The 70,996-nt window shown below is 42.0% G+C and overlaps 1 protein-coding gene and 1 long non-coding RNA gene across 3 annotated transcripts; one reads left to right on the top strand and one right to left on the bottom strand.

Annotated features, from left to right (window-relative positions):
• Positions 1–22,079: 22,079 nt before the first annotated feature.
• TDRD15 (tudor domain containing 15) lies at positions 22,080–38,499 on the top strand. 2 transcript variants are annotated; one of them, XM_081905295.1, is made up of 4 exons: positions 22,080–23,348; positions 28,202–28,269; positions 29,395–35,624; positions 36,788–38,499. In XM_081905295.1, the coding sequence occupies exons 2-3, from the start codon at positions 28,263–28,265 to the stop codon at positions 35,598–35,600; spliced, it is 6,213 nt and encodes a 2,070-aa protein (XP_081761421.1). In that variant the 5' UTR covers positions 22,080–23,348; positions 28,202–28,262; the 3' UTR covers positions 35,601–35,624; positions 36,788–38,499. The 2 variants fall into 2 exon arrangements, with proteins under 2 accessions (XP_081761421.1, XP_081761420.1); XM_081905294.1 differs by lacking the exon at positions 22,080–23,348 and adding an exon at positions 23,835–23,897.
• LOC309367445 lies at positions 25,771–26,332 on the bottom strand. The gene is made up of 2 exons (XR_014167180.1): positions 26,248–26,332; positions 25,771–25,870 (listed from the first exon to the last, which is right to left on the bottom strand). It is a non-coding gene; the product is annotated as an uncharacterized lncRNA (long non-coding RNA).
• Positions 38,500–70,996: the final 32,497 nt, after the last annotated feature.

Genomic DNA, 70,996 nt, shown 5'->3' with positions numbered 1-70,996 from the left:
TGTAGGAAGTCCAAAAGTGGAAGAAAACAGCTCTCTCTCCAATTGTGAATTCCAATTACACCTCGCTTGGTTGCCTTGGTTGCCTAGGGGGCCTGGTAGGAATTTTTATCCATTTGGGTAATTGGTTCCAGCCTCTTGGTTTTTCGCCTACCTCGTAGCAAATCGTCACAACTTTTGGGTATTGGCGGTTAGGCATTGGAATATGTGTCGTGTGTTGGAAGGCAGGTTGTGGCCAGCACCTAGCCCTCCCCTTTTGGGTATTCCGTTAAAGGGATCCGGCAGTCGTGGATCCTGTCCGATGCCCTGCTGGTGGATAGGGCCATGGCACGACCCCGGTGGCATCAGGGGAAGCTTCCAGTTGTATTTGCATCAACAAGCTCCTCCCGCTGGTTGTTAACCCACTAATGACCCCCACAGAGCGGGGTCAAGTCATGTAGAGATCATTTCATCCAGTGCCTAAGCCAATACCATTCACATGCTGTAACCAATAAAGTTGTGACCTTATTTAGCCCATTAACCTAAAATAGATGTGTCTTATTTATCTCCAAGTGGGTGGCGGGTCCTTGACTCACAACTCTGATATTCAGAGGCATAGCCCAAGGACTGGAACCCTGTCATGAACAGAGATCCAAAATATTCTCTGTGTGTCCCCGCCACCCATTTTTATTTTATTTTAGATTTACTTCTCCTTGTAATGTACATGCCCTTTCTCTCTGATGGAATCCTAAGGCTATAATAAAGTCCAGTAACCTGCTTTTCTCCTATTACATAATAGAGATAGCATGCAGCGATATCAGCTCTTTATATATTGACCCATCTTTTATGCCTGACCCTTGAACTCCTACTGATACCAACCTTAATAAGTTTTCTCTGAAAATACGTAACGCCTTGGTAGGACCTAAGCTACCTTCTCCTGTGGGAAAACAAGATAAGGTTGCTACCCGGATATTGTTCTGTTAATGAGGACAAGCAATTAGAGTTGGCAAAACTTTGTGAAGCCAGAACGAGAGGACCAGCATGTCCTGTTAAGCTACAAGAGCTCTCGGTTCTTCCCAGTGATAGTACTCTTATATTCTTTGCTCTCCCTTGCTCTTTCAGTCATGCACACATGCTGGGAAATCCTTTCAAAACGAGGCAGAGAGCCAGCCCTGCCATGAAGCGTGGTGAATTGACCTGCTTTAGGTGGCACTAGATGAATGTATTAGCATCCAAATGGTATTATAACAAGAATACAAAGTGTTTGCCCCAGCAGGCCAGGTTAGGCTCTGCTTTAGGCAGCAAAATGTGTTGGGCTGGAACCGGCTGGGTGTGCCAATGTAAGTGAATGCATCCATTCTTCTTCTTCTTCTTCTTCTTCTTCTTCTTCTTCTTCTTCTTCTTCTTCTTCTTCTTCTTCTTGCATTTCACATAAGGGCAAAAGAAAGCACCTGCCTAGTCCAGCATTCTTTTTTCACAGTGGCTAACCAGCTGTTTCTGGGACACGGGTGGTGCAGTGGTCTAAACCACTGAGCCTCTTGGGCTTGCCGATCGGAAGGTCGGTGGTTCGAATCCCCACGACAGGGTGAGCTCCCGTTACTCTGTCCCAGCTCCTGCCAACCTAGCAGTTTGAAAGCACACCAGTGCAAGTAGATAAATAGGTACTGCTGCGGCGGGAAGGTAAACGGCATTTCTGTGCACTCTGGAGTCTGTCACAGTCCTCCATGCTCCAGTAGCGGCTTAGTCATGCTAGCCACATGACCCAGAAAGCTGTCTGTGGACAAACGCTGGCTCCCTCAGCCTGAAAGTGAGATGAGCTTCGCACCCCATAGTCGCCTTTGCCTGGACTTAACCGTCCAGGGGTCCTTTACCTTTTTACCTTTACCTTGGTTTGACCCAGCAAGGCTCTTCTTATGTCTTGCTAACATCTTGATATCAGAAGACAAGGCTCATGAATGCAATGACCTAGCATAGCAGCAGCACACGATTAGTGTTATGTCTGAAAACACACAACTGAGGGGAAAGTAGATAGGTACCACTGCAGCAGGAAGGTAAATGACATTTCCATGTGCTCTGGTTTACATCACAGTGTTGTGTTGCACCAGAAGTGGTTTAGTCATGCTGGCGACAACCCGGAAAGCTGTCTGTGGACAAACACCTGCTCCCTTGGCCTGAAAGCGAGATGAGCGAGATGAGCGCCGCAACCCCATAGTTGCCTTTGACTGTACTTAACTGTCCAAGGGTCCTTTACTTTTACCTTTTACCTTTGCTTCTGGGAAGTCCAACTCTACAATTCTGTGATTTCTATGAAGACAGAAGCACAAAATACCATAGGATAACACTGAACAGATTATTATTCATTCAATAACAACTAGTACATGAGGATTTCTCATATGCATAACATTTTGATACGAGTAGGGTCTTTAAGTAAAATCTCCATTAATTATGTCTATGTCATTTAACTTGTTCTGAATTCTTGGAAGGGCAAATTATTTTCTTCCATCTCAGTTCCATGGGTGAGGAAGCTAAGGGTGGTGATTAACATAGTGTGAAGTAAGTAGGCCTTAAGTGCAAGGATCCTGCTTGTTCCTGCTCTGTGCCCCCTCCCTAAATCTGTTCCAATGGTTTTCCCAACCTGTGTGTGTGTAGCACTTTGACTGGGCCCACAACAAACAAACAAACAAACAAACTTCCTGGTGAGTTCCCCCATCTTTTTCCCAGAAAAAAAGAGCACTGCCCAGACCAATTCATTATCCATTAATTCTTAGGCTAAAAATTAAAGTGCAGTACCTGAAGATATTGTTCTGGAGAAAGCAACTCTGGCTGTGCTCACACCGAGCTTTTGAAGCACATCCAAAGCACATTCTTTCCCTCAGTGAATTCTGGGCACTGTAGTTTGTTAAGGATTGCAGGGAATTGTAACTCTGTGAGGGGTAAACTATAGTGCCCAGAATTCTTTGAGGGAAAGGAAGGGGTTCTTTAAAGGTATGGTGTGTACACCTTCTTTAACAGGAAACCTCAAAGGGCCTGCGTGTGCTCTTATATGGCCTCCCTCCAGAAAAAACAAACAAAAACTCGCCCTACAATGCTGGGCATTTGCCAGCAGTTAAGAAGGCACACTTCACATAAAACGAAAGATCCCAGCGCTAAACCACTTATAGGTTTTATTACAATCAAGCAGTATATACATTATGCTAAATAAATAAATAATTATGCTATGGTCCTCCAGTCAACCTCAGTTAAGGTAAGCAGATACATAAGGAGCAGAGATAAAAAGTAAGGACAAAGTAAAGCAATTGAAATGATATCTACGGGCAGGCAGATAACAGAGACATAAAACTTACCTTGACATTAATTTTAATAAATCCATGAACTCAGATGTGATAGTCAAGTAAAATTATCCTGGCGAGTCACTAAAGGTGCTTCCCTCCCTCAGCTAAAAGGCAATCAAACTCCCAATTATTACTCAATTGATTTTTTTTTATGACTTGCTAAAATTTGTCAGCTGGAGCCATCGGTGATGGTCAGATATGACTGAGCAATAAACCTTTCCTTTGGTTATAAAACCAATACAAGCTATTCCCTGTACAGTTTAAGTAAGCAGTCTGGAAAAAACTGTGGATTAATGTTGGGAAGGATGTGAAACAAAAAGTAATTTTGTTGGAGGTGTGAGTTAAACAGCAGGATTTGAGGGCACATTCCTCTTGTACATAATGATGTGCAGAAATACCCTGTTCATAATAGTCGACAACAAATCAACGTATTAATTAAGAACCACACGGTTTCATCAATGGTCTCTGTATGAACACCGATGCTCTAGTGAGCACCTAGAAATGATATTTATTTATTTGTGGATTTATGATGCAGTTTTTTTAAAAAAAAATAGAGAAAGGTGGGATACAACATATAAAAATAAAATCAACAAAGATATCCATAAAAACTTTAATAAATACTGATTGCAGAAAGGCAACAGCCAATTTATGTGTGTCCAGTTGATGTGTATGGGACACAGGTGGTGCTGTGGGTTAAAACACAGAGCCTAGGACTTGTCGATCAGAAGGTCAGCAGTTCGAGTCCCCGCGACGGGGTGAGCTCCCGTTGCTCAGTCCCTGCTCTTGCCAACCTAGCAGTTCGAAAGCACGTCAAAGTGCAAGTAGATAAATAGGTACTGCTCTGGTGGGAAGGTAAACAGTGTTTCCATGTGCTGCTCTGGTTCGCCTAAGGGGGCTTTGTCATGCTGGCCACATGACCTGGAAGCTGTACGCCAGCTCCCTCGGCCAATAAAGCGAGATAAGCGCCGCAACCCGAGAGTTGGCCATGACTGGACCTAATGGTCAGGGGTCCCTTTACCTTTAGTTGATGTGTAGCCACACATGCATCACTGTAACCCAGAAGTGGCCAAAAAAGGGGGCAGGCAAGGTGGGGCAGGCTTATGCATGCTGCAACGCACAGGGGGGTCAGGAATTTAACGCCTGTGCAGAACAGTTGTTGCTTGTACAAAGAATATTCCTGTTGTAAAGACTTGTCTAAGCAAAAAATAAAATAAAAAATCCATGAGGCATCTGCAAGATGGCAGGGAGTGTTTCCGTTGGTAGGAAACTCCATAGGGCAGGGTGCACCACACTAAAAGGTTGATCCTTAGTGATGGCCAGCTGAACTTCAGAACCACAGAACCACCCCATCAGAGGAGCTCAGTGACTAGAGCATGAAACTCCTAATCTCAGGGTTGTGAGTTTGAGCCCCATGTTGGGCAAAAGATTCCTCCATTGCAAGGAGTTGGACTAGATGATCCTTGAGGTCCATTTCAACTCTACACTTCTTTGATTTTTCCATTTTCTGTAGCCTTAATCCCATGGCATGATAACCATGGTGAGTGAACATATGGTGGTGAGCAGAAGGAAGGTTGGGGGTACTTGCGCTCAGTTGAAGGTTTGCATGGAATCTATGCACAAAGAAGTGCACTGGCCTTTCCCAAGACCCTGCTTTTCCATGCATACATTCAAGTGAACAAACAACAACAATTTATTATTTATACCCCGCCCACCTGGCTGGGTTTCCCCAGCCACTCTCGGCGGCTTCCAACCAAAGATTATAAATACATTAAATAAAGGATGGAAACATAAGATGGTGACCTTAACTCCTTCACCATGCACCTGTGTGCATCATGGCTGTAGAGTGTATACAGACCTTATGCCAAGTACCAAAGTTGTGTCCTCATTCGGAAGTCAATGGAGGAACCAGTTCCTGGAGGAGCTCTGTTTGTGCGCTGGACCTTTGAGCCTAAGTAGCAGAATCTACTTTTGTCAGGGCAATCACACCTTGCTGTTCACAACGCCCTACGCTGAAATGTCTTCCCCACACATCGACAAATTTCCTACACTTTGTGCTTCCTGCAGAGACGGCTTAGCAAAGTACGGCAAACCTGATTAAAGGCCAAATTCATTATTTGCTTAAAACAGGGATGTGCTCCAACAGAATCTCCAACAGCACCGTTTCTCCATCTTTGGTCAGGCATTTAAGAAGGTATCTGCTTCTGTTTCAACTCCATGTTTGTTGCTTGCAGTACTGTTTCCACTCTGCTGCTGTCTTGCTTCCAACAAAAATTATGTTATTGGTCGCATTGTCTGGGATTTCAGAATGTTATGTAATTAATTATGTAACTATTGGGGCTATTGGGTTGTTGTTTTTATTTTTATTAGGTATTTTGTGGTTTTACATCTTGATTTTATTCTGTGAACCACCTTGAGACCCCCGGGTATAGGGCGGTATATAAATTCAGTAAACAACAATAATTGCATCAGCATTACAATTCCAAACCATTCATTGCAATGCAAAGGAAATGCAATGCAAATTACTGGGGGGGGGGGATAGGACATAAACATTTTTGTATCTTTCGTGGACAGAAAACGACGACAGCAAATGCAGATTGCATTCACAGGATTGATTTCCATTCTGGACATGAGGTGCATAAATGAATAGAAGTAATTTCTACTCCTGTTCTCTGACAACCCTGTCCCTTGTTTAAGGGATCTAACAGGTGGTTGATCACAACTCTTTTAATCCATCTTTCTGTGAAGGTATATCATTAGTAAACATTGCGACCTTACATCCCACAACCACAACAATACCACAAATCTTATCAAGGAGCTATGAGGTCTTGTGTATAATTATCATGAGTTTCAGTTTAGCATGTCTCCTTCTTTGGAGGTCTTTAAGCAGAGGCTTGACAACCATATGTCAGGAGTGCTCTGATGGTGTTCCCTGCTTGGCAGGGGGTTGGACTCGATGGCCCTTGTGGTCTCTTCCAACTCTATGATTCTATGTCGGGACCACAGAATACTGGGAAGACCTCTGTGCACATTTCACTGTCCTGGAAATTCTGTGAAGGGAACCCAGAACAAATTTATTTTAGTTGAACATTAATTTAGCGGACACTGTTTGCACACTGAGGGATCTGCTACATTCATCATTAACTACTTGTTTTCCTTAACATGTACATCTGCAGCTCAATCATTCTGTGGGCTTCTGTGCAAAAACTGTGCGTTTTGCCATTGTTTCTGGCATGACAAGGCTAAACAACACTTTTTGCATTAATAATCCTACGGCCAGCTGACAGTGGTGTTTTCTTCTGACTTGTGGCATCTCCTCAACCATGCCAGGAGTGATCTGCTGCTATAATTTGCTTTTCCCCTCTGAAAGCTAACAAAGTAGAGCCACCTTCCTCAACCTGCGGCCTCTACTTATTCTCAGAAAGAAATGGGCTGGCAGAAAGTCACGCTTTCATGAGATGTTTATTGAAGAGTCTAACAGCACCCCATCAGTCTGCCATATGGATGAAATCTGGGTTGGTAGCAACACCCATCAGATAAAGCCTATAAAATAAAGTACAAATAATGGTGGCAGAAAATGATACATGGACTTAGCTCCATAGGTACCAGCTTCATGGTAACTGCTGAAAGACTGCTCCCTTTCCCTACAGACCCTCTTGGGTTAAGATCAGCAGAAGGGGCCTTCCTGAGAAGCTTGGTGCTGTCCCAAGAAAGAATGATGTGTGGCAGATGCTAGATAGCAGAACTTCCTCCCCACAGAGGTGTGTCTGGCCCCATTGCTACAGGTTTTGGCAAATGCTGAAGACACACCTCTTTGCCTTGGCTTTCGACACCTAAGATGTATATTTTTAGAACCCACCTTACTTTTCTAATTGTGAATTGTTTTAAACTGCTTTTAATGCTGTGTTGGGATGCGGGTGACGCTGTGGGTTAAACCACAGAGCCTAGGACTCGCTGATCAGAAGGTTGGCAGTTCAAATCCCCGCGACGGGATGAGCTCCTATTGCTCAGTCCCTGCTCCTGCCAACTTAGCAGTTCGAAAGCACGTCAAAGTGCAAGTAGATAAATAGGTACCGCTCCAGCAGGAAGGTAAATGGTGTTTCCGTGCACTGCTCTGGTTCGCCAGAAGCAGTTTAGTCATGCTGGCCACATGACCTGGAAGCTGTATGCCGGCTCCCTCAGCCAATAAAGCGAGATGAGCGCTGCAACCCCAGAGTCGGTCACGACTGGACCTAATGGTCAGGGGTCCCTTTACATTTTTTAATGCTGTGTTTTATTTATTTATTTATTTATTTATTTGTTTGTTTGTTTGTTTGTTTGTTTGTTTGTTTGGTAACTTATCCTGGGACCTTATTAATAGTAAAAAAAATTATTATTACTACTAATAATTTGGAATCATTCAGACTCCTGACGTTTTTCTGAAGCTGCAGTTTACAGTGGCAGAGTGTTTATTGCTGGTGCCCAGGGCACGCAAGTGCACTCCAGGCTGTGCACAGTGCGCCACTGGAACTAAGCATGGTTGCGATGTGCCACCTGCCCAGCCAGGCAGCCAGGGGCCTGGCCACCTGACATGGCCGACACCGTCCTAGTTTGAGGGGCACACTCATGGTGCCCTATGAGCCCTGCACTACTTGCGACACTTGCAAAAGTGGCACAGGCTTGCAGGGTGCCGTGAGCTGCTACGTCCTTCTCACAGCACCCTCCAGCTGGAGGGCAGATGAGATGGATGCAACAGGGCAGTGCATCATGAGGAATATCCCCCCAAAAAAACTTTGCCCGGGGTGATGGTCCCCCCCCCAGTCCCTCCACTATGCCTCTGATGGTGTGCAAAACATCATATCTTCACAGCTGCTCATCAATTTCTAGTCCTATCATCTGATCATTTTACAGTTTAATTTTTAAAATATAATAACAGCCACTGTTGTTGTTTTTAAGATCAGGCAGTGCTGATCTGGAATTTATTGGTGCTGCAAGCGAAAACGTAGGAACTGTAATACATGGGCACAGACATGAAATCTGCAACAGACTTCTGCTTCATCGTGATAAACACAACCCTAATTTCCTGGGCCCAATTCTTTTTTTCCATCAGCCTCTTGCAAAGGATTTGAAGAACTGTCTACGTGGCCTGTCATTTCCAGGTGCCGCAACAACTTGACATTGGCAATTTTGGTTTGTAAGGGGATCAAGGAGACTTTGAAAGAGTGTAACCAGAAAGTCAAACCAAGCCACCCTGCCCTGGCTAACTTACAGTAAAACAAGCTTCTACTTGCATCATAGCAGCTGAATTTCCACGTGCATCATTGCTCGTGGGGGGAGGGGCAGGTCGAGAAGAAATCATTCTTCATAGAAAGCAGCATTCCAGAGGGTCACCCTATATAGAGTCTGAAGGCACGCTTGTATAGGGAAGCCTTTTAATGTATTTTTTTTTATGTTTCATATATGTTGGATGCCGCCCAGAGTGGCTGTGACAACCGAGTCAGGTGGGTGGGGTACAAATAATAAAAATATTATTATTATTATTATTAAGTCAATACACTCAATTTGCACATACTGGATTTTCATTGTGACTAATACATGAAGGGACATTGGATAAATTCAAAGGAAACAACCAAATCTGAAGCTAAAAGAGAGAACCTGCTGGAAAGATTTAGCACTTCTGGCATAGAGAATGAAAGATACGCCTCTGGAAAGGTGATGGCTTTTCTGGGTTTGCTTCAGTCGGATGAAAGTCCATGCAAACAGCAAACATTTGCCTCCACAAATCTCTTTGTGAGCCGGAAATCCCCAATGAAGATCCCAACTGGAGGAGTTTTGTGAAACTTTAAGGTTGCAGTCTTAAGCAAGCTTAACAGGAAGAATAGTCTAAAACCAGTGGGATTTCCTAGTAAGTGTGGTGAGGCTCAACTTGTATAGCTTGAATACTCACTGTATTTCTTGTGGATCGAAAGGAAGATAGTCAAGTTTTAGATAGACTGTTTCCCAACCACAGACAATTAAAGGTGGCATGAGAACATACAGTAGGAGCCAATTCCTAGGCTTCAGTCCCCGCAATAAAATACTTGAGGGGGCTGGGCCCCCACAAAGTTGATGGGCATTGCCATTCAAATGTTGTATGTGCACCGTGTCATGTGATCGATTATGCAGGGCAGGGCTTACCTGTGCCCCCAACAACATTTTATTCAAGTTGGCACCCCTGATTAAGAGTGGCATCAGTGCCCATGGTTTGCACACTCATCTAACACCTAGTAAACAACTTTGACGAGGTTTCGGATTGTTTCTAGAACCTACAGCGATGTAGCAGTAAGACAACACACACAGAGTACATCAAATGTAGTAATGCTTCAGTTATGCCACTTTTGATTTATTTAAAATATATCTGCCTTCAGGCTCACTCTTAACAACCCAGGATAGGGGCATGTTTTGGAGCATAAGAGGCAACCTAAAGAGGGTAAGGTTGGAGGCCTTGGTGGCTAGTAAGACACAATCATTCATTTTCTTTTTACTTCTCTCTTTCAGAATTTATATAATTCTTGGTATTTTGTCATTCTTGTATGTTTGCTTTACTTTGTTGGTTTTGAATGTGAAATGGTGTTGCAACACAAGAGGTTTGCATTGGCTCTTTCTCATAGGAACAGAATAGATTAACCATTAGTTCTATCCTAGTGCACGTTGCCAGAAAACTAGGATGCTCTGTTTCAACAGAAAAAGGCATCATTTCACTCTGTGTTATTGCCCAGCAGGGTTACCTTCCTTAAAAATAGACTCCTAAGGTAAAAATATGCACTTAGGTAAACTCAAACAGAACAGCAGACTGGGAGCCCTGCTTGCTCCTTGGTCTCCAGGCCCACATTGGGGTCTTTGATCTACTCACCTCCACAGGAAGTTCCCTCTTCAAGTACTTCCAATTGATCCAGGAACTATCAATATATATATACACCTCCCACTTTTCATTTTCCCTCCTGTATGTTCAACTCCCCCCACCCACCACCTGGCATATTTTTCAGATTTACAAGTCCATCCACTGTGGTGGCCTAACTTCCTGACCACTCATGGTTGGGATAATGATGATGATCAAGAGTCCAGCTCACCCCTTCTCTGTGGTTCTTCCTCCTTTAGTTTTCTTTGGTCCTTGAATTGTCTGACAGTGAACTTTGCTGTAGCTCAACTTCATGAAACTCTTGGGGATTGTTTCTATAGTATTTTGGCAAACAGAAACCTATTCCTTCTAAGCCTTTGAGGTGACTACCAAATACATGCTAGGGGTGGAAGCCTTTTCAGCTACTGTCCCCAAAATTATTTTATCACAAACCCAACTACTTTTTGTGGCTCCAGTTTATTATAGAGTTGGACACCATGTGGTGATCATAGTTCCTCTTTTGTCTCCGTCTTCTGTGATTTCCCCAGTTAGTCCGTTCCTCCATATTCAGCTGTTGGAGCGGGAATTCTTGGGGGGGCCTTGGCAACATTGTTCTGATGTGGCAGGCCATAATCTACTCCGTTGGACTGGAAAGGCCCTATATTCCATTAGTGCCTTATATGAATCTACCTTCTTCTTTAATTGCATCTGTACTACTTTAACTTCTTCCACAACCCATTGCTTTGAGGGAACATGGGACTAGAAGTGCTGAGACCCATATTCTTTTGCAAACCTCTGGAATTCCGATGTCATAAGAAGAAGGAACTGAGGTCCATTATCACTCCTAACAAGCTTTGGATGCTAGGAGCATATTGTGTTTTTAAGCTGTGAACCACATGAGAGCCACGGATGAAGGAAAGGAGAAGAAGAAGAAGAAGAAGAAGAAGAAGAAGAAGAAGAAGAAGAAGAAGAAGAAGAAGAAGAATGCTGCGGGGGGGGGGGCTGAGGAGGTATTTCCCACACAGCTCTTCCACTCCCAGCCTTTTCTGCAACAACAAAAATTGGGGGAAATGTGTAATGTGTAGTTTGGCCCAGAATAAAATGCAATTTTGGACTGACTATGCATTAATTCCAAAGATGTTTGTACTGCTATTTCAGTGATTAATATGATCTCCTTGCCTCCTTCCATATTTACTTAAATCATGTGCTGTTTTGACAGGTGAGTGAAGCCATTCACTTGTCAATCACCCGGCATCACCAAGACGTCAGTTGACCCAACTTCAAAGGAAAGAAACTGGGTGTGTGTGATTCTTTCCTTTCTTCCTTGGCAGACCAGCTTGAAGTGAAGCCAGGCTGCAAAGAAAGATCCTTAATATTAATTAGCATATGCAATCCTTTCATTCTTAAGTCATTGCATATGTCAATTAATATTAATAATTCACAAATTAGTTGGCTGGCAGGGAGCTGTAGGGAGATAGTTGCACTTCTAAAAGAAAGCTATTTTAAATGACAGGTTAAACTTTAACTAAACAATCCCTATTCAAAACTAGGTGAGCCCTAAATACCATTATTAATATACAATCCAATTTTTCCCCACCTGGCACCTCAGCCCATTGCCCAATGTTTGGGTAGTTGTGAAACTACTCATCTTTCCAGTTCAAGACAGTCTAACCTAGAATAAAATAAGATTATCAGGACACCCAGCTGTTTTAATAAAGAAATCCACATTTCAAAGTCGACTGGGACAATGTTTGTAGTTCTTTTTCAAACAAACCCATAAATTGTGATTTCTTAAATAATTAGCTATTCTTTATTTTTATTTATAGTGCTTAAAGGTATGTAGCATCAGTTCAATTTAGGCTGAACTCCTATGCCCATTTACTTGGATGTAAGCTCCACTGAACACAGTGGGGCTTCTTGATATTAGCCTATATTGGGATGTAATAAATGGGCAAGAACCTAGTTGTTACAGATGTAAATCAGAGTGGGTTGTGTCACTGATAGGCTGCCATGTTGAACTTCTCTGCAGCACATTTGTTAATGATCAGATTGTCCAGGTATTACCATGCTCAATAAAACATCAAAGCCTAGAATCACAGAGGTCCACACACCAGAACCTGAGTGTTAGTTAACCATGAAGCTTTCATAAATTTGGCATGTTCACTGTTCCTCCCAGCACCACCAGGGAAGGGCACATGTCCAAAGCCCCACAGCAATAGGTCTAGAAACTCATCTGCACTATACATTTAAAGCAGTACCATTGTACTTTAAACAGTCATGGTTCCCCCAAAGAAACATGGGAACTGTAGTTTTTAAGGGTGCTGAGAGTTGTCAGGAAAACCCTATTCTCTTCAACAGAGCTACAATTTCCAAAGTGGCTTTCACTGTCAGTTCCTGTTCCCAGTGAACTCTGGCATTATTACAGAACAACCCTTTGCATGTTTTGTTTCAGATGTAGGCCCAACACTGAGTTCAATGGGATTTCTTCCCAGGTAAGTGGGCATAGAGTTGCACCCTCAGAGTACTTAAAAGTGTCTCTGCATCGTATTTGTGAACTAGGGAGAGCTAGCTGGAACTCATTGCTAAATAGCACTACCAAGGCTATTAGGTACCTTTAGTAACTAATAGATAAGTTACCTTATCTACGGGACAACTTCAAGCTATTAGACATGTCAACCTAATACTATATGGAAGACTGTTTCCCTGACTTTTCATGCAAACTGAAATAGGCCTCCAATAATGAAAATGATTGTTTTCTTTCCTGCTGGAGAAGTTTCCTTTGCTTTCCCCCCCTCCTTTTTTGCATGACTAGCTACAAAATGGTCTTTGTTCTGTTACTGACTTGATGAGCTCACTGCCACGCAGCAAACATATTTATTACACCGTGCAAAGGTTGCAGCCAACAAATATGCTGGTGCAAAGTCTGGGATCCCGAATCTTTATAATAAACTAAGGCAAGGCATTTCTTGCTGCTTTGCTACAATCTTCAGACTTCAGATAAAGCAGCTTCTTTATAACTTTCTTGATAAGGACTGAGAAAAACAGGCAGAGCAGGCGGACGCTGGTTTCAATCTCAGTTTGGTTCAGTACTGACACCAGGTCTAACTCACATCCACAATGCTGATAAATAATGGCAGAGTCAGCACAGCTAAGGCCTCTAGATCTTGGGCTCTTCCACAGGGCATGCTTCTTCCAGATGGATTTGTATCAGAAATCTCCCTTGTAGCCTGTTATCTGTACACAATCTGGTTTCCTTAAAAAACGAAATCTATAAAATGCTCAAAAGGCTCCCCTTGGGACCATTTTTTCATTGCTCTATTTGACAGCACATCTTACTGAACTCAGTGGCAAACTCTCTTGTGAGTTTAGTAGGTCAGAATTCCAGCTTCAGATTCAATCCTGCACCCAAACTGCTTACGCCCTTCTCCGGGGAATTCAAGCACTGTGTTTATCGCTGGTGCACATGTTGAATTGATACACATGTTGCTAATTCCCCAAGTATCAAAATTATGTATTTGAATCTATTTGTGGATTTTTAAGCAGGGACTTTTAACATCTCTGTTAACAATTTCTCCATACCATATATTTACCTAACATTTATGGGAAGAGAGATACCTCAGTTGGTAGAGTTGCATACAATAAGTACCAGATTGATCAGGTTCATTCTCTGGCATCTGCAGGTAGAACTGCGAAAGAGTGCTTCTCTCATAAATCCTAGAAGACTACTGGTAGGTCTCTTGGTGAATCAGTAGGTCTTTAATAATAGTTGTCCTGTTGAAGACCTCAGTTTGCGTGTTCTGAGCAGTAGTAAAGAGTGGATGGGATGCCTTCTGCTTTTGGGTTTTTTTCTCCAATTTTGGGTAATGTGATGGGTAGGAATGGCAAGATGGATGCATTTGGAATATGCTAGCAATATGCATAAAAACATTGTTTTCAGCAGCAAATGGTGCTAATATATGGCTCTGAACGACTTCAACAAGTATTTAATGCAGCACAACAATTAATAAATGATTCCCCACGGGGACTTGCTGTTGGTTAACAAAAGAGTACATCCAGTTCCCATGTGATCTGGAAGATCACGACAGAATTTCCCTGACTCATGTTTCAATTTGCAAGTTAACTCACGCTGTCTCGATTTACTGATTTGCAGTAAAATCAGTACTGATGTTTTACAGCTATGTGTGATAATACTGCATACATTAAAATGATCATATATCTTGCATCATTCCTTAACAGAAGCATGTAAGTAGACTTGTTCAGAATGAACATTTTTAGATAGCTGTCCAGCAGGTGATCAGCAAAAAGATCAGCCTGACAAGGTCGTGTTCAAAACAAAACAACACAAGATGTACTATTTGACCCCGTTGGTAATCTCTTAAAGGACACAGATATGTCAGATGAGCTGCCAACAGTTAATGAAGTTTAAAAGACTTTGCCTCTGTGAGGGCTGGGAACGATTAATATTTTCATATAGGGAACCTGTAGCCCTTCTGATTAATTGTTGGATGCCAACTTACATCAGCCCCAGTAGAGTCAATGGTGAAAGAAAAAAAAGTGTGGTTAATACTTTCACTTAAACAAATAGGATTTAATTTTTGACTATGGATCTGTATGTATCTATGTTTGGCTCCTTCATTAGGATTATAAATCTACCTCTGTGCCAAGGTTTAATTGCATTGCAAGTCTTCAACTGAGCATCTCATTTGGTGATACAACCTGTGCCCTACAAATACTGAGATCCTACCAAAGGAGGTTTTCTGAAAGGACACCAGTCTCATCAACCAAGGAAGCTTCCTTCCAGTGACAGGGTAAAAGAATGATGGAAGTGGTTTGACCCTTGAATGCACATTTGTTGGGTCCTGAACAATTTGCTTCACTCTTATTTCTCTGTAGGAAATCCCATCTGGGTTTTATGTGTTCTAGTTTATCAGAGCCTAGTGCATTTCAGTCTAGGTTTTTACACAAAGCTCAGGAGCTCCAGAGACTAGACCCAGGGGCGGTTAAAAAGAAAGAAAGGTCAACTTTTTCCATGCCTAATGCACATTTGACTTTGATATGAATAACATGTTTTGGTCCCCATGTAAATACTATATCTTACAGTGGTGACAAGAAAATTACGAAGTCATGCTGAACAGTGTATGGATTTCTTTCTCCCCTTCCCTTTCCTAACTTTACAGTTTCTGAAAATACATATAACAAACAATCCTCATATGGACTTCTTGACGCAGGCTGAGGCCTGCCTCATACGCCGAAGTCTCTTCATGCTTGCTGATCAAGAATAAGGGTGTGTTCTTTTACTTTGTTTTCCTGCTTAGAATAATAGAGGTACTGTGGCTGTTATTTGCACAGCTGATACTCATGAGACCCCATACAACCACACACCAGGCAGGAAGCTAGACAAGAACAGAATGGCAACAGAAAACTCCTGACTCCACCCAGGTAGAAGGAAGTCTAGTGCCACTGATGATGGGTCTGCCACTTATCTTGCATCGGATGTTGCAGCCCTGAACAGTGGTTACAATGCACTGTTCTTCTAATGGTTGTTCAGGGGTGCAACATCCGATGCAAGGTAAGTGTGGCAGACCCACCACCACTGTGTCATGCTTGCAGCCACTGCTGCCATTGCCTGCTGCACATTTTCAGGAACATGGTTATTGAGCTCTGAGGTTTATTTTGGATGGTGATAGCATACTGCCAGAACATTGATGTTAATATATATTTAACCAAAAGAACAAACAATGTCTATTGCCGAGTACATGAATATACTAGACAGAATACAGACTGGGACAGCTCAGTTGGAAGAACATGGGACTCTTAATCTCCAGGTCATGGGTTCAAGCTCTATGTTGGGCAAAAAGATTCAGGCATTCCAGGGGGTTGGACTAGATGACCCTTGTAGTACAGTGGTACCTCAGGTTACATACGCCTCAGGTTACAGACGCTTCAGGTTACAGACTCCACTAACCCAGAAATAGTACCTCGGGTTAAGAACTTTGCTTCAGGATGAGAACAGAAATCGTGCTCCGGCGGCGTGGCAGCAACAGGAGGCCTCATTAGCTAAAGTGGTGCTTCAGGTTAAGAACAGTTTCAGGTTAAGAACGGACCTCTGGAACGAATGAAGTACTTAACCAGAGGTACCACTGTACTTTCCAACTCTACAATTCTTAGGGTTGCCATGTGGCCTCTTTTTCCAGGACATGTCCTCTTTTTCAGGGATAAAATTTCTGTCCTGGACGGTTTTTTGCATATGCCAAAAGGTCCTCATTTTTTTATTTGGTATTGGTGTTCCAGGAGTGTTAAAATTGGACAAGCTCTAATTCAGACATGAGTGCTTGGTTATTCCTTTACTTATTTTCAACACCTGTCTCCTTCTTTCCCATAAAAGAAAAATAAATCAAGGCATCAAACAATACGATAGAAAATTAAAACAATATCAAACAATAAAATGCATGCAATTGGGCTAAAACAACAATAAAACTCAATGTCAATATGCTGGAGGGGGAACCTGTCCATCAAAAGGAATATTGTGATGAGGCTGAACTTCCCTTCTTGTCATCAACATCAGAAAACACCCATCCTGTGACTCACCAGCTGTGCTTTAAGATAGCGGGTGACAGGGCCTTAGAGGATTATCTCAGTAATTAAACTGAGAGCCAGCATGACACAGTGGTTAGAGTTTCTGGGTTGAGCCAATAGGGCCATAAAAAGGATCCTGCAGGATCAAACCATAGGGCTATCTAGGCCAGCATCTTCTCTCCCACACCTCCTCCCTCCCCCTGCCCCAGGCACTGGCAAATATGTCCTCTTTTTTGCTCTTCAAAATATGGCAACCCTAACAATTCTGATTCTATGATTCAACAATGCATTGTTGTAGGGGGGTGAGGCTTGTATGAGTCTTCCTTTCGAGTAGACATGTACAGGATCACACTGTCAGTCCAACAATGTCATCCCGAGGCAGGCCAGTGCAATGCAGCTCATAAAACAGCTGCCCAAATAGCTCTGCCATGCACTGCCTTCAATTTTCACTGCAAAACTGTAAGCCTTATTTCAAGAGTTATGTTGCATATCAGCATGTCTAAAATCTACTGGGTATAAATGAAAAATGATTGCTAGCTTTAAGAAGAATTGCACAACCTATTCCATGATTAAATTAAATGTTCACCCGCAGCACAGACTCAAAATCCCATAGCCACTCTAGTGGATGCATGTGCAAAAAGGCTGTCCCTTTTACTTTCATATCTGAGGAAGCCCATGCCCTTGTTTTTGGATATTTAAGTGAGTTATTAGTAAAAAGTTTGGTCACAAGCGGGATCCAAATCAGTAAAACAATCATGAAACAATCAATGCCTCTAGGAAACTGCCTGCCTCTAAAATAATGCAAAACTCCAACTGTCCAACAGAAAAGCAGCCATTGAATGCATGACTGGCTAACACAAAGGCCCTTTAAAAGCTTAGGCAGGTATAATCAGATACACAATTATAAGATGGGGTACACCTAGCTTCCCAGTAGTGCATGTGAAAAGGATCTAGGGGTCTTAGACCATAAAGCTTAACATGAGTCAACAGTGTGATGCAAAAAAAAAAAAAAAAAAAAGCTAATGCTATTCTAGGCTGTATCAACAGATGTATAGTATTCTGATCAAGGGAAGTAAAAGTACTGCTCTATTCTGTCTTGATCAGACCATACCTGGAGTACTGTGTCTAGTTCTGAGCACCACATTTTAAGAATATTAACAAGCTAGAATGTGTGTAGTGACCAAGATGATCAAAGGTCTGGAAACCATGCCTTATGAGGAATGTTTGAGGGAGTTGGGTATGCTTAGCATTGGAAAACAGAGACTTGAGAGGAGATATAATAGCCATCTTCAAATATCTAAAGGGCTAGTACATGGAAGATGGAGCAAGGTTTTTTCTCCTGCTCTGGAGTATAGGACCCAAACCAATGGATTTAAATTACAAGAAAGGAGATTCCAACTAAACATCAGGAAGAACTCTCTGACGGTGAGCTGTTTTAACAGTGGAATGGACTCCCTCGGGAGGTGATGGACTCTCCTTCCTTGGAGGTTTTTAAGCAGAGGTTGGATGGCCATCTGTATGAATGCTTTGGTTGAGATTCATGCATTGCAGGGGGTTGGACTAAATGACTCTTAGGTCCCTTCTTCTGTGATTATGTATCATCTGTAGACTTAAAAAACCGACGATGATGTGAATGATTTCTGATTGCATTCGCTCGACTGATTTCCATTCCTGACCACAGACAAGACACACAAAGGGCAGCAATTTCCACTTCCTTTCCCGTTGTTCTCAAAATTCTCTCGCAGCCCTAGCTGCAGGTTCAACTTACACCTTCTAAAATAAAGACCACCTGTCAAAGAAACACCTTCAAGAAGTGAGTTCAAGGGATTCCCAAGAGAAGTGTAGATGGACCAGTGGTCTGAGTCAGCATAAGGCAGTTTCCTGTTGGTCATAGCTCAGAGACAGAGCATCCGCTTTGCATGCAGGCCTGAGGTCCAGGTGGGACTGGGAATGTCCCCTCTCTGAATCTCTAGTGTGTCACTGCCAATCAAGACAGAGGATACTAAGCTAAATAGACAATTTGAGCGACTTTGTTGATTATGCCTATTCTATACAAATGAGCTCTAAAATTATAAAAATGCTACTTGCACATCTGAAGATTTCCAGTGGAAGTCTATTGGTTTCAAAGAAACCAGGAAAACATGATCACTGCACAGGTAATTTGTTATTGACAAATGGGAAATGTCAGAAAAGAGGCAGTTCTAGGTCATCAACTCTGTTTATAAACAGAGGGGGAAATGTAAAATGTTTAACAAGACAGATATAATGATTAACACACTGCCCTTCATTGCTGGACTTAATCTGAAATTGTATGGGTTTTTTTTTTAAAGTAAATGTTCTTACAATGGTAATAGTTTCTTTAGGTACTTTGACAGATAATAAGAGCAATTCTGTTTCAAGGCATTCCAAAATTTAAAAAAATATGGATTTGATAAATGACAATTATCAGGCAATGTGTTGTTTTCAGTTCTGATATATTTTGTATTTGTGATTTCAAATCATTTCCTTGATTCTTTCCTTTGTCACATTCTAGCATAGCCAAGAGCTAGAACATAGGGTGGAGCTTAGCAGGTGAAGCACATGTGACTACAGCAATGCAGGAATTAGTTACTTTGGTTCTCAGTGGCTCCTCCCTTGAGTTCTGAGGGACAAAGTAAATAAATGAGTTGCAGCCTAGGACTATGGTTTTGAATTCTGCTCTGCTGTTGGGAAAACTGGTCTGGAAACCATAACCAAAGATGGAAAAGGTAGCCTTCTTAGCAAGCAAGCATCTTTAAAAGCCATAGCAAGTTTGAGGAGCCATACATGTTTTCCCTAATAGCAGGCAGCAGATATATATCCAAATGATTACATTTAAAAGACTAACAAAGGCTTAGCAGTTACAGATAGGTAGCCGTGTTGGTCTGCCATAGTCAAAACAAAAAAATTCCTTCCAGTAGCACCTTAAAGACCAACTAAGTTAGTTCTTGGTATGAGCTTTCGTGTGCATGCACACTTCTTCAGATGTATCTGAAGAAGTGTGCCTGCACACGAAAGCTCATACCAAGAACTAACTTAGTTGGTCTTTAAGGTGCTACTGAAAGGCTTAGCAAGAACTGCAATACGCACGCCCAGATGATTTGGGATTCTTTCAGAATATTTAAATCTTCAGGTGGGGGCTAAATATAAGGAATAAATAAAAAGTGGCTCCATGCTCTTCACATTTACTATCCTATTGATTCTTGTAGGTTGAATTATGCTTCCTTCATCACAGATAAGCACTGAGGCTTAGAGAAATAACGTTATCTGAGGCCACCATTGAATTCATGGCTGAGCTAAAATTTGAACCTAGGACTTCCAGGTTTGTAGCCTGTGCTTTATACTTCTGCATGCACAACCACTCTACCATATTCAATCAAACTGTCATTTTAAAATCCACAATGACAAATGTTCAGTTGTGTGTATCAGTTCACTGATAGCGCTGTCATGTAGCTCAAGGGAGCACACAGAAATATAATGACTGTTATTAAATTGCAAATCTTCTAGTGCCACTGACTCCCAGGGATAAGTCACTTAACTTCTCTGGATTTAATGGAATGGGAATGCAAGTAATTCCTTACTTCATAGGGCTGATATAAGGTGGTAATTGACATTTACAATGTGGCACACAGTTGTAAAAGCTTTTCCTTGCTTTCATTTCACAGCAGTAGTTCTCAATATTCTGTAATGTGAAAGCATCATGCAGATTTCTGAACGTGTTGCCGACATTCAGGCTAAACGCTTCCCAGCTGAGATGCGAGAAGGCACGGTACTTCAGAAGCACTTCATATCGGGATGCAACCAACTAAGTGTTACTCAGAGGAGACCCACTGAGATGAATGAACCTCAGTTAGTGATGCCAATGAGCTTCATCTACTCTGAGTAGGACTAGAATTGGCTGCAACCCATTTTATCAGAATCCATCAGTGTTGGGTGGGACCTAAGCATTTATTTAGTCCAAACTCCTGCTCAGTGTAGGAATGGCAGTGTAGGAGGGTGCATCCCTGATGGCTGTCCATCTTCTGCTTTAACAGCTCAGGTGAAGGAGCAGCCACTACCTCTCAATAATCTTACTTTTTGGAAGCTTCTCTTAGTGTTGAGCTGAAATCTGCTTCCTTATTTTCACCCATTGGCTCTGATAATGGTTGGCTGATTCTGTGTGATGATGAGTATGGAATGTTCAATCAAAATGCAATACATGAAAAAACCGCTCTCTAATTCTCTTAGCAGATGTTTTTTCTAAATATTTGCCTGCCATCTAGTGGCTCAAAAAAGTAGTTTTTGGTTAACACTTTTGTCGCTGAAGAAACACATTTATTTCAATGTGATTGTTCCTTCGGTAAGCCGTCCTAAAGGGAAAATGTTTTTTAAAATTATTTGAAAATGTTGTGGCAACAATCTTGGTTTCATAAAATGTTCTCCCAATAAAGCTTTGTGTGGTGAATTGCCATTAGATGTGCTGATTGTTTGCAACTAATACAGTATTCCATCTTTATATTTTCCCTTTTATTCCCACAGCAGCTCTGTTTAATGGGTATGTTATATCAGCTAAACGTCACATCCACTCTAGGCAATTAAAGTGCATGGCTTCAAAGCATGTTGGAGCTGTCATTTGTTAAGGGTGCTGGGAATTGTAGCTCTGTGAGGGGCAAACTACAGTTCCCAGGATTCTTGGGGGGAACGGCATTGCTTTGCATGTATGGTATTTGGAAGCCATGGCACATGTGCAACATGTGACAGGCAGCATGAGATTCTGGCATTATTGGATTGAAGAGACCCAACACCTTCTGTGCACCTTTCCTCCAAGCACCCCTGACCATTAGGTCCACTCGCGGACGACTCTGAGGTTGTGGCACTCATCTTGCTTTATTGGCTGAGGGAGCCGACGTACAGCTTCCGGGTCATGTGGCCAGCATGACTAAGCTGCTTCTGGTGAACCAGAGCAGCGCACAGAAAAACCGTTTACCTTCCTGCCAGAGCGGTACCTATTTATCTACTTGGACTTTGACATGCTTTCAAACTGCTAGGTTGGCTGGAGCAGGGACCGAGCAACGGGAGCTCACCCCATGGCGGGGATTCAAACTGCTGACCTTTTGATCAGCAAGCCCTAGGCTCTGTGGTTTAACCCACAGCACCACCCACGTCCCATTTTAGCATTATAAGACATTTTTAATCAGTCATTCCGATGAGGCTAAACTGATGCAGGATTGAAAAACACATTTTAAAAATAGCAAATTAAGTACATGAAAGAAAAACAGTGCAAGTAAAAAACAGAGCCCGTTTATTTTACAAACAAGAGACTCTGTGCACAGTGCTTCTCACTTACACAGAAAGGTGGGGGGCGGGGAGAAGCAATCAGCAAGGCTTCCCAGGGAACAAGCACAATCCTAAAGCCTGGCTGGCTAGGTGTGGCCATCAGCTCAGAGCATGCTCAAAACCAATATGATTCTGATACAGGCTAACACTGTGCTACCATATGGGGTTGTTCTTGAAGCAGTACATGCCTCCTCCCCAGTGCTTTTTTTCTGGGGGTACGCGGGGGTACGCATACCCTAAACATTTTGTGAATCTAAGTTTGGCCTCCTTCAGGGGTAGTATTTCAATATGAGTAGGAAAATGAGAGTACGTACTCCTAAACATTTTTTTAAAAAAGGAAAAAAAGCACTGCTTCTCCCTATCTGCTATAGTGGTTGTGCTGGATAGGCTTCAAAACGTGGTATGGAGTGTAGGAGGGCTGAATTTCAGGCAGTACAATCAGTCCCATGGTTTCCCAGTTTAGAGATACATGGGAAGGAACTCTTTGCCATAGCTATACTTTTCAGTTGGATGGTATGGTAGGCCGTCTGTATTTTCATTGGGCAAAAGTTGGAGAGTATGATGGGCCGTCCCTATTTTTATTGGGGAAATGTTGGAGGGTTAGATAGAATGTCCCTATTTTCATTGGGGAAGTGTTGGGTATGGTAGGATGTCCCTATTTTCAATGGGGAAATGTTGGAGGCTATAGTAGGATGTCCCTATTTTCAGTGGGGAAATGTTGGAGGCTATAGTAGGATGTCCCTATTTTCAATGGGGAAATGTTGAAGGCTATAGTAGGATGTCCCTATTTTCAGTGGGGAAATGTTGGAGGCTATAGTAGGATGTCCCTATTTTCAATGGAGAAATGTTGAAGGCTATAGTAGGATGTCCCTATTTTCAGTGGGGAAATGTTGGAGGCTATAGTAGGATGTCCCTATTTTCAATGGGGAAATGTTGGAGGCTATAGTAGGACGTCCCAATTTTCATTGGGACAATGCTGGAGGGTATGATAGGACGTCCATTTCTTCATCGGAGAAACGTTGGAAGATAGGACGCTCTCCGACCCCCGAGCCATCTGAAGGCAATCCTACATAGGGAAGTGCTTTTTTAAAAAAGTGTTTCATGTTTTATTATGTTTTAATATATGTCGGGAGCCGCCCAGACTGACCCACCAGTCAGACGGGTGGGAATATAAATCGTAAAAACAGCAACACCCCATGACGGAAGGGGACGTCCCTATTTCCATCGGAGAAAACGTGGCGACGGCTTGCCTGGAAACGCCCCCACTTCAGCACCAGGTGAAAACTTTAAAGCCGCCGCCCCCACCCCACCCCAAAGAAAGGTGCCAACCCTGGGGGCGCCCACCTTAACCCGCCCTCCCCCAAAGCCAACCGTTCCGGACAAAGCAGAGCCAACGGCTCCCTCGGGCCTAACCTCCCCTTTGCCGCTGACGCGCCTCTTAACCTTCCTTCAGAGTCAAGGCGGCGGCGGCGGCGGCGCTTGGTCCCTCAGGCCGGCTTCCTCCGGCGCCGTTTAACGACTCCTCGCCTCGCGCCCGGCTGCCTCCTCGCGAGGCGCACGCGGCCCTTGGGCGGCCTGGCGCGCTTTCCCCTCAGGGCTCCTCGCGGGGCCCCTTCTTCCCACTCAGTGTGAGGCGCTTCTGGTTTCTTCTCCCCGACGGCCGCGTTTCCCCCTCGAGAAACGCCGCCGAGCCGCTTCCTCCTCCCTCAGGGCCGCTTTCCTCTGGGCTGTTGCTGCCCTCGCCTTCTCAACCCAGCCCCGAAGCCGCTTCTTCGTGCCTCTCCTCCAAGGGGGAAGCCCACCTCCCTCCTCGGATTCAGTCCCAGGTAAACGGGATTGTGGGGTTGCACCCCGAAACCTGGGGGGGGGGGAGAAACTGCGAAATTAAAAAGGGGCGAAAGGAAAGGGTTTCGCCCCATTTCCCACCCTGCTTCCGAAGAGCTTCGGGGAGTCGAGGCTTGAAATCAGCCTTTTTTCGCTCCCCCCCCTTAAAAAAATACACGGTATTTTCTTGCTTCCTCATCTTTTATTATGCCCTGCTTGACTTTCCAAGAAAGTCGGTATTTTAGTTACCCGGAAGTGAAAGGCGCTGCCATGTTCTGCAGCCCCCCCCCCCAATAAAAACCATCGTGCGCGCGCGCGCGTGTATATATATATATATATATATATATGCATACTGAGGGGTCTTTGGGGACCCCAATAAAATATTTGAGAAGGCCAGGTCTCCCCACAGTTGATGGGCATTTTAAAGAAGGTTGGAAAACGTTTACAAAATATATGGGAAATAATTGTGTATAGCTGAAAACGCAGGCAGCATTAAGATAAATTCAGCAGTGTCAATAAGTTTTGGTGGATGCAATAATCATGGAATACTGAATGGTATAGTTTTTGTTAAATATGCAGGGATTTGTGATATGTAAAATGAACCATGGAAAGAGAAAAAGGGAAGTCATTGATATCTTAAGGATATAAAATTAGTATTTTAAATGGTAAAACAGAAAATTTAATAAAAATTTAAATGCACACACAAATAAACAAAGTCGATGGGCATTGCCATTCAAATGGTGCATGTTGCACACCACATCATGTGACTGATTGTGCAGAGTGGGGATACCTCCCCCCCCCATATTTTATTCGAAGTTGACACCCCTGTATCTTATCTATCTATGAAATACCAGAGTGGTAGCCCCGTTTGTCTGTTGCAGCAAAATAACCTCCATGCAGCACCTTAAAGAGCAAACAAATAAGCTTTCTCTAGTCTACCCAGTACATGTGTACATATTTGCAGTTTAGTATTCATAAGCAGGGTAGATGGGTTTAAAATGTGGCCATTTGTATCCTGATTTAGGCTCGGCTGATCTCAGTCCGGTTTCCCAGTGGTGCTGTTTTGCACATTTCCTGGACGCAGTCATGCGAATGTGACTCCAGAATCACAACATAGTAGAGTTGGAAGGGACCACAAGGGTCATCTGGTCCAACAATGCAGGAATCTTTTGCTTGAACCCGCGACCCTGAGGTTAAGAGTCTCAGGCTCTGCTGCATGTTAGTATGATTGTTGTTTACATTTCCTCATTTTTACAAGCAAGCTTTGTATCTCTACAAGGAAGCTTTGTATCTCTATGTTTTGCTTGCTATCCTTTTATCTATAGATGGAATGTATTTAAAAGAGCCTTTCTTAGGACCAGCATATTTACCGTTTGTGAGGATAATAGTCCAGTCCTGCACAGGTCTACTCAGAAGTAAGCTCTATTGAATTCAAGTGGGACTTTGGCAAGTGAGTGGAGGACTTTAGCAGAAACAGGGAACAAAGGAATATGCACACTGGACAGTTCTCCTCTTCCTTCCTGTGTTGTTCATTTCTGCTTCACTTCACCTTCGCCCAGCTGCACCCTCACAAAAACAAAATATTAAAATTGCTATGCCCACTATTGTCCAGGTTGGTCAGATTTAAAAAAAGGAAAGACGATAGTGTTCCTGCATCTTTAATAACACTGGTCAACAACAAATTTGTTGTCTGCGTTTTTTCAGTTGATTTAGGATGAATCTGATGCGCTGAATCCAAAAATCACATTGGTTTTGCTCAAGCAGGTCAAGTTTTTGAGCTATGGGCACATGTCTTTTTTACATTTTTGTTCACATGTACGCTTGTGTGGAGCATTTTAGAAGAAGTTAGTGGGGGTAAAATGCCATGTTGAATAATTGTTTTGATTGGAAATGATTATTTTAATGACAAGAAGTATTCAGGTCCGATAGTTCTGGGTGATTATGTCGAAAAGGGATCAGTTTGAAGTCATAAAACCTCGAAATCTTCCATAAATTGGTGCGGCTCCATAAATTGGTGGGATCAACAGAAAGAACTGGAGCAGCCTCAAGTATCCTGATCTTCAATCAGCACATTGTCCTGTAGCTCATTGTGATGAAATTCCAGTGCCTATCTTCGGAGAACTTCCTGACATTAGTGACGAAGATGCCTCCAGTGTTGAAGGACATGAAGAAAAAGTGGTTCTTGAAGATGATGCTCCACGTCCATTTTCCCAAAAGGAGTTGAATTATCTAGTTCGCGACCTCAGCTTGTCAAAGGACTCTGCCAAACTGTTGGCATCCAGATTGAAGGAAAAAAACCTCCTCTCTGACAGTGCTCTCATCACCTTCTTCCACAACAGGCATCAAGAGTACCTCAGTTTTTTCTCGGAAGAGGACTTGGTGTACTGTGCAGATATTGCGCAGCTTCTGCTCAAGCTTGGAGTGCCACAGTACGAACCCAAAGATTGGAGACTGTTCATTGATAACAGCAAGCAATCACTGAAATGTGTTCTGCTACACAACGGCAACCAGTTTGCTTCTGTACCCCTGGCTCACTCAACTACACTGAAGGAGAACTATGAAGCGGAGAAGTATGTGCTGGAGAAAATTGGTTATGATCAGCATAAGTGGTTTATTTGTGTTGAGCTGAAGATGGTGAACTTTTTGTTGGGACAACAGTCTGGCTTCACCAAGTACCCATGTTTTCTGTGCATGTGGGATAGTAGGGACCGTGCTCAGCATTACACGAAGAAGGATTGGCCTGTGTGGGAGGAATTGGTGCCTTGCAAAGAAAGGAACGTCATCAACGACCCTCTGGTGGACAGAGACAGAATACTCTTCCCACCGCTGCACATCAAGCTCAGCTTAATCAAGCAGTTCACCAAGGCTGTAGACAAGGATGGTGACTGCTTCACTTACTTATGCCAGGCTTTTCCAGGATTGACCATGGAGAAGTTGAAAGCTGGCATCTTTGACGGTCCTCAGATCCGTCAGCTCATCAGAGATCCAGAGTTTGGAAACTCAATGAACGAAGTGGAACTGGAAATGTGGAAGGCATTTGTTCTGGTAGTGAAGAACTTTCTTGGCAACAATAAGGCCAGAAACTACGCAGAACTTGTCAACAACATGCTGACTGCTTTCAGAAACCTGGGCTGCAACATGAGCGTCAAGATGCACTACCTATTTTCACATATGGACCGGTTTCCTGAGAACCTGGCTTCAATGAGTGACGAGCAGGGGTGAGATTCCATCAGGACATGAAAGAGATGGAGACCAGGTATCAGGGTCGCTGGAACGCAGTCATGATGGCTGACTACAGTTGGACTCTGAAGAGAGACCTCCCTGCCGCTGAGCATTCCAGGAGTTCCAAGAAACGGAAGTTCAAGCCCTGAAGTTTGAAAAATGGTGAAGCAACATGCAATTTATGTGTACTTGCATTTATCAATGTCCACCATTCAGTTTACAGTAAACCTGACCTGATGGAGAGAAACGGATGCCATTTCCTGATTCAGCAGTGCAGAAATACCCTAAATCAGTTGTAGAAATCTAGACAACATTCAAAAAGTAAAAAATTGTTGCCCAGTGTAATTGTTCAGTAGGGGGATTTTGAGCCCTACGTTGGGCAAAAGATTCCTATATTGCAGGGGGTTGGACTAGATGACTCTCATGGTCCCTACCAACTACAATTCTGTGATTCTGTTAAATGTACGGAAGCACTGTCCTCTTTTTCAAAAACCTGGCCACTTTACAAGGGGTTGAAACAAGGTTTGATAGTTCCTGGGTAGACTATAGCACAGGCATAGGCAAACTCGGCCCTCCAGTACTGGTCCTGTTAGCTGGGGATGATGGGAGTTGTAGTCGCAAAACATTTGGAGCCGAGTTTGCCTATGCCTGCTATAGCAGTTTTATTTTTATAAAGTGAAAATGAAAAACCTGCTTTCAGTGCAAGTATTCATATCTGAGACTTATTAAAATGTTCTTCAATCACACAGAAAAACCTGTTACTTGATGTATCTGGTAAAAGCACTGATTCAGTTTAGAGATGCACTGTAGGGATATCTAGATTATTTAATATTTGCCTAGATGTTGTTTAGTCATTATTTAAAATAAGCTTTGTGTTTGAATTTAAAACAATAGAAACAACACAGTTTCTATTTGTAATTGTTTTCCCCACTCTGATAAATGAGTGCAGGGGAAGAGAGGGAAAAGACGGTTTGGTCAAGTGTTAATAGGATGCAAAAAATTAAAATCGATTAAAGCACAAAAACACACACACTTAAGATTTTAAACTACATGAGTTTTCCATGTTTTCTTCAATGCTTTACAGATTTTTTGACTCCTCCCCCAGCTGTTTCTGGACAGATGAAAAGCTGTCAATATTTTGAGATATGGCAGGTGAGATAAGATTTTTGAAAAATGTTTTGGAGAGAAGATGAAGCAAGAACAGCAGTTTCTTTCTGCACTTTGCATACATCTTGTCCCTTTAGTTTGTTTACCTATTAGTCTACTTTTGGGTGATGTTAAAAAAACCCACGGTTATACAGCACTGTCTCATGGTTTGCATGCAGCTGAGATCTTCCTTTTTAATGCTAACTGTAAAATATAGAGATGACTTTGCAAAACATTGTGAACATCTTTCATTTCTTACTACTTCTTGTTAATTTCATAAATTGCACCTCTCATCTCAGTCCATTCTTTCCCCTAAATTGCTTAACTTTTTAGTCTCCTTCCAGTTTTCTCTAGTTTCCTTACCGGTATTATTGCCAACTGTACTAGAACTGAAGAATGCATTTCCCCACTATGTGATAAAAGAAATCATTTGATTATTTAGATGACTCAGAATATTGGACTGTTAGTTATGTGTAGAAATAGGCACTGTCTGATCTTTTGAGGCTCAGTAGTTTAGGCTTCGGGTATCACTTAAACTTACAGTATAGATTTGGTTATATTTTTATATTAGAAAGATTTAGGTAAAGGTAAAGGGACCCCTAACCATTAGGTCCAGTCGCGGACGACTCTGAGGTCGTGGCGCTTTATTGGCCGAGGGAGCTGGTGTACAGCTTCCGGGTCATGTGGCCAGCATGACTAAGCTGCTTCTGGCAAACCAGAGCAGCGCACAGAGCAGTTTACCTTCACGCCAGAGCGGTACCTATTTATCTACTTGCACTTTGACGTGCTTTCAAACTGCTAGGTTGGCAGGAGCTGGGACCGAGCAATGGGAGCTCACCCCGTTGCGGCGATTTGAACTGCCAACCTTCTGATCGGCAAGCCCTAGGCTCTGTGTACATAAAAATAAACGGTTACACAATTTCCAGTAATATATAAAGAGAAGCATGGTATTCAAATATGATATTTCATTTGATGTATTAGAAGATAAATATAATATACTTGAGACTTTGAGTTGGAGTGCACTATTGGCAGGGAAATCTGAAAACTGGAATGGTATCAAACCTGGTGACAGAACTGTCAGTTAAAGTCATATATTACCTGATTATGTCAAACTTTATTTTGGTTTTCCAGGTAGGAGAGTTTCATCTTTGTCAACAAAATTTCTAGATGTAGACCTGAAGATTACTGACGTAAACTACCATCCAAAAGAAGTTCTTGTGAAATTTCAAGGCAGATATAACACAGATTGTGAGTTTGATTACCATATATTGCAAAATGAAATACAGCAGGTATCCAAAGTGAAAGACAGTGTTGGGATTGGCGAGTTTTGTTTAGTAGAAGACCCTGCTTGTGGAGAATGGTACAGAGGAAGAGTAGTACAAAAGAAGAACTACATCTATGAAGTATTTCTTATGGATAGTGGGAAAATCCTGGCAGTTGATGAGACACATATTGCTTCTGCTATTGATGAGTTGTTTCAACTTCCTCCCAAGATGGTTTGTGGAATTTTTGGAAATATACTTCCAATTGAAGAAAAATGGACTCCAAAAGCTCTGAATTACTTTTCATCATTAATAGATTTGCAGATTAAAGGCCAAATACAAGCCATTCTGCCACACCAAACATTTCTGCTTGACGTGCCAAAAATCACTAGTGATGTGGTTGAATTAAAATTAGGCAAACTTATTGATGGAGATACATTCTGTCTTATTGTAGAAATGTTAACTGAATTGCCACAAGAGCTGCTTTGTAAACAGATGCCAGATTTACTGCAACAAAAATATACAAGGCCGGATTCTATATTATGTAATGATCGAATTCAATCAGAAGTTCAACCAATTATGAATAACCTTCAGCCGCTTTTATCTGTTGGTGGAATAGAGAAAGTAAAAATATCAGTGGCAGTCAGTCCAAGTAAATTTTATTGTCAACTGCTGCAATACCAGGTGGAGATGGATGAGTTGACAGCAAACATGTCTTCCTGTTACGAAACTAGTACAGAAAATGTTCCATCCTGTGAGAATCTAGGAGTCCTCTGTGCAGCAAGACGGAGAAATGGCCAGTGGCATAGAGGAGTGATACAACAGCTGCTTTCTGATAACAAAGTGAATATTTGGTTTATGGATTTTGGCAGCTATGAAGCTGTGCCTTCCAGTTGTGTTTTAAAGCTTCAACCAGAATTCATGTCAGTACCTAGGTTTTCAGTTCCTTGTGCACTTTCCTGTCTTAGTTCTCAGGATGAAACTGTAAGAAACGATCAACTAAAAGAATTCAAGGAGGCCTTGCTAAGACAAAGTGTTGTTTATGCCCGCATTGATTTATTCAATGCTGATGAACATTTGTATTATGTTACACTTCTTAAACAAGAGTCTGCAATGCATTATGAACATCTACCACAGGGGAGTGAAGTGATTCCAAAACTTGACCCATCCTTTAAGACCAAAAAATCCTGTACAGGTGAGGATATAAAAATCTCTGATACAGATCCTGTTCATGCTGACTCTGTTCATAGGAATACTGTACAACCAGGAGATGATTCAGATTCAAAAGGCACTCATCTAATGTGTTCTCCTTTAAGGATTCCTTGCAAGAGAACAGAAATGCAAATCGGTTCTGTCTGTGTTGCTTTTGTAGTATATGTCTTGAATCCATCAAATTTTTGGGTTCAGACTATTGACTGTCGAGATGAGTTTGAAGCCTTGATGAAGCAAATTGCAGCTGTGTATGATACAAGTGAAACTGTTGATAAGATTCTAGAAAATCCAGAACCTGGAAAACTATGCTGTGCACGGTATAGTAAGGATATGCATTACTACAGAGCTGTTATCAGGGAAGTGATGGACAATAGTATTGATGTTTGTTTTTTAGATTTTGGCAATACTGAAACTGTACCACTCTTCAGTGTGAGAGTTTTGCTTCCAGAGTTTCTAGAATTACCAGCTTTAGCTGTTTGTTGTTCACTTGCTAATGCATTTCCAATCGAGGACATATGGATTAAAAAAGAAACTGACTTCTTTAAAAGCATTGTGTTCGACAAACCGCTCACACTGCATGTAATTGCACAAAAAAACAATAAGTATATTGTCAGTGTGCAGTATATGAATAACTCAGAACAAACTGATGTTGTTTTGTCCATGGTTCAGGCTGGATATGCGGAATATTGGGAAGTAAAACAAGATCCCTTTCAGAACGTTGTGGGAGATTCTAAAATGCAATGCTCAAAACAAAAGATACATAAAAAGAGTTGGCAGAAGAAGAATAAATTGCGGAGTCCTCTGACAAAAGAGCCTGCTGTTACCTTCCCGCGGTGGGAAAACACCCTTTCAGATAAATTGGGAAACACATCTGGGAAAGGTGATACCCCGAAGCCTTATAAGGAGTATCGGTTTAAACCAGGAACTGTATTTGATGTTGTATGTTGTCGTAGTACTTCACCAGGTAACTTTTTCTGTCAGATGCGATCTAAACTGCCAGAGCTATTTAACTTGATGCAACAAATTCAGTATTATTACAACACTCAAAAAAGCCCATATGAACTTGGACAACATGCCTGTGTTGTGAAACATTCTAAGGATGGGAAGTGGTACAGAGCTGCTGTACAGCAACATGTGTCCGAGACAGAAGTTGATGTAGTATTTGTAGACTATGGTAACCAGGAAAGAGTTTTGTCAAAAGACCTCCAAGCTATTCTTCCAGAATATCTGGTCTTAGAATGTCAAACATTCAGATGTTGTCTTAATACAGTCACTGAATCCTTAACGTTTGACCCGTACAATTGGACTGCAGAGGCATGTAGAGATTTTGAGCGCTTTGTTTCCTCTTCTAATGATCTGCTGACCTGTACGATTTCTGCCCTAATTCTTCGGAGCCCCAACTATTTATATAATATTGTTGACTTACAGACTCCATTCACTACTTCACAGCAGTTTCTCTTAGAATGTGGTCATGCCCAGTCTCGCTCTTTTGAATTTGCAAGGTCCCTTGTGCCACCATTCTCTCTGTACACATTTTACTATTCATCTTTTAACATGAAAATTGGAAATGAAGAAGGGGTGTGTATAACACATATATGCAGCCCTACAAAATTCTATTGCCAACTAAATAGAAATGTAGGTGCCATAGACAGACTGTTTGAAAAGATTGCAGAGGTTAGTCAAATGACAGGCTATACAGACCATCTAAACACTTGCAATTTATACTTAGCAAAATATTTTGAAGATGGCCTCTTCTACAGAGCTTTAGCATCTCCTATGGGCTCAGCAGATTACTTCCAAGTATACTTTGTAGACTTTGGGAATAAACAATCAGTAGCAAAAAGAGAAATGATTCCTATTCCAAATCATGCTTCAGAATTATTATTTACTCCTATGCAAGCTATCAAGTGTTACCTTTCAGATCTAAAAGATGTTGAATTTACAACTGAAATAAATACATGGTTTGAGAAGAATTACTTGGGGAAAGAAATGAAGGCAGTAATCGTATCTAAGGAATCTGATGGGCAGCTTGGTGTGGAGTTGTATGATGGAGATCTACAGATAAATAGGAAGATTAAAGAATTATTGAAGCACACACAAAAATGTGGCGTTGACCCAAAAATTATAAACACACCTGCAGAAAAGACTGTTGGAGACCAAAACGTGTTGCATAAAGTCAAGTCAGAAGCAGTTAAAAGAAAAATTAAAAATGAAGTAGTTGGTTGGAAGAGAGAAGCAGAAAATGAAGCAAATCCTGGCAATCAGAGTGCTGGAAAAGAAATTGCAATTGATCTGCAGAAACAGAGTACAAGGTCTGTAAAGCTCCCAGCAGCCTCAGATAATACAGAATTGGCCTTGCAAAGCAATCTGAGACAGAGATGCAGAGATACATATTGTGAATCTTGGACTGAGTGTGATAGCCCTCCTCGGGGTTTGAAGAAGATGCCTCCAGATAAAGAGTTGCAGATCTTGAAACACAAATATTTTGGAGAAGAAAGGTGTAGTGGTACCAGGAAAAAGTACACAAACCTTCCACAGCATCATATCCAGGCAAATTCCAAAATGTTAGTTTATATTTCTTCTATAACTAGCATGTCAAGTTTCTATATTCATCGTGCTGAGGATGAGAATGAAATTGTGCAGCTTGCTGAGAAGCTGAATGGAGACTCACTGGTTCTAGAGCCAGAAACACATTCTGAACTCGAGGAAGGTGACATGGTTTTAGCAGAGTATGAAGCCGATCGCTGCACATATAGAGCTGTCATTAGAGGTATTAAATCAGAAAAATCTTTTGAAGTAGAGTTCATTGACTATGGTAACTCATCAACTGTGAATGCATCAAAAATATACAAGATGGAAAAGGTTTTCTTAAATTTTCCAAGATTCAGCATACACTGTTTTCTTAGCAAAGCAAGATATGCATTTCCAGATAAAAGTTGCAGTAGCGATATGGCTGCCTGCATTGCCAGTAAAGTAAATAATCAACTATTAGCGTTAGAGTTTTTACAACAGCATGGTGAACAGTGGGAGGTTGATGTATTCTGCCATGAAATGTCTATGATCAATGAGTTAGGTTTACAGAATATAAGTCTGTTACATCTTGATGAAGTCGTAAAGCATCTTACAGATGTAGATACTGATGGTAATGACCAAAGTAAAAAATCAGAAAGCCGAAATGTGTCTGAAGTATCCATAAAAGCTGGACATCCTTGGGAGAGCCGCCCTAAGATTCCCTGCCAAAAAATAAAGCCTGGACAGCTAGAATTGGCTGAAATAGGTCACATTTCAAGAGATGGACATTTCTATATAAAATTGAAGAAGGATGCACAAATCTTTTTGGATTTAAATGTGATGACTACCCAAGAAGCTGAGAAGAACTCCTTGCTTGCAGTGGAAAATATTCAAGAAGGGTTAGAATGTTTGACAAAATCAAAAGAGACCTTGAAATGGTATCGATCTGAAGTTATTAAAAAGTATGTGAATGAGGGTCACATGTTAGTTTTTTTCATGGACTTGGGAGAATATGAAATGGTGTCATTTCATGACACACAGATGCTTAGTGACAAGTTCAGGAGTATTCCCAGGAATGCAATGCCTTGTAAATGGGTTTGGGCTGAAAACCTAGTGGACATGTCTCTTGAGAGCGTGTTGAAGATTATAAAATGCCATGAGATCAAGATCTTGTTTCTGAGATACCTAGACTCTACTTTTATGTGGGAAGTGGATATTTTAATAGATGGGATTCTGCTTTTGGAATACTGGAATCAAAGATCTTACCAAAGGGTGCTGGAGAAATGTAACTCACCAGAAAATATAAAAATGGGCAAAACAATGCCTAAATTATCATTCAGACCAAATTCTGTTTCCTGGGCTACATTCCAGAATGATCGGTATTATCCTGGGTTTGTGACGTCTGTCACTGATCCTTCAAACTTCTGTATCCAGTTAGAAGACTCATTTAAGTCTCTAAACGCTTTGTTCAAGTTACTCTCTGACCTTCCAGAAAACCTGCCTACAGTTCCACAGGAGCTTGTCGTTCCTGGTACCAGTTGTTTGATAAAGATTGGATCTAATGAAAAGTGGAACAGAGTTGAAGTTTCTGAAGTCTCCAAACTCTCTAATCTCTTAATAGTTACTTTTATTGATGATGGGTTATCAGTTCCCATCCCCATTTCTGATAGTCACAAGCTGAAAGTTATCCCAGAAGAGCTTGCTAAATTACCTCGATTAACTTATCCTTGCTCTTTGTTTGGAGTGTCTCCTGCTGATGGGGAAGACTGGAGTGATGAGGCAAAGCTTAAAATTCAAGAATTTCTTAGTAGACAAGGTCTCACATTTAAGCTGAAACAGTGCCACAGTGGGCAGAAGCTAGAGGCTGTTGTGTTATGTGATAAGAACAATGCAGCAGATATACTGGTTGCTTCCAGATGTGCTGTGTATTCAAAAACTCCATATTCGTTTGGTTCAATTAACAGTGCAGAGTTTCATCCATTGAATTCACAGATATTATGTGATTCATCACAAATATGTGGCCAGAAGAATTTGGATGCACAGATTGCTTTGCTGTCAGTTGAGGGGGGAAAGCCACAAAATTCAAGTTTGCCACTCAGTTGTGCTTGTGTTAATGTTTCGAGAGGGAACAGCTCAAAAGGACTGTGTTCAAAGAGAAAAGAGTGGCACAAAGCTTGCTTACACATTAATGGAAGAATGACTGAAACTCGGCTTAAGTATGACAAGAGATTTTGTGAGAGAGAAAGGCGACTCTATAGTACAGGCATACTGTCAGAATCAATCCACGAAATGCATGATCTTATGGGACTGAGCACCAAGATTGATGGGATGCAAATTTATGAAGAGAGCTAATCACACGAACGCTTCACCAGAAAGGTCAGTTTCAAACGTCTTTTAAAACTACCTTTATTCTTTCCTATGTATTTAATAAGAAATATATTAAACCCAGATGTAAATGCAATGAAGCCTGGGATCCAAAGAATCATGTTCTTAGTTTTCCATGCCCAAGGAGGGGGCACTGTGAGCTTCCATGAACACTGGGATCAGTTGCCCTATGTTGTAGTAGTAGTAGTAGTAGTGGTAGTAGTAGTAGTAATTACTATTATTATTATTTATACCCTTGCCATCTGGCTTGGTTTCACCAGCCACTCTGGGCAGTTTCCAGCACATTGAAAAATATGATAAATGTCATTAAAAATTTCCCAATACAGGGCTGCCTTCAGATGTCTTCTAAAAGTTGTATAGTTCTTTATATTGACATCTGATGGGAGAGCTTTCCACAGGGAGGGCACTACTGCCGAGAAGTCCTCTGCCTGGTTCCCTGTAACATTTCAGTGACGGAACCGCCAAAAGACCCTCAAAGGTGGATCTCAGTGTCCAGACTGAACAATGAGGGTGGAGACACTCCTTCACATATATTGGACTGATGCCGTTTAATCCAATGTGGTTTTCACCAAACCTCTTTAAGGTGTTTGTGTGTAAATTTAAAGCAGAACATGGATTTAGGAGGGGACATGAATCCTTCCTCCACAGTTACTTTTGTTTAAATTTCCTTTTAAATATGCTTTCCTCCCATAGGGTTTACTTGCAATCTAATAGGCTCACTAGAAGGAAAAATGTTTTTTTTAGGGAAGGAAATAGGGGCATGTTTGTTCAGGAAAAGTCTTAGTCATTGTCATGTTCATAATAAATCCTTCTCTTTCATACTTGCAAGTTCCTCTTCGTAGGAATTTAAAAGTGATCTAGTCTTGACACTTGCTTGGTTTGGCCCCAATATTCTATCCACATGAATTTGACTCTGTGCAGTTCCAGTTTGGGAACAGCCCAGTGGAAACTTCATGTATTTCTGGAAGTGATTATGCGAAGTCCCCACATATGTAAGGCATGTCTTTGAAGTCATGCACAAAGAATTTCAGGTCAGTTGTTTTTGAAAATGTTTCATTTGCTGTCTACATAGAGCATCACTTTACATTAAACCTAGGCAGTTTATTGTGGTTTTTTTGTCCCTAATCATGTATTGATAATTGCTTGCTTTCCAGGTTAAAAACTGATAAGAAGAATTTCAGCAGTTGGAAACAAGTAATGGATTTGGATGCCAGTCAGCGCATCAACTTTCACGAGAGAAATTTTAAAAGGAATTATTTAAAAGGAATTACACTTCCGTAATCACAAAAATAACAACAATCCGTGAACCCGAAACATTTGTAACAGGTCTACAAAGTTGACCTTAAGCTTGCAGCTTTTTGTTAATTTTCTCTTGATTTAATATTTGCTCTTGTAGTGATCAAAAGGGAGTGGTATCTTTGCCAACAAGTGCAAAATGGTCCTCTTACATAGTATAATGTTTCACCACCATTTTATTTTATCATTGAAATTTATACTAATACATAACAGTCATTTGCATGTTTTGTCTGGCTATCAAAAATAACCAGCGTCAACCAACCAGATTCTGAGACATTGCAACAAATGTTCTACATGGTTTGATTGATGTACTCAAGTTGGAATTGCTCAAGTATTGGTTTTCATAAGGGAAAGTAGTGTAAGAAGCAACAGCTTTTTGTTGTGACATTTGCTGAGTTTTGTGGGTGTTTTCTTTAAACACACTGTTATGGGAACTGCACCTACCAAGGACTGCCAGTCTAATGTTTACCAACCAAAAAAGCTTGATCTGACCTAAACTTCATAGGAAGTTGGTCTTTTGATTTCAGTGGAACTTAAATCCAAGTAAGTGCATTTGCTGAATGCAAATATAGTTGCGAACTACCACACGTTTTGGCATTTTCAGTGTTTCTTTTTACAATCCGCTGCTTAACTCACACATTAATTAGGACCCAACACACACACAAGTTTACATGCAAAACAGTGTGAGCAAACTCCGCAATACATTTTATTGTATGTGTGTCATGTTGTAATAGGAAAAGCTGTAATACATGAATATTTAGTTACTAAGTCATAAGGAAAAGTAGAGCTGAATATTGATTTGTGTTTTAGCTGTCTTTCCTATTTTAATTTTCTTTGTGTATGTTATTTGATTAGTCATAACGCTGATGCTTACATCACACAGGTATAAGTGTATGTGTATCAGATGTCCAGGGAGCCTCATACATGTACCAGGGCACGCTGAATCTCACATTTTTACTGCTGAAAGTCATGCTGCACTGGATTCCAATTGTGAAGGTTTCCCAACTTAGTGGAGTTCCATTGAGAAGTGGAAGTTCTGCCTATAGCTCAGTTTATTCTGAGACACATGTACACCTCCCCAGTCTGCTAATATACTTGATCTGCAGCATGTCTTATAATCTTCTGGTTAATTTCCACAAATGGCTGGTATATTTTAACCAATGAATCTGTCTTGTTTGTGCCTATGTGATTTGTTTAACACAATTGGCTTTAAAAGTGTTCCCACATTAGTCTTTTGACGGGACAAACAGGAGATTGGTTGCTTCTGCATCTTCATCTATAGGAACTAGAATTGTATGTTGATGTACTATCGTATGCGTCAGAATTTTCAAAGTAATCCAGTTGCTAGATTTTATTCAGCTACCAATTTAGCTTGTATGCTAGGAAATATGCATGTAGCATAAAAATTATGCACATTCTTATTGAACCTACTAGAAAAAAGCAGGCCTTTAAAATTTGTATTTTAAGTTTTGCCGGCTATATGTAAACTATGTACATACTTTGTTTACTGAAATGAGAGTGCTCTTTTATTTAAACTGATGGTAACAGCAATAAATCTGTGGTAAAGGTTTAGGTTGTCTATTGCTTTCTAGTACAACACTGTCCTAGCACCTGCTGAAAGCTTACTTGGTAGAAACAAATATAGAAGTAAGTCCTGCTGCAATCAAATAAATGCTACTTTTACATAAGGTATCAGGGACAAGGGTGTTTTCATGCCAAGCAAAGCTTTCATAATATACAGTAACTCATATAGCTGCTGCTGCTGTTCAGAATCATTTGGTGCTGTTTCAGTATTAAAAGCAGGAAGCAGTTGGCATTGGTTTTTTTCCAGGGTTTGTTGTGAAGACATTGTTGGTATTTAAGTACTGCTGTACCTTTTTCTGAGGGAGTATAAGGACCAGCAACCAGTGTAAATCTGCAGTAAACAAGAAACACTGCAAGGTACGCTTAGATTTTAAATACAGTGGTGCCCCGCAAGACGAACGCCTCGCAAGACGAAAAACCCGCTAGACGAAAGGGTTTTCCGTTTTGGAGGCGCTTCGCAAAACGAATTCCCCTATGGGGTTGCTTCGCAAGACGAAAAAAATCTTGCATCCCCCCGCGGGTTTTTTCCGCTTTTTCTGCCCTTTCCTTAAGCCGCTAAGCTGCTTATCAGCTGTTCCGCTGATAAGCCGCTTAACAGCTGATCGCTGGAAGCCACTTGACAGCTGTAGCGCTAATCCGCTAAGCTGTCAATGGGCTTGCTTCGCAAGACGAAAAAACCGCTATACGAAGAGCCTCACGGAACGGATTAATTTTGTCTTGCGAGGCACCACTGTACACATTTTCTCTTTATTAATGAGAAGCCCAGAATGACTCTCACAATTGAATGTCAAGTACAACAGTATATCATTATACTAAATTGACTGCAAAAAAAAAAGCATCCCCAAAAGGAGGAAATTGCTTTACAAAAAGTTGTTGAAAAGCCAAGTCTGGAGGGTCGTATTTCTCCCAAGCGCTTGGGAAATGTTGAAGACCACAGCATTAGAAGCTCAACCCGAGTGTATACCAGAGATTGCGAAAGGTACCACCAGGGTCAAGAGGATGCCAGTAAACAAAGAGTCAAAGAAGCTGTTGGCTTTCGCCTTGGGTGGCTTTAAAAGAAGGTAACATAAATTCATGGAGGATAAGTTTCTCATTGGCTATTGAACCTGAGGGTGTAGTCTTTCTACAGTCAGAAATGACTCTGAATACCAGTTGCTGGAAACCTCAGTGGTGGAGAGTGGGCTTGCCATCGGCATCTGATTGGCCTATATCGACTAACTGACCACCTAATGGATTCTGAGCATCCTTAGGTTTTGAGCATAAAGCCTGATACTTCCCCAAACATAGCCATCCACTAGGCTACAGCGGCCACTTGGCAGCCTGCTATTCTCCCTTTGATACAATATATCCCTCTAGCTCCTGGCAGGAAGACGAGTCCGTTTTGAGTACAGTGGTACCTCGGGTTAAGTACTTAATTGGTTCTGGAGGTCCGTTCTTAACCTGAAACTGTTCTTAACCTGAAGCACCACTTTAGTTAATGGGCCTCCCGCTGCTGCTGCGCCACCGGAGCTCGATTTCTGTTCTCATCCTGAAGCAAAGATACTATTTCTGGGTTAGTGGAGTCTGTAACCTGAAGCGTATGTAACCTGAAGCATATGTGACCTGAGGTACCACTGTATGTCCTCTTGTTTGAAATGATAAAACATTTTTAGAATAACCTTTGGCACATAAGGGATGTGTTTTCTCTGCAAGCAGTAAGCAATGGTCTATAAATATTTTCTTTAAAAATCCACAGCAATGCAGTGGGGTTAGCTAAAGTTTTTCTTAAGAGTCCTTTTGGCCCAAAAAACTTATTGGAGGACGTTCCATATGTGGATCCTCTGCCCAACACCTGCTGCTGAATGAAATTCCAGAGGACCTCTTGATGTGGCAGTCACAGGATGTGTGCCCCATCCCTAGCAGCGATGGAAGTAAGTCCAAACACATTTTGGGGTGAAAATGGGCTGCAGCTTTCTAGGAGTACAACAGGGAAACAGGGTTGGCATGGCAGCTGGGCAGCGATCTGGTTTCCTATTCTGACAACCCTAGTCCATTAGAATGCATGTCCCAACTTGCCACCTGGGCAACTCCCTTGGGAGCTGGCCAGTGTTGGACACCAGTTTTGCACAGGCAATGCTTTGGGGAGGTGGAGCTTTGCTTTGGAAATTGCTGCTGTACATTGTAGAAACCGGTCCAGTTGTTGCCCATAGAAGCACACTCCACTACCCGACTTGCTTAACTCCACTCACTGTTGAGTTGTTCTTTCACAAGAGCTTCTTCCCAGCTTGCTTTTCTAGAAATTGAGACTTTAAATGGGAAGCAAGGTAGCGGCAGACATAGAGGAACTAATTTGAACTGCCCGGTGCTAATGTAACCTTTTCTTCTACTTTGCAAGTAATTTTTTTAACTCCTGTGATATTTCCCTCTCTACTATCGAGGGCACAGCAAGAGCTTTTGCATTTGAGGGTATACTGTGACTGATTCAACTTATTCCCCACAGCAGCAGCCTTTATGGTTCCGGGCTGAAGGGAGCATATCTGAAGGAAGACACGAAGGATGTTCACTCTTTGACAGAACATTTTGGTCCTAAAACAGCACAGAAAATCTCTTGCTTAGTGCTAAATTTGTTTTAGCGATCACAGTGATTGATAGGGTAATGCTTTTCAGTAGGTTATTTCTCTAACATCATTATTTATCAACCCAATTAATGTTAATAATATTAGTTATGTCATAGAATGATACATATAATGAGAATATCATTTGATCATAACAAAGCCCTGCTCAGGGATTCTTCCTACTACATGATTTCCATTGTATTTGCAGTATGTGTGTGGGGGTGTGGGTGTGGTTATAGCCCTTGTAAAATATATGCTTAATGTTCATTATACACTGTATAAAATATTATATGGAGGTGTGCATTTGTAGATTGTTTGCAGAGAACTAGCAAGCACAGAAGGTACTTGTGCAGCTGTAGCAGCAAAATGAGGCTGGAGTCTTTGTTTCAGTGTTTATAACAAATCTCTAGGAATCTGAGTCTCTCTCAGAAGCTGACAGCATACTGAGGAAGCAACTTGCTGATCTGAATCTCGTGTCTAGGACCAGAGAAACAAATAAGAACTAAGAGAAAGCTGCACTACATTGCTAATTGTTTAAGAGCAATGTAATGTGTTGATTTGTATTTACAATGACTTTTTTTGGTAACAAGCTTAAAGACAGTTTGCTGTAAACATTGCTAGTTGTTTAAGAGCAATGTGTTGTTTTGTATTTACAATAGATTTATTTTGTAACAAGTTTAAAGATAGTTTGCCGTAAAACTTTGGAACACTTCTCTTGATATGCAGAGCTTATTGATTCATAACTCGGCACAAGGTCCAGGTCAGGGAATTCGGCTCACATCACTCTAATAGTCCTTGCTCCCCACTCCACTATTTTTTGTGCCTGCAGCTCTCAGCATTGGGGTTGAGCTTATGCAGCAGGGAACCTGATCTGATCATTTAGACTCCCCGTACAATTAGGACCAAGCATTCAAAGTTGCATGGGGAAACTGCATAAGCAGAGCAGGCTCAGGCGGTAACTGTCCCTGGAAAATAGGGACACTTGGAGAGTCTGGGGTTCAAGAGATAGATATGATTCCTATAGCTCAGTCAGCAGATAGACAGACTCATGTCATGCAAAGCGAAATATGTCAAGCCTTTATTTGTTATAATTGTGATGATCATGGCGTACAGCTGATGAAAACCCCAAATTAACAATCTCAGAAAATTAGAATATTAAATGAAATCAGCAAAACAAGGATTGCAAATAGAGCAATATTGGATCTCTGAGAAGTAGAAGCATGGATATGTACTCAGTACTTGGTTTGGGCCCCTTTTGCATCAATTACTGCCTCAATGTGGCGTGGCATAGATGCTATCAGCCTGTGGCACTGCTGAGGTGTTATGGAAGACCAGGATGCTTCAATAGCAGCCTTCAGCTCTTCTGCATTGCTCGGTCTCATGTCTATCATCTTTCTCTTGGCAATGCCCCATAGATTCTCTATGGGGTTCAGGTCAGGCGAGTTTGCTGGCCAATCAAGCACAGTAATCCCATGGGCATTGAACCAGCTTTTGGTACTTTTGGTGGTGTGGGCAGGTGCCAAAGTCCTGCTGGAAAATGAAGTCAGCATCCCCATAAAGCTCGTCTGCAGAAGGAAGCATGAAGTGCTCCAAAATCTCCTGGTAGATGGCTGCATTGACCCTGGACTTAATGAAGCACAGTGGACCAACACCAGCTGATGACATGGCTCCCCAAATCAACGCAGGCTGTGGAAACTTCACACTGGACTTCAAGCATTGGGCATTGTATGCCTCCCTATTCTTCCTGCAGACAATGGGTCCTTGGTTTCCAAATGAGATGCAAAAGCTGCTCTCATCAGAAAAGAGATTTGTGGTTTTCATCAGCTATATGCCATGATCATCACAATTATAACAAATAAAGGCTTGACATATCTCGTTTTGCATGTCACAAGTCTAACTCATATATTAGTTTCACCTTATAAGATGAATTACTGAAATAAATGAACTTTTCCACGATATTCTAATTTTCCGAGTTTCACCTGTATATCAAGAGAAGGAGCCTGTTGATTCTGGCCACTCTTACCTCCTGCCTCCCCCTTCGAGGCAGCAGAGGTCCCTGCTTCTCAGTGTAAGCTTGACACACTCCTATGAGTCTGCAAATGCACCTTGGCATGTTAAAATGGCAACTGTGGCATCAAAGGTCATGGTCAGCTATAGCTGTGGTAGGCTAATGTTGACCTAGTCCTACAGAACTGCCTCTGTGATGTAATGGGTAGAGTTAGACTTGGACCTGAGAGACCAGAGTTCCCACTCAGCTATAAAATTCATTGGGTGACCTTGGCTACTCACTGACTCTCAGCCTAACCTACCTCACAGGGTTGTTGTGAGGGTGAAATTTGGGAGAACCATGTACACCACCACAAGGATCTTGGCAGGAAAAGTGGTATAGAATCGCAATAAAATAAATGAAAATATTTACACTGTCCTTCGGCACCCAAGACTAGATTTTGCCCGATGAATTTGACATCGCCCAATTCCCACACAAAATGTCCTGATGTTCGTGTCTTGACCTCTAGGCTGAACTGTAGACGTCCTCTGTATTTCATACTTTTCTGAACATTGCAGTGAAGTTCTTTTGACAGTTTAAAAGTATCAAACTTTCCTTTAAAACGTCCGCAGAGGCATTCAGTGGCTGGCAACCCTGGCATTGCTAGGCGTCAAAGTATGTGGCTGATGTACATTATAAGATACCCTTTTATTCTATGTTAATAGTATTGCTTTCTTACTATGCCTGGAATCCTTTGGACGTTTGAGCAGGATAGAAAATAAATAAATAAATGCCTATTTTAAGAGAAAACGAGGTTTTATTATGGAAGACATGAGAACAGTGGGTGTGAAAAAGCCACATTGCCATTTGGAAGCTGGTGAAATGTATACATGGCCACTAGGTGGAGACTTTGTATTAGTTTTCATAAACTGAGTGAACTAGGTGGGGAAAAGGCAAGCTTAAAAATATTTGGCAGTCCCTGTAAGAGAGAATTATGCAGAAAACTTAATTTCTTTGTGTTACTTGTATACGTGTGCTGCTTTATACAAATGTGAGCACTAAACATAGGACAACTTGTTTTTGGTTTTGTTTTTTTGAAATTCAACCAAATTTTCCTTTCTAGGAGGTTACAGTAAATACAGTAAATGAGAAGTTTTTTACATTTCTATTGCAAAAAGATCTAGGCCTCCTCCCTCAATATATTTCTCCTATATGGGGATATCGTGTAGTTTCAGCAGAGAAATGCCAGCTTGTTAACTCACTCCTGAGATTCTACCTAGCTGTGGATAGATCAGGGTTGCCTTCACAGGGTTAATTCATTCACTGTGGCAAATCCAGGAGACATAAATAATCTCTTGCAATACAGTGTAATCCTATGATTTTTTAAAATTTTTAATTTATGGTGTGTTTTGTTGTTGCAGCCTTAGTCTGTCCTGTACGGACAGACAAAGCGCAGTTGAAACTTTATAGTACTGCCATCCCTTTAATTACATATTTTTTCTTGCCCTTATTTGTTATACAAATAGTAGATTTATTCTTGTTCAGTCATCATGGCTGCAGCATTCCTAAATCGTCTTTAGTCAGTTGTGTAGGCAAAGTATGTGTGCTAATTGCTGATTTTCTCTTTGCCACTAGAACAATTATTCTTAATAATAATAATAATAATAATAATAATAAGCTCTAATTCACAACTGGGAGAAGATTGATCTGCTTGTTGAGTTCACAATGACACTCAAGCCTTCCTATTCAGGTTTTCTGTGTCTTTCCCCATTGGTAGTTCTTAGGCAAATGAGCATTTTCTCTATATAAGGTTATATGTTCTGCAGAGAAAGTCTATGAACTACTCTTCCCTCCTAGTTTTATGCTGTTGATCCCTGCTACATTATACATGCCAATGATGTTATGTTGAGTGTGCCGTCGATTACTTATTTTGTAAAGTGTTGCCCAGCAGTGAATATGTAGCATGTAAAATTAGGACAGCAATCTTAGGACTCATCCGCTACTTCCGCTTGACCCATATTTTGATTGTATTGTGTACCTGATAAATCAGATCTTATCAGATGCATGGAAAATCAGAAGAGAGATTTTACTGAACCAGACTTCAGTTCAGCAGGTAAAATCGGGGTTTTGCAATGTACGGCCACGGAACAACAGGGAAAGTTCTTGAACCCAGGGGAATTAATTGGTACACAGTACAATCAAAATACAGGTGAAGTGAAAGTTGGATGAGCCCTTACTCTTGGTAAAGGTGTCTTATTTCTGAGTGAGCCAATAGAGGATTTCACTGCCCAAAATGTTGGAAGTGCCTGATTTGGTTTTCTCTTTCATTTTTATCACTCTGCAAACTATTCTGTTTTCTAAAGATGCCTTTGGCGTCCTTTCCTGTTGCGTAAACTATCTGTAATTTGAGAATTCATTATCTCCTCCCTCTGTGGAAGCATTTCATTACAAACGGTGGTTTATTTTGGGCCCTCTTCCTCTCCCTCCACCTAAACAAATATGGATATGTTGCTTCTGTTAGCTTGGCTAGGTTATTCTAATGGAGCTGCCCGCTCATTCATAAAATGACAGTTTCCAGAGTTTCTTGGAAACCAGCACAGTTAAATCAGTTTTAGTACAGATGTGCCTTTTGATCCTTTTTTTAGAACTGCCCACCTGATGTTGCTTCTGTGTGCCAAATAAATGACCTTCAGCATTAATCTTCATGAAAATTACAATGTTCTCAAATGTATTTAGCTGTCAGGGTAAGCCTGATGTGGCCACAATCCTCTAACAAGGCTACTGATACCAGTGTAAAGAAGGGGATATAATGGATGATGCAGAGTAGTTTGTTTATATCATCATCATCATCATCATCATCATTTTAAGTAACTAGAAATGTTTCCAAGAACCTCTCTTTGAGCAATCAATCTAGCTGAGAAATCATTAATCAACTAGAATTTACTGTTTTGAAGTAAATAAATCTACAGTTTATAAGATTATGCTTAAATTGTGTTCCAATTTCTGTGGTATATCATGATCTGATCTTCTCTAAAATTTTGGTCTGTTCTAGAACAGGGGTGGCAACAGGTGATTTATGGCCTGCCAGCCCCTGAACTGATCAAGAGATAGAACATCCTGCTTGCTTTTTACAGGGTGATCTTAAAAAAGGAGATAGAGTGCTTTATCTCCTGATCAGGAGGAGGCCTAAAGAGCAGGCAGAGGGCTTTTATCTCCTATCTTAGCACTAGGCACCATAGTACTAAAGTTGGAGATAAAGTCCTCTGCCTACTTCCTAAGAGTGAAAGGCAGCATTTCCTCCTCCTACCACCACTCCAGTGATAGAGTGTGTCCATAATGATCTGTTTTGGGGTGTTGCAGAACCCCCCCCCCCATCATTCAGTTTGTACAAACATGACACTCACACACGACATAAGTGACGTTTCTGTTATAAATTCATAGTAAATCAACCATACATCGGATCTGCACCGTTCCACTTTTATTTTACTCCATGAAGGAAGGACTACAAAATGGGGAAGGTTTGATACAGGGCAGCCATAATCCCTTGAGCATACACAGGAGCCCTGCCCAGTTGCTATGCCAACCCTGATGGTCCTAGACAGAAGACCACCAAGGCCACAAAGGACTTGCATATGGGAGTGTATTCAACACGGACTGGAACAAAGGACAATGATCAGATCTTCCTTCTGGGGGCAGGAAACTGCCAGCTCCCCTTTGTCCTCTGGAAATGACTCATGGGGAGGGGGAGAGGAGGAACCAGCCAGGTGACAAGATACTCAGGTTACCTCCACAACTCCTCCCTCAACCCCTCCTTTTTGTGATGTGTCAATGATGTAGTTGTGATGGAGTTCTAGGGGTGTAGTTTGGGGGATTAGTAACTAATAAATGTTGGGGTCTTCTTTTGTTCTGTGCTTCCATTTTGCTTCATCTTGTTGCGGGTGGGAGTCCTGTCACGACAGTATCCAATAAAGGCCAAGCCTACAGGCTGCTGTTTTGCTCCAAGTTATCCTGGTTGGTATCTTTGTTTTTGTCCAAGGGAGCCCTCGGATTTCTCCATTAACAGGGGTATGCAGTGTTCCAGCTACCGCACCCCAGCACAGGAGTGGAGAGAGCTGGAAATGCTAGTCGCACTTGTTTGCATATGTCTCTCTGTGTTGGGAGTGTATATATGAGTGTAGGCCTGCATGTTTGTGAGAGTGAGAACATGCTGCTTGTGCTGTATGTGCACACCCTCAAACATCCCTTGAGATGTAGCTGCGAGAATATTGCTAGTGAAGAATTGGAAGAAACCAACTATCGAAGAATGGCAGATGAAGATGATGGACTATATGGAACTTGCCGAACTGACTGGGAGACTCTGAGACCAGAGAGAAGAGATGGTGGAAGAGGACTGGAAGAAGTTTAAGGAATATTTGAAAAAATATATGTTAATATTTAAATCTTAGAATAGCTTTGGAAGTGGATATAGGCTGTAGGATTAGAAGTAGAAGACAGTGTATTTTAAAATGGTATTATTTGTAAGTGATAAATGTGAAGTTATTTTAAGTGTGATTTAAAAAAAAAGATGGCTAGAAACTATAATATATGTAAACTGCTAAAGATGAAGTAAAATGAAAATCAGATAGGTGGGACTTGGGGAAGCCCACTTAACAATGTTTAGAAAAATAATGATAGGCCAAAAAATTGTTTGTATTGTTTGTTTTTCTGTTTGTGTTCTTTATTTGTGTTATAAAATGAATAAAAATTTTTGGGGAAAAAATCTCTTGAGATGAAAACAGGGACATTCTAGTCTACACCGGTGTCCCTACCACCATCACGTCATCTGTGTATGCACACTGCCAATGGAATCATAGCTGTCAACTTACAGAGTTGAAAATAAGGGACCAGCAGCCTCGAAAACAAGGGATCAGCAGCCAAAATAAGGGATTTTCAGAGCACAGGTATGTTCAACTTCTGAGCCCCTCCGAGCAAAAGGCAGAAAGCCCAGCCAGCAGCCAAACAAAGCCTCAAGCGGTGGTTCCCACAGCGCAGCAACCCAGCAAAGGGGATGCAGCAAGGAAAACCACCGTCACCTCTCTGCTGGGAAGAGCTGAGCAAAGGCGAGTCCCCAGGCAACGCGGCCAATTTGATCGGCACAAGGCATGCAGGCTCCAACCCCCAGTCATTCTTAGACCAGTGTTTCCCAACCGGTGTTGACGTTGCCTGGTGTGCCGTGGGAGGGAGGCGGGCGAGTCGGGCGGCGAGAGGCGGGGCGGCGGCGGCGAGCACACGCGGGGCGGCGAGCGAGCTCCCTCCCACATCCCATCGCCGCTCGCTTCGGCCCCTTACAAGCGCAGAGCGCGACGACTCACCGATGATGGGTCTCTCGTTGATGATGGCTTTCTCGTTCGCGCCCTGCAGCGAGAAGGGCAGCGCGGCGCCGCAGAAGAGGCCCAGGAGGCAGCAGGCGCCCAGCGCGCGCCCGAGTCCCACCCAGCTCGCCATGTCCGCCCACAGCATTGGCGACCCGAGCCAGGCTCCGCGCGCGACGCCCGTCTTATGGCGCGCGCCTCTACCGAACGCTCAGCCCCGGCGCCGAGCGGCTTAGCAACGCCGTCCAATCAGGGCGCATCGCGGCTGGGCGGCCGCGGCATTCTGGGAAATGTAGTCCTCGGGCAGCAGCGGCATTCTGAGAAGGCGCGCTTCTTCGCCGCTGCGCCTTTTCTTCCTCATTCCTTCTTTGCTGGCAACGCAAAAAGAGGTGGAGGAGGAAGAGCTGCTGGAAATGCCTGCGTGGGCATCGGTGCGCGCAGGAGATTTAGGCCGGGTGGGGTTGTTAGAGTCAATATTTTATTTTGTTTACGTCCATCATGCTGTTCGTGATACTAAACTACTCTTTATAGATCTCGTTATAACTTGTGTGGGGATTGCTTAATTTCGTTGTGGGAGCTTTGATACTTTAATTTTTTAAACATTTTTAAATTTTTTTAATTTTTTTAAAATTTTTAAAACATTTTCTAATGGTGGTGTGCCTCGAGATTTTTTTCATGAAACAAGTGTGCCTTTGCCCAAAAAAGGTTGGGAAACACTGTCTTAGACTCCTTATTGGGTGAGCAACGCAGCCAAGCAACACAGTTGGAGCCTCCCTCCTCCCTGGCCGGCATGGAGGGAGAGGAGCTCCTTCCTTAAAAACCCGGGAAATTTAAGGGACATCATCAATAAGGGTCAGCAGCGGGACACGGCTCTGGGATAAGGGACTTTCCCGCCAAATAAGGGACGGTTGACAGCTATGAATGGAATACGGGGAAAGGGTGGGGCTGGCTGAGGTGACCCAATGCCTGTTACCAAGAGGAGTATGTAACAATAACATACCAGCAAATGTCTTGGTTATATATGCTAAAACCATGAGGCTTCCATCAGCTCACTTTGGACGTCAGAGGAGGCCTCTGCTGCAACACAGTCTCAGTGGTCAGTGGCTATGGCCTTACTTCTATCTTGATTGCCACACCCTCAATTGACTAAATTCCAATTTCAGGCTAATCCCCTTGAGTTTAGTTGGACCGTTCTAGAATGGCTTGTGTAAATTTGGTCTGGAAGCAACGATATCTTATATGGAAACAGTTAACATACCTAAGAAGAAAGTTTTCCCCTCAACAGACTTAGAGGGCATTGTAACTTTATGTAATGATTGGACAATGGAGTTAAGCCAGAAGACATTAGGTGCACAATAATAATAAGTAATCCCACTGTTATTGAAAACCCAATCTGAGATGTTAAAATTGGAATCATGGATCCAGTTGTTATTTCTATGTGATGAATGTCTGGTTTGCCCTAAGCTGCGAACTATTAATTCTGAGTGCTTCCACCATTGTTCTTATGCCTGTAGATACTGCTGCAAAGAAGATTAGAAGCTTTATTGCTTAAACAGAAAACTCTGAAATGGTACAATAGGTGAAAGATAAGTCTGTGTACAACAAAAGGCAAATTTGCATGGACTTATTTCAACCGAACATTTGACCTACAGCTTAAACAATTAAAAAACCACCAAAAAACCCAAACCAGAACACCACTGAAAACAGTAATCTAAAAGTTAATATATTGAAAACTACTTTTTTTCCTCGAATCTTAACTCTCAATTATATTTTTAATTAAAAGTTGATACTTGTAAGACTGTGTTTGGCACTTGTCCACACTATTGGGAAGTAATAACCTTTTCCCATCAAAAAAATCCGAAGATCTCAGTGTGTTTTTACTCTGTGGTTATCACCACTTTCTTTCTCAAACTATATAAATTGAACCTGTCCCATCTCTTCAAGTACTTTCAACACACCCATCTCTATTTTCACCCAAGCTTTGTTTTATATAGAGTTGCTGTTGAATTGCACCTACACCTGGAATCTGCAGGCCTTTATAGGACAAAATGTTGAGAAGTTGGAAAAAAAAATGTTGAGAAGTTGAAAGCTATCACGTATCAAAAATATTACTATCATGCATGTGTTATAGGGAATGATGCCTCTGGATGGGTTATTCTATGTGTGTCATCTTGTAATAATAATGATAATAATTTATTATTTGTACCCCGCCCATCTGGCTGGGTTTCCCCAGCCACTCTGGGCGGCTTCCACAAAGACCAAAAATACACTAAAATGTCACACATTAAAAACTTCCCTGAACAGGGCTGCCTTCAGATGTCTTCTGAATGTCAGGTGGTTTTTTATCACTTTGACATCTGATGGGAAGGCGTTCCACAGGGTGGGGGCCACTACCGAGAAGGCCCTCTGCCTGGTTTCCTGTAGCTTTGCTTCTCGCAATGAGGGAACTGCCAGAAGGCCCTCGGTGCTGGACCTCAGCGTCCGGGCAGAACGATGGGGGCGGAGACGCTCCTTCAAATATACTGAGCTGAGGCAGTTTAGGGCTTTAAAGGTCAACACCAACACTTTGAATTGTGCTCGGAAACGTACTGGGAGCCAATGTTGGTCTTTCAAGACTGGTGTTATGTGGTCTCGGCGGCTGCCCCCAGTCACCAGCCTAGCTGCAGCATTCTGGATTAGTTGTAGTTTCTGGGTCACCTTCAAAGGTAGCCCCACATAGAGCGCATTGCAGTAGTCCAAGTGAGAGATAACTAGAGCATGCACCACTCTGGCAAGACAGTCTGCGGGCAGGTAGGGTCTCAGCCTGCGTACCAGATGGAGCTGGTAGACAGCTACCCTGGATACAGAATTGTATACATCCATAGTAAGGTATTCATGGACCCGCTTAAGAATTGGCTCTAGAAACATCACCAGCTGTGTCACTAGATCTCTAAAGCAGTGTTTCCCAACCTTGTGCCTCCAGCTGTTTTTGAACTACAATTCCCATCATCCCTGACCACTGGTCTTGCTAGCTAGGGATGATGGGAGTTGTAGGCCAAAAACATCTGGAGGCACAAGGTTGGGAAACACTGCTCTAAAGGGTGTTGCCGAGCTTTGTTTTCCTGAAGTAAAGAAGAAATCCAGTATATGGAACATCAAAGAAATCCACTCCTGAGGAAACACTGGACATGGCATATGTATGTAGAGTACCAATGAAGCAGTCAGCTGCTTTTCCCTAAGTCCAGGGGCCACCAACCATTTGCAAAGCAGAGAAACTGTCATGGCCACCACTGGCAACCTACAGGCATTTTTGTGTATGCATAGAACCCTTGGAACCAAACACCCCTGTAAGAGGCAGTTGTGCTGTACGTATTCATAGCTCAGTTGGTAGAGTATGAGACTCTTCAACTCAGGGTCGTGGGTTTGAGCCCCCCATTGGGCAAAATACTCCTGCATTGCAGGGGGTTGGGCTAAATGACACTTGCGTTCGTTTCCAACTCCACAGTTCTATGATAATATCCTATTTTCCTCCCATCATTGAACTGCGTACTTCTTGGTAGACTTGAAGGCACTGGTATAATGCAATTTTGAGGGGGACATGTCACTATAAGCCTGCCAAAGCAATCAATGTAAGGCTTGACTTAAGATTTATCTTAATTGTACATGACTTTTCCCAGCTGCTTTCTCCCAGCTTTCCTGCTAGATCTTTAAGGAGGCAGTGAAAGATCATAGAACCTTGATGAGTAAAGCATGGGGAAATTCTTCAAACAACCTCCTAGGGTGTGGAGTATCCCAGGGATAGCCAATATGATGTCCTCCAGCTTTTTTGAACTCCCACCAGTCCCAGCCAGCATGGTAATAGTAGCTTTAATCCACCAGGATCTGGTAGATCCACAGGCTCAGGGCCATATCTTATGAAACAATAATTCAGGTAGATAATTCTGGGTGATTAATTACTCTTCTGTTTTCAGTGCCTCTGTACTTGTTCGCATTGAGGTCCAGATATAGAATTAAAAAAATTCTGCTCACCCCCCAAATTCTCATTAACCTCAGCAGGTCACTTGATTTCATGGCATTTGGCTCTCCAAGAAGGCATGCACTTTTGTACCGCTTGTCAGTGGATTTCTATAAAATGGCAGAGCTTTGTGTCAGAACTGTCTTGTTCTTGAACAGCAGATGCCCAGAGACAATTACATTTCCACGCTGACAGCTTGATATCTCAGATTCTTTCTCTCTTGGTCCCCGGAAGGAAATGAGAAGATTTCACAAAGTTGAAATCAGTTTCCAGGAAAGCTGTGTTGTGTGAGCTTCATATTAAATTGGCCCAATGTCACAATGTGCAGGCTTGTGGCTCCTTCGTTGATAGTCAAGGGGAATAGCTACAGGACTGACTGCACAGTGACCTCAGGCTAAGAGCTGCGGAACAATGCCTCAGGGAAGCTCCAAAGATTTATCATAATACTCTTTGTTTATAGGAACTTTCAGGTATAACGGAGACTGACAGATACCATACCACAAAGGTGATGGAGTTTTAAAAAAAGAGAGAGGATGGCGATCTAGAGAGACAGGAAGTCCAGTATGTACACTCACACGGTATACAAAAATCTCTTTTAACTGGATAATGTTTACTGCTCCCTAGAGCTATTTCTCTTGATAGGCTGGCAAAAAAGATTAACATGCTGTGCTGACTCTTCACAGCCTCTTGCGTTTGTTATTTCATTCGTCTAGTCAGATACTGCGGAGGTGCCATGCTGCTTGGTTCATGTTTGTGCATTTGTTGCTACTGCCAACAAAGCCCATATTATAATGTGATAAAGCTGGCAGTGAGTATATGGGACATTGTCTTCCTGTAGGAAGTTGTCTTTGAATGAGTTCCTAAGAAGCATCTCTGAGGCTGTGCCATAAACTTTGGACCCTGCTTTCAGTGCCCCAGGTTTTGCTTTGGAGGACATCCAGACACTGTTAGATGACCCTCAAACTTTTTTCACTTATCTTACCTGTTCCACTTCCCTGTTCTACTCCAAACTTCATTCTAATTAAATAAGTCTGAGTCTCCTAACTTAGACTCTAAAAGATAAAAGGTAAAGGACCCCCATGCAGTCAAAGGTGACTGGGGTTATGGCACTCATCTCAATTTTCAGGCCAAGGGAGCTGGCGTTTGTCCACAGACAGCTTTCCGGGTCATGTGTCCAGCATGACTAAACCACTTCTGGTGCAATGGGAAACCGTAACGGAAGCCAGAGCGCATGGAAACACCGTTTATCTTCCTGCTGCAGTGGTACCTATTTATCTACTTGCACTGGTGTTCTTTCGAGGTTGGCAGGAGCTGGGACAGAACAACGGGAGTTCACCCCGTTGCGGGGATTTGAACCACCGATCTTCTGATCAGCAAGCCTAAGAGGCTCAGTGGCTTAGATAAGCCTTATAATGATAGAAACTGTGATTTAGGAAGATTGTTTCACTTTACCAGCTAAGCAAAAAAAGAAAAACAGAGCTTCATTCTTAAAATATCCAGATTGCCTTTGCATCAGCCCTGCCTCACCTCCCTACCCCTTAAATGGTAAAATACCTATAAAAAAAAAAATGTATAAACCAACAGCAATGCCGAGAGCTGCTTACCTTTGTATCCCCATATTTCTCCCAGACTCTCTGTTTTCAGCTTCTTAAGAACGACAGTATTTGCTTCTTAGTGTAAGGTGTGTTAAGTTGCTTGGTGTGGAAATAGGTTTGAGATGAGCATGGAAATGGGTGATGACTCCTGATGTCACAAAGGCAGTACTATATCTTTATGCTTGCAAATGTATGAAAGTTATTGTGTGCACCACATAGTAGAAATATTTCTACACTGATCTTCAATAACGATTCCTAGAGCAGTTTACATATGAAGAAAATACAAATGTTCCTGTTACTCTGGTTATCCGAGAAGCTGTTAATCTGCACATTTTAACCCCATGTTGTACGCTAGAGTTCACTGCCAGATAGAAGACTTGTTAAAATAGGGATTTCAGCAGTTAGTTCATTTTCAAAAGGTCACAATGATCTACTTTGTGATATTCTTCAAAGAGCGAACTCTCCAATACTTCTTCATGAGCAGTAGACCTTGCGGTGAGAAAAGAAAACAACAAGAGACTGGACTTGGTGTCTGTACTGTAGATTTTAAGACCTTCCACACTTGTATGTGGTCAGGAGTAGCTGACTATCTGAAAAAAGGTGGTAGTTCTGATAAAGAATCTGTTAGGTATATGTCCAGGTTTCATGAAAATGACCAATAAACTGATCATTTTATGATTAATTCACTGTTGAAGATATTAATTTTTGCTGATGAGGTTTGAAAAAATTGCAACTAGATGCTTATGTTATCTTTGAATGTGTCCTTTGTGGTTATATTATGTGTGCAATTTGCAAAATTATGAATTTTCCTAGAAATGATTATTCTTCATTTTATTTTTATTTTTAACTCCCCCCTTTAGTTTATTGAATCATCAGATTTCATTCAATTGGGCTGTAATCTAAAATTACTTTTTTCTATGTTTGCAATTTGAAAAATTATGAATTTTCCTAGAAACAATAATTCTTCATTTCATTTTTATTTTTTTATTCCCTCTCCAGTTTATTGAATTATCAGATTTCCTTCAGCTGGGCTGTAATCCAAAATTACTTTTTTTTCTATTTTAGCTTGGTTTAAAAGGTGTAGGGATGAAAATAAAAGGACACGGCTCAATCTAGAGTAGAATGAAAAGTCTAGCATTTGCTTCTCCCATGAGCAGAATAGTTTTGCTGTTGTGAGTCAAGAAAGGAGATTCTGACTAAACAGCAGTAAGAACTTTCCGACAGTAAGAGCTGTGGAACAGTCTCCCTCAGGAGGTTGTGGACTCTCCTTCCTTGGAAGTTTTTAAGAGGGATTGGACGGCCATCTGTCATGGATGCTTTAGCTGAGACTCCTGCATTGCAGGGGTTGGATTATATGAACTTTGGGGTCCTTTCCAAATCTACAATTCTATGAAGTGGGACTGCGGAGTAAGATACGTAGAAGAGAAACAAGATGATATGCAAGGGTTCAAAAAAAGAAAAGAAAAGGCAACAGGCAATCCTAAAGATCAGCCATCCTGAAAATAACTATGGAATAACAGGACAGGAGAATGACACTGATACAATACTTTCCCAGAACAAAGAATAACTATAAGCGTCACACAAATTGGTGGTTACTGGAAGTCTAGACAGAAAACGGTGGTCAGTTGTAAATATCTCAATTGTTGCAAGGAGACGAACTTACGCATCTACTATGGCAGATGTTGACAGAAATATATATATGGATTCCTGCATTCCTGTACCCGTGAAAATCTACGAAAGCAAATATATATATATATATATATATATATATTTGCTTTCGTAGATTTTCACGGGTACAGGAATGCAGGTTTTGGTGTCCTCGGGTGTCTTCCCGTGTAAAAGTTGGGGTGTCTAGGCGACGTTTCGACGAGGTCTCACTCGTCATCTTCAGGCTGGTGCTTTCGGCTTCTTGTTACTGGAACAGAGCAGGATCTCAGTGTTTGAGTTCCTATAAATACTGTTGAGGGGGTGTGGTGTATAGCCTCCAATGTTCTGGGCAGAACATTGCCTGGGAACTTCCTCTCTGCCCAGAACATTGGAGGCTATACACCACACCCCCTCAACAGTATTTATAGGAACTCAAACACTGAGATCCTGCTCTGTTCCAGTAACAAGAAGCCGAAAGCACCAGCCTGAAGATGACGAGTGAGACCTCGTCGAAACGTCGCCTAGACACCCCAACTTTTACACGGGAAGACACCCGAGGACACCAAAACCTGCATATATATATATATATATATATATATATATATATATATATATATCCACAAGCAATAAACACAGCTAACAAGCATAGCGGGTGTTAATGTTCAGGAGTCAGCAAACCGTTATGTCGGTTATTTTAAGTGGCTGTTGCCCTGGCTGTCTGGCTGGTTTAGAAAAGAGAAAAGAATGTTTCCCACTAAAGAAGTAGTAGAAGTCTGACGAGTATTCTTCGTTGTAAAAAATAAAATAAAAATACATGCACTTGACAGATTGTATCCTTTGGAGGAAAACACCGAAGATAATATAATACAGTGCAAAGTTCACCCAGCAACTTTTGAAAAATGAATGAGGGGTTTAAGCATTGCAGTGAAAGGTGGGTGGGGTAAAACATAGGTGAATGTTTTGTGTGAGGCAACAAACAAAAGAACTGAATGGTGAAAGGAATGTGATGTACTTCTGCAGTGACCCAGAGGGAACATTTGCTACCTTGGTCCTAAACCATTCAAGCTTGTTTGTTGAGTACTTGGTTACTTATAAAGCGTTATTAGTACAAGTATGGGTGCTTTTTGCCTCTGATACATTTTCAGCCAAAAAGTTAAGAAATGTGCCTCAAGTTTTTAATTTAATTGACTCAGTTTTTAAGCACATTATTAGTAACATAAATTTTAAAATCCAACTTTTTGCTTCTTCAGCAATGTCAGTTTTATGTTCCGATTCATATATTCTTGTCTTCTCTGTATGCCAATAAAGGTTGATTGATTGATTCTTAGGCAAAGACTATCAGACATGTGACACAACAGTAAAAAGTGGCTCACCATTCAAAATATGATTAAAGCAAGCTAATAGCATGATCAGTAGCAATTAAAAAATGGATTATTAATTTAGAGTTTTAAGAAGTGATCTTTCAGTACACCAATAACAGTAGCATAGGAAACTTGTTGACAGCAGTGAATGTTTAAATATTTAAATTTGAAGAAAACAAGAAGGAACCTCAAAACCCCCCTCGGTTTATCTTTAGGTGGAATTAATTCGTTGGTACCTGTTGAACATATCTTGCTGCTGCCTCCATAGAAAAGCTTGCAGAAGGACCCAAGATGTTCTGATACTGTCTGTCTATTCAACCCTGAATCTTCAAAGCTGATTGGCAGGTAGCAGCATAATTCCTCAGTCAGCTTTCAGGGAGGTCTGGCAAGGTGTGCCAGTGGGAAGAAGTTTTTTTTTTCAGGTGGGGAGCAAAGGACTTTTACAATTTTGGAACATGGTGACTTATAGTTATTCTGAGGTAAGTTGAAATCCAGGACAGAAATAGTTTCTCTCCAAAAGGGGAATGAGAATTCTTATCCTTGGAATGCCTACTTTAATAGCTGGGCCAAACCAGTTGAATATCTAATTTAGGACTGTCCGTAATTTCCCAGACATATCTTGGATTCACCCATCAGAAATAGTGTTTGGGTGGAATTTTCAAAAATTGGTGAAAACCAATTTGTATGGCAACCCATGTCAGAAGTGGTGATTTTGGGATGAATCCCCTAAAAAATAGCTCAAAAACTTCATTTTTCACTGGCAACCAATGGCAACCCTATCTGTCAGATGGCTGTTGCGATTGCTCAAGAGTAACCAGGTAGGACTCCAAACTTGTGTTTTACAGGTTTTATTTTGGTGAAAACTATTTACAGCGCTGTGGGTTAAACCACAGAGACTAGGACTTGCCGATCAGGAGGTCAGCGGTTCGAATCCCCATGACGGGGTGAGCTCCCGTTGCTCGGTCCCTGCTCCTGCCAACCTAGCAGTTTAAAAGCACATCAAAGTGCAAGTAGATAAATAGGTATCTCCAGCGGGAAGGTAAACAGCGTTTCCGTGCGCTGCTCTGGTTCGCCAGAAGTGGCTTAGTCATGCTGGCCACATGACCTGGAAGCTGTACGCCGGCTCCCTCGGCCAGTAAAGCAAGATGAGTGCCGCAACCCTAGAGTCGGCCACGACTGGACCTAATGGTCAGGGGTCCTTTACCTTATTTACAGAGAAGAGCGCCAAAGCTCATGTCTGGCTCAATCGCTAGCAGAATCTGGGAGTGTTCTATTTTTGGACTTCCCCCAACATAAGAGTTTCGTTACCACAACCTTCTCCTTCCCTCTTTGCGCCTTAGGCTACTGCACAGGATGGGCAATGGCAAGGGCGTGTTTCCCTCCTGTCCGCCTTGCCCAGGAGCAGTGTTAAGGCTCCCACAAGCATCCTCTGGTCCTTGTACCTCTCCCCCACTAGAGTTGGGGCTTTCCTCCTCCCCGGAAGAGGAACTGCTTCACAAGATTTTCGGAGGCTCCCAGTAACACAACTGCCCTTCTGTTCCTCACCTTTGAGCCGATGGCATTTCCCTGACACTATCTAATTCAAATTAGGTCAAATTCAAATTTATCATGTGGTGTGCCATTGAGTTCTGAATCAAGTTGCTCATGGTGGCTGCAGTTTGCAAGCTCCACTTCACCATGCCTTATTCCCCCTGCAAATGGCAGATGCAATGTGGCCCAGTCTCATTTAAAATAGCATACAGTTTTGCCCTTCATTTCAGAATCTATGAGTGGGTGCAACTATTGCTGCCCCTGTGGGCAACTACCGTATTTTTCGCTCTATAAGACGCACCAGACCACAAGACGCACCTAGTTTTTGGAGGAGAAAACAAGAAAAAAAATATTCTGAATCTCAGAAGCCAGAACAGCAAGGGGAATCGCTGTGCAGTGAAAGCAGCAATCCCTCTTGCTGTTCTGGCTTCTGTGATAGCTGTGCAGCCTGCATTCGCTCCATAAGACGCACACACATGTCCCCTTACTTTTTAGGAGGGGGAAAGTGAGTCTTATAGAGCAAAAAATACAGTATTTTCTTACAGAAATTTCTCATCTGGGAAGTTAAATCATCAGAAAGAAATATCACTGCTCTTGAAACCTATTGGGGTTGAGTTTTCATAAGCAAAAGTGACAGGTGATTAGACTTTGAGGAATAAACTTTTTTGTGCTTCCTTACAGCCAAATACCAGCTACACACACACTGCATATTTGTGTGTCTACCCAGAACTAAAGTGTTCTAAATGCGACAGCCACTGCTTATTGCTCGTTTCTGTCACAAATCGCTTCATTTCAAGCTTAAAATTCTGCAGTCTAAATAAAGATATTAACACATGAAAGTTCCAAATGAAGCCTTGCAGTCGCTCCAGAGAGATTGCAGGCTGTTACAGGGGAGGGGGGAAGAGAGAGAAGGCCTGTGCCATTTTAAAGGCAGGTGCCTCAGAGGTAATCATCATCATCATCATCATCATCATCATCTCCCTTGGATTATTCCAGAACTCATCAGGATGATTGCGTTCTTCCATTTGCCCAGACAGCTGGTCCTATTGATGCCAAGATGACATACGAAAATGCTAAAATGGATGCATTTCATGTGGCTGACAAAAAAATAAAATAAATGCTTCCCATTGATACAGGTATTTTGATCCTGGAGTTGCCTTGACTTGCTTCATATAGGATGAGATGATCACATATTATTAAACTTGAAGAGCAAAACCAGTACCTGACCCATTACATTTTGATTTACACCTTCTAGGTGCTGTTATATATCATGTTGTCTGTCGTCACAAAATAGGATCTACAGTGCTACCTCGGGTTAAGTAATTCGTTCCGGAGGTCTGTTCTTAACCTGAAACTGTTCTTAACCTGAAGCACCATTTTAGCTAATGGGGCCTCCTGCTGCCACCGCGACACTGGAGCATGATTTCTGTTCTCATCCTGAAGCAAAGTTCTTAACCTGAGGTAATATTTCTGGGTTAGCGGAGTCTGTAACCTGAAGCGTATGTAACCTGAAGCGTATGTAACCTGAGGTACCACTGTATTGGATTTTACAAACGTTTCCATCTGTACACAGAGCCAAAATAGTTAATGCACACACAAGCACACACGTGCATTTTACATATGAGCATAGGAAATAGCCAGCAATACACGGTTCCCCTGAAACAGTTGCTACAAATATTGGATGTCACCATCCACTTATTTTTGCTTATTCTGATGAACTGACCCACCTCTTAAACATTCTGCTTCTAGTAGCTGGTGCCAACAGCGTTGGTAAAGTTGAGTAGGGCTGGGTCTTATTATTCAACTTTCACGACATGCAACATTTTCAGTTTCCCTCTATCCCTGTCTCGCATCTTCCTCTCTATCACCCAGTAAGGGCATTAAGATCAGCAACTGGAACCCAGTTAGTTTTGTCATGGCCTGATGATGGTTGGCTTGTGGTAACATGCAGGCAGGCTATTTCATTGGTGGCACCAGTGTTATGGAATAGCCTCCCTGCTGAAATACGAGATGCTCCCATCAGTATTGGCATTCCACCACCTCTCGAAGGCACACCCATTTAGCCAAGTGTTCCCCTGAACCTTACCTTATAATCTTACCGATTTAAATGTTTTTATTTTATTTTACGGCTTGATTGTAGAAAAAACCCTCAAAGCGGCTTACAAAAAAAGGATAAAGCAATAAAATTATAACTAACAAAACTGCAACCATTATTTAAAGCACTTAACCCATTAAAGCATTTAATTTAAAGTTTAACCCACAACAGAACTCACACAAATTTGTTATGGCTTTTAACTTTTATTGTAAATTCCAATTAAGGATGTTATAATACTTTGATGAAACTGTTGAGTTTATAATTGAGTTTATTATTGTAAGCCTCTTAGAAGACATTTTGGCACATAAGCTGTATATACATTAAAAACAGATGCAAGCTTTGGTCATTTAGGAAGCTAACCATTCTGGTCTGTATTCTTCTTTCCCTCTGCCTGACCCTGGTCTCTCCCTGCTGTGTTGGTTCTGGGTATCTTAGGTACATCTGTTGCTCGTGTGCTGCTACCCTTCCTTGTAGGCTTGCTGCAATTGTGACTCCCTACTGATGTTTTCCTGCCAACCTAGCAGTTCGAAAGCACATCACACACAAGTAGATAAATAGGTACCTCTCTGGCGTGAAGGTAAACGGTGTTTCCGTGCACTGCTCTGGTTCGCCAGAAGTGGCTTAGTCATGCTGGCCACTTGACCCCGGACAAACATCGGCTCCCTCGGCCAGTAAAGCAAGATGAGCGCCACAACCCCAGAGTCGTCTGCGACTAGACTTAACAGTCAGGGGTCCCTTTACCTTTACTGATGTTTCAGAAGTTTACTAAAAACTTTTCATTATTATTTCAGTCATCTATCATTAGAATAGGTATAGTTGTTTCTTTTAAACCATTTGTGGGATTTTAGCTGTGTTTTATTGATATTTTTATTACGTACTCCCCACAGAGAGTTTAGTGAGAAAGCTACCTGTAAATCTTTCTAAATAAATATATTACTCCTCTCACATTTAGTTCCTTGTAAGAGGCAATAGTACACACTCTCTTTTGGTGGGGGATCAAAGTTATTGGGAGAAGCAGTTTCAAATTAATTTGCCAAATAAGCGCCCAGCTATCCTGATTTCTGGGTCTCATATCTGTATGTCGGTGCTTATCCAGTTGGGGTATGACAATTGCTAGCTGTAAGTAGTCCCTTGGAATGAATGCTACACATTTATACAGGCTAAATAGGAGTCAGTTTCCCCATAGCAACCATCACTGTGGATCAGCTGCTACAAAGGCATGCTTTTCTAGTTCTTTGCATTAAAGAGCACAGTGGTTCTGACCAATCACTGCTATTTAAAGTTAGCTTTGGGGCTGTATGTAATTATTTGCACTTACGGAGGCCTTGGGATGCATTTTGGCTCCACTCCGTTGACAGGCCTGTAGTGAATGTAAACAACCACTCTTGGCTCCACTGCTATCTGTTTTAGAATTTTTGCAAAATTATATATAATTTCAGGCAGGGATGTTAGTCACTAGAAAAGTTGGACGATTTCCCCCTTTCACACAACTGCTAGCCATCATTTGTGATATACAGGCATGCGCCTTTTGTGTACCTGGATATCTCTCACGCTGTATGATGCCAAACATGCCCAGAGGTGGATATGAGATGAATCTTTAATTCCCTGTCTTGCATGCAGCTTTGGTGCAGCCTGCTGAAGACTGGATTTGCATCTGATCAAAAGCTATTTAGGATGGTGTGTGAGAAAGCCCAAAGGCCTCTGGTGCTCCCAGTGACATTTTTAGAGAGTGGCTCCTGGCGATTGGTGAACTCACCCAGGCTTGCCTTGGATTATTTTGAAAATTATCTTTGTTCTGGGAGGGGGGGGGGACACATGGTAATCCAAGTGTTGAAGGAAGGGTATAACATCGGCTCTGCCAGTGTTCCCCATCCACCGGAAACCCCACTGCTGCCAAGTGATGGTGGAAAGAGAAGTGGCAGCATGGGGGGGGGGGAGTAGAGTTAGGAGGGGGCCCACATACTTTATCTTTCTAGTGTGCTGGTTAGGTCTGTGGCAGGGTGCAAAGCCTGGGGGCCCATAGGAGATACAGGCCATAGGAGATACATTGTTCTGTGAGCTTTGTGTTCTGGCATGTTCATTGTTTGAATTTGTTTTAAGATTAATATCCGACTTTTCACCATGTAGGTCTCAAAGTTGCTAACAACAACAAAATGCAAGATTCAGTAGTACCTTGGTTCTCAAACTTAATCCGTTCTGGGAGTCCGTTCAACTCCTGAAACCGTTCGAAAACCAAGGTGCGGCTTCCAATTGGCTGCAGGAGGTTCCTGCACTGAAGTGGAAGATGTGTCGGATGTTCGGCTTCTGAAAAACACTTGCAAACTGGAACATTTACTTCTGGGTTTGCGGCATTTGGGAGCCAATTTGTTCGACAATGAAGCCATTTGAGAACCAAGGTGCTACTGTACATAAAATGAAAACACATGAAGCTCCAAAGTTTTAAAGGAAGGAAGGAAGGATGGAAGGAAAGCGTGTTCTCCTTCATGGAGAGCACGTGTTGCGGTGGGGTCTGCTGAGCCACCCGTCTGTTACCAGGCAGGGTCTCTAAAGATGGCCTGGGGCAGTGATTGGTTCACTGGGTTGCTGGGGTAAAAGTTATGTTGCAATTTTGGTGTGTGGGGGGGGGGGTAAAATGTTTAAATACTCTGCATGCAGCCTGGAGCTTTCTCTTTGCTGTGTGCAACGGATCACCCGCCCACCCGCCCTAAAGTAAGGGGTTGTTGCTTTGACCTTGCTATGCCTGTCATGGGGTCGTCTGCTTTGGAGCAGGGGCCTGGTAGGAATTTTGTCCATCTGGCTGATTGGCTGGGCCATTTGGTTTTTGCCTACTGCGTAGCAAATCGTCACAACTTGTAAGGTTGCGGTTAGGCATTGGTTATAAATCTGGTGGAGGAGGGGTTAGGATAGGCTGGGCCTGCCTCTCCATGGAGGGGTTAGGATAGGCTGGGCCTGCCCCTCCATGGTTGCTGCGGAAAGGGAATTCCGTTAAAGGAATCCTGGGGCTTGCCATCTTTTCGTCCAATCCCTGGAATGGGACTAGGGCCGGCAAGCCTTCGGGGAGCAGGCGGGTGAGAGTTGAGGGTCTGTGTCTCAGCTCCAATTCTTCCCCGACTTGCTTTCCCCCGCACTGTCTTTTGGTGGTGCCCGGAAGTCAGTTCTGTCCCCAGGCGGGGGGACAGATAGTCTTAACTAATGCCTAAACAACCACTCACGGTTTTGTATTTAAATAAAGTTGTGGCCAAAATTATGCCAAAAACCTTAAACAAAAATTAAGTGTGCATTGTGAGTTATTTGGGGGGTGGCTTGGGGACCTCGACACGCAAGGAAGGAAGCAAGGAAGACCTCCCGGAATAAAAGCAGGGCTTTTTTTCAGCTAGAACTCATCGGAACTCAGTTCCGGCACCTTTCAGATGGGTGCCATTGCAATTCTAAAAGAACAAGGGAGGTGTTCATGGTGAGTTGTGGTACCTCTTTTTCTAGAAAAATAGCACTGAATAAAAGTGTTTACCAGGTGTCTGAAATTCAGTAGGGATGGTGCCTGTCTAACTTCTTGTGAGACAAAGTTCCATAGAGTTGGGCTCACAACATTGACAGCACAACACCTATTTCTCAAGAGTTGTGCTTCTGGTCGATATGGAACCACTAATAGTGGTTCCCTTTATGATTGCATGACAGACTTTCTGTGTATAGGCTAAGGTAGTCCTTAAAGTATCATGGGCCTAAGCTACCCAGGGCTTTGTATGCGACTACAAGAACCTTGAACTCTGTCCAGAAGCCAGTGCAAGTCTTTTAACACCAGTGTCATGTGTGTGTGTGTGTGTGTATGTAATCCTGTCCCATCACCAATCTAACTGCGCTAGCTGAAACCTCCATACTTCTCTTTAGCACAGAGAACAAGTCGAGCCTCTTTGTCTCTTACCAGCTCAGTGTTTGAAAAGACTAGCCCAGACCTATTCTACTTTTACATTTGCTGATGTGTAAAAGTAGAACAGGTCTGGGGCTAGTCATCTCCAGGGAAGTGTGGAAGGCCTGCCCACATCAGCCCTCATTTAGAAGGCATCTCCAGGCAAATACCTTTTGTGACAACCAGTCACCCGTACTGCTCAGGCATGCACACAGTTACTTAACAGACTTGGCTAGAGCCATTAGCTTAAAAAGAGTTTAGCAGGCCCATTTTTCTAAAGAATTGCATCTTTAAGATGTGAACAGTACAGTCTTGCGGAAGATGCTAAAAGATGACATCCAGACTAAGCGCCCAGTGCTTAGTTACCCAAGGAAGCTGATACCTTCCTCTAATTTCTCAGTGACCTCACTTTGCCTCTGATCCTGTTAGCACTCAGCCACCAAACTCCACTATGAGAAGAAATGAGGGCAGGAACATTCCAGGAAGAATTGAATCCTTGCTTTCACTGATACCAAAAACTATTCTGAATCTTGATGCATAGTTTACTAGAATAGCACATCTTTCTAATAAGGACTGAACATGCGTTGCTGTCATTGTTAATTATCTGGTCTTAAATGTTGTACAACAGCATGGGCATGAATTAGCTGAAGTTAGTAGTGCTTAAAATCCTGTTGATTGTAATTGAAGAGAGTTGAGCATGTGATTTACCCAACTCTTCTCATTGAAATCAATGGGGCTTACGGATGCATGCATTTGGCTGGATGATGCCCTGTGTTTGGCAAGCTGTATAACAAAATTTAATAATTCTTCTGCTTCTTTGCTCACTATCCTCAAAGCAGTGATGCGGATGAGGTACCAGTTATTTAGTAAAGTGTGACACTAATTGTGTGCGTTGATTTCTCCCAGCCATTTCAAAGCTAATTCTCATTATCTTCAAATAATTATTTGCTACTTAGTAAATGATGGAATGCAAACCGGGCTATATAATGTGTTTACTAAAAATGAATCTGTTAACATTACCAAATATTAAAGGCTTTGCTCATTAATAGCTTTCATGTCGGTTAATAGATTAGTACATACATTATATTTCAGAGAGGTTTCTCCTGTCTTGGACTCTGTATACAATATTGAAATACACAAAGGAGGTGTTTGCATATTAATTTTCCTGCGGTTGCTCTGGAATCTGTGATATGCCCCCAAAGTATCTTCAAGTGGATAATTTCTTTTCCTGTAGTGTCAAAGGAATAAATTTCAAAAGCAGTCCAGTATTTTTATTGTGTTCAGCCAGAGACTGGTTGAGGCACATCTAGACTGCAGCATGCAGAATACAGAAAAAGCAGAAGTGTGGAACTTTTGGTTCTCAGGATGTTAAACTAAATGATGGAATGCAAACCGGGCTATAAACTAAAAAAACAACAACTAAACTAAACTAAACTAAACTAAACCAAATACAGTGGGACCTCGGGTTAAGTATTTAATTCGTTCCGGAGGTCTGTACTTAACCTGAAACTGTTCTTAACCTGAAGCACCACTTTAGCTAATGGGCCTCCCGCTGCTGCCGCACCACCAGAGCACAATTTCTGTTTTCATCCTGAAGCAAAGTTCTTAACCCGAGGTACTATTTCTGGGTTAGCAGAGTCTGTAACCTGAAGCGTATGTAACCTGAAGCGTCTGTGACCCAAGGTACCCCTGTACTAAACTAAACTAAACTAAACTAAACTAAACTAAACTAAACTAAAAACTAAACTAAACTAAACTTCTATCACCATTGGCAGTCCTTGCTGGGGTTTGTAGTTCAGCAACATCTGGAAGCAGTGGCGTAGCGTGGGGGGTGCAGGGGGGCGGCCGCAACATCTGGGGGTTAGGGTTAGGGGGCGCAAATCCACAGGTTAGGGGGTGCAAATTACTTGCCTTGCCCCGGGTGCTGACAACCCACGCTACGCCACTGTCTGGAAGGTCAAAGGTTTCCCACACCTATGATAAGCATTCAAATGTTTCAATGCAACTTTTTCAGGGCCCTTTTTTCAAGTATTGCAAACATTTATTTTGAATAGTTTTCAAAGGGTGTGTGTGTTGGTCTGTTGCAGCAGACATGATGAAGAGTCTTACAGCACCTTAATACAGTGGTACCTCAGGTTAAGTACTTAATTCGTTCTGGAGATCCGTACTTAACCTGAAACTGTTCTTAACCTGAAGCACCACTTTACCTAATGGGGCCTCCTGCTGCTGGCGCACCGCCGGAGCTCGATTTCTGTTCTCATCCTGAAGCAAAGTTCTTAACCTGAAGCACTATTTCTGGGTTAGTGGAGTCTGTAACCTGATGCGTATGTAACCTGAAGTGTATGTAACCTGAGGTACCACTGTAACTAGAAGATTTATGATGGTGTAAATTTTCCATCTAATCACATGTATGAACTGTTATCCCAAATTGTAACTACACACTGTTGGTGTTGAGGAATTGTAAACCGGGGGATCATTTATTTTAAAGCACCTTTTGATTCAACAGTTCAATTCAAAATACTCATCATGAGCTGAAGTGTTTAAAATGTTGCTGTAAGAGGTAGAAATAGTTTTCTGTGACCTGAGATGGGAAATGTCATTCTCCTTGGATTCAAAAAAAAAAAAAAAAAATGCAAACATGGAGAGCAGCAGGGATTGAGAATCTGTGGGCCCACCAGACATTGCAGAACTTCAGTTCCCATCATCCCTGCCCATTGGCCATGCTGACAGGGGCTGATGGGAACTGGAGTCAACAACATTTGAAGACCTATGATTTCCCCATCTCTGAAGCACTTGTTTATCAGTTGCACAGAATGGTGGGAGTGAGGCTACACTAATCTTTCCCAAACTTGGGTTTCCAGTTTTTGGACTACAGTTCCTATCATCCCTGACCGCTGGTCTTGCTAGTTAGGGATGATGGGAGTTGTAGTCCAAAAACAGCTGGAGACCCAAGTTTGGGAAACATTGTGTTACACCATCTTGTCAAATCATTATGGATCTGTCCTCAGCAAGGTGACATCTAAGGATTTAACATGTACCAAGTATGAAACAGTAAGCTTGTCTGATCACAGCACTGGCATAACCTTTTCAACCCTCGTTCAAGAAGTGAAGAGTGTCTGAGACAGCAGGGGGTCTTCCTTGCTAGGAAATCATGGCAAGTATTGTTCTTAAAACAAAGTACAATTAAACAGGACGTGGGGAGCGGGGCGGAATCTAAAATCAAAGCATGAGGTTTGGAGCTTGTCAGAATGTTCAATTCTTTCCCCTCAAACTGCAGATGGTTTGAGTCATCTTATGCCAAAATTAACTTGGTGACAGAGTAACCTTTCAGAAATGTGCTTGCCATATATTATTTATTATTGCACTTTAGATGAACCTTTCCTTTGCATGAATGAGGTCTTTCCAATACGATACTCTCTTTGTCCTGGCATGGAGAATATTGGGATTGGAAATGCAATTTAGGGCATTGATGTTAATCGGCATGTTACAAGTGAATGATAACAAACCAAACTTTTCTATACTTCTTAAACTTCTATTATTTCATCTACACACACACACACACACACACACACACACACCTCAATAAGACTTACATGGAGCCTCTCTCTGAAGTCAGAAAGTTCTTATCTTCAACACAACATCATGTCCTCTCAGACCATTCAACAGGCACAACAAGGACTACCAAAACAGTCTTTATAGCCATGACATATTGAAAATGTATCCTTGATTTTAACCTTTGAAGGGCACAGCTTTGTGAAATATTGATTTCACTTTGTTAGACTGTTTTTTAAAAAAAACTAGAACTTTTAATAGCAGAACTAAAGCTCTAGCGACTACAAATTACACTTCCCAAAGTCAAACCAATTTCTTGTCTCTTTGAGATGTGAAACTAATAAGCTCTAACTTGTAGCTCATTATAGTGTACACACATACTGCCATTAGGCTATTAACCTTGTTGCGTTGTAGCTGATGGCCATCGTTCGAGGCTAAGGATAAGGAAATTCGATTCAGTTCACATTTAAGGGCAAACCTACCTAATCCTCACTTTCTGAAACTATATCTCTCTCTCTCTCTCTATATATATATATATATATTATATGTATGTATAATATGAATATTTTATAAATGTTTAAATTTCAAAAACAATTTTTTGGGGGATTATTAAAGCACCCCCATTGCCTAGAGAGCATGTCCTCTGCCTGAACCCTTTTAATTAGGACTGAGACATGCAAAGATAAATTATGTTCCACTGGTGGACCACTGGCCAATTTCCAGACCCTCCAAATGTCCCTATTTTCCAGTCGCAGTCCTGGATTTACAGAAGCTGTCCCAGTTTCTAATTTGATCCCGGAATGTCCCACATTTCATTAGGATGTCCATATTTTCATTGGAGGGATGCGGGTGGTGCTGTGGGTTAAACCACAGAGCCTAGGACTTGCCGATCAGAAGGTCAGCGGTTTGAATCCCCGCGATGGGGTGAGCTCCCGTTGCTCAGTCCCTGCTCCTGCCAACCTAGCAGTTCGAAAGCACGTCAAATTGCAAGTCGATAAATAGGTACCGCTACGGCAGGAAAGTAAACGGCGTTTCCGCTCTGGTTCGCCAGAAGCGGCTTAGTGATGCTGGCCACATGACCCAGAAGCTGTACGCCGGCTCCCTCGGCCAATAAAGCGAGATGAGTGCTGCAACCCCAGAGTCGGTCACGACTGGACCTAATGGTCAGGGGTCCCTTTACCTTTACCTTTACTTTCATTGGAGAAATGTGGGAGGCTATGCGTTTTTGGTGTTACCATCTTCTATCAACTGGCTGCTGGGATTCTTGCCAGCCTACGTACTGGGTTAGATAGGCCATATTCTGTTTGAGCAATGCATTGTGAATATTTTTATATACTATTCTGCGGTTGTAAGGAGAACACCTGCCTGCTTATCCATTTTGGAGGAGCTGGCCGAGAAAAAAATGTGTGTCTCTTTGAATGTAAGGATGAAGTGGGCCTCCCAGAAAACTAAAAACAAAAAAAAACTGCCTCAGATAGCAAAGCTTCTGGAAACATCTGTTTTCATAAATGAGAAAATCAGGCATATTTTTTATACGTCCCTAAAGTGAATCAGAGGCACCTGCATGACCTTATCATTCTATGCAGGGCATGAGCAGATGGACGCTGTCACTGGCAGAATATGGGTTTAAGAAGATTGGTCATGCAATAGGTGTTGCTTAAAGTTTTTATGTACATCCTTTATTCTTTTGAAATAGTGGTTCTTACGTCTCTTTTCCTGCCAACTTTTACGGATGGGGGAGAATTGTCTTTGGTCTGCATGCTTAATTTTTACCTCCTGGAGCAGGATGGAGTTTTCCACTGGATTTTGCACTTCTGTGAATTCTCTGATACCAAAATTCATAATATTATTGCATATTTTAATGATGGATGTTTATATTTTAATGTTTTAATTGATTTTTTAATTATCGGTGTTCATATTTTAATGCTTGGGTAACTGGCTTTTATACTTTATAATAGATTAACAGCCTAGTTGGAATTAAGCCGTTTATACTAATGCATATTTTAGGATAAAATATTAGAAATGTGTACATTGAAACAAGTTACATGAAATTGCCAGGCAATTAAGATAATATCCTATAAGGAGATAGTGGAAGTGTTCATTATTCTATAAAGCTAGGGCCACCAATCTTTTTGGGCCAGTGGACACATGTGGAATTTTCACCAGTCAGCAAATATGGGGGGCATGGTATTTTACAAAATGGCTGCCATGAGGGTGTAGTGCAGGCATCCCCAACCTTCGGCCCTCCAGATGTTTTGGACTACAATTCCCATCATCCCTGACCACTGGTCCTGTTCGCTAGGGATCATGGGAGTTGTAGGCCAAAACATCTGGAAGGCCACAGGTTGGGGATGCCTGATGTAGTGTAACAAAATGACAGCCGGGGGGGGGGGGGGCTGGCAAAACACAAAATGGCTGTCACATCTAAAGAGATAGGACTTCAAAATAGGATGATCACACCCCTCTTCCAATCAGCTATGCCCTTAATGGGTGAAAAAGACCTACATCAGTTGCCAACATGCTTACTCAAAGAGAGAAGTATTTTATATCTCTCCTGTGTTGAGAATGAATGGGAGGGGGTTGTCCTATCTTTGCGTCCAATGAAAGGTGGGCATTTCTAAGGTGATCCAGGGAGGAGAGACTGAGCTGTGCAAACAGGCCCAGAGTGGGAAGAGCAAAATGGCTCTCGTGCATTGTGAATTTTTGAGGAGATGTTTACTGAGGTATTTTGTAAGGTGCCATAGGAGGCCTTGGCTGTCACACATATATGAGCCTCACACTACTGGCCCCTGTAGCATTTGAAAAGACTCTTAAAAGCAAAAATCAGCACATAATCAGGAATACAATTGCATAAATGTAAATAATTATTGATT

Source organism: Podarcis melisellensis, assembly GCF_964234715.1.
Source record: "Podarcis melisellensis genome assembly, chromosome: 3".
Classification (NCBI taxonomy): domain Eukaryota; kingdom Metazoa; phylum Chordata; class Lepidosauria; order Squamata; family Lacertidae; genus Podarcis; species Podarcis melisellensis.
The sequence above is the reverse complement of the archived record's forward strand: the minus strand, read 5'-3'. Positions and strand labels throughout refer to the sequence as shown.